Below are 72,089 nucleotides of genomic sequence, written 5' to 3'. Positions count from 1 at the left end.
TTGCCTCGAACCTCTACAAGCACTAGAAACCCCACCATTAACTGTACCAATGTCCCAAGAACCAAAGATTCTAACCCCTCAGCGCTATGGCGGGACCTGCAAGGGCTTCCTGACTCAAGTGTCACATCTTTGAACTCCAACCAGCCACCTTTGCTTCTGAGAGGGCTAAAATTGCATCCGTTATCTCCTCGTTGAGTGATCGTGCACTGGATTGGCCCCCACCATCTGGAGACAACCCTCCCCCATCTGCTTTGATCAAAGAGTATTCACAGAGACTATTCAACAAGTGTTTGACCATCCAGTCAGTGGTTGTGAGGCTTCTAGGAGACTACTAGATCTTCATCTGGGCATAAATCTGTGGCTGACTACGCCATTGAGTTCCGTAGTCTGGCCTCTGAGAGTAAGTAGGATTCAGAGGCACTCATTTCAACCTTCTATTGTGGCCTTTCTGAAGGGATTAACCCAGAATTCTCCTGGACCTCTGGAAGTCTCCCCTGTTGGGGCTCTGCGTGCAAGGATTCTTGTACCTCTTCTGCTTTCATTGTGGTCGGGAGTAAATAAATTCTGGCAGGTATTGAAGAGGTGAGTGCAAGTTCCTTAAATAAGCCACAAGATCTAAAGCTCATGCCTCCTGATTATTATGACATGAGAGAAGTCTTTAGCAAACATCGTGCTACTAAGCTACCCCCTAATAGAACATATGATTGTGCTATTGACCTTCCTCGTGCACTCCCTCCTAGAGATCACCTATATTCCCTTTCTGCCCCAGAGACTAAGGCTATGAATGAATATATCCAGGATGCTTTGAGTTCTGGTTTTATTCGTCCATCATCTTCACCAGCTAGCGCTAGATTATTTTTTGTCCCAAAGAAAGACTATCGTGGACTCAGTGACTGTTAAGAATCGTTACCCTCTCCCATTAATGTCATCGGCTTTTGAATTGCTCCAGAAAGCTAAAATATTTTTAAAGTTAGACCTGCGAAGTGCATATAACTTGGTACGCATAAAAGAGGGAGACAAATGGAAGACAGCCTTCAGTACCCCAACTGGCCACTGGGAATATCAATTCATGCCTTTTGGGTTAGCTAATGCCCCAGCGGTGTTTCACGCCTTCATCAATGACATCTTGAGGAACATGTTGAAAAGTTTCGTGTTTGTCTATATAGATCACATACTGATTTTCTCAGACTCGCTACAGGAACAAATTCACCATGTCCAACGGGTCCTGAAGAAGCTTGAGAATCACCTTTTCGTAAAGCTTGAAAAATGTGTTTTGGATGTGCCCCAAGTCTCATTCCTAGGCTATGTTGTCTCTAAATGGAACCTGATAAGGTATCTGCCATCAACTGGCCCCAGCCCAAATCACTAAAGCAGGTACAATGATTTCTTGGTTTTGCCAACTTCTAGAGAAAGTTTATTCGCAATTTCAGCGCCATTGCAGCACCAATCGCCTCACTTACTAAGGGTTCATCTGCTCGTATCCACTGGACTGCTGAGGCTCAGCAGGAATTCGACAAGTTAAAGGGACTGTTCTCTTCTGCCCCAATCCTGGTACACCCAGACCCTGAATTACTGTTTATCGTGGAGGTAGATGCACCAGCAGAGGGAGTTGGAGCACTGCTCTCCCAAAGGTCTATCACAGATAACAAAGTCCATCTGTGTTCTTTCTTTTCCAGACGCCTGTCGCCAGCTGAGAGAAACTGCGATGTGGTAACCGAGAGCTCATTGCTGTGAAACTTGCACTGGAAGAGTGGCGCCACTGGCTGGAAGGGGCCAAACATCCTTTTATTTTATGGACAGACCACAAAAACCTGTCCTACCTACAGCAGGCAAAGCGCCTTAACCCCCGGCAGGCCAGGTGGTCTCTTTTTTTTACCCGTTTGAATTTTGTGATCTCTTACAGACCTGAATCCAAGAATGTTAAGGTGATGCCTTGTCACGCCAGTATGATTTTTCCCAGAGGCACCATTCCCCAGAGTTCATCATCCCCAGAGACTGCATTCTTGCACCGGTTCGTAATACCATTGAGGATACGGTGATTGTGGCTCTATGGGTTGTAAACCTTCCTGATAAAGTCCCAGCAGGATGCTTGTTTGTGCCCAAAGAAGCAAGATCCGAGGTCCTCCAGCGGGGTCATACTTCTGCCATTGCTGGACATTCAGGAACAGAGAGGACATTGGCCACCAGACGTGTCTCTGAATAAAATCCAGAGATGGCAAAAGAAGTCCTATCTTTTGTACAAGCCTGCCCAGTTTGTGCTCAACAGAAATCCTCTAATCAGCGCCCTGCCGGCTTTATACATAGCTTTCCTGTCCCACAATGTCCCTGGTCTCATATCTCCATGGCTTACCGACATCTGAAGGTAACACTGTTGTACTAGTGGTGGTGGACCGCTTTAAGTCCGCACACTTCATTATGTTACATAAACTCCCTTCAGCCAAAGAGACTGCTGAACTTATTCTTCAAAATGTGGTAAGAATCCATGGAATTCCAGTGGATATTGTTTCAGATCGAGGTCCCCAGTTTGTCTCGTTACTGGAAAGAATTCTGGTCTCTGTTTGGCTTTTCTGTCAGTCTCTCCTCAGGTGAGTTGGAGAAATACCTTCGCTGCTTCACGCTGCAGCCGTCCTCCTGGAGTTGTTTCTTGCTATGGGCAGAGCTGGCACACAACACCTTACGCAGTTCCTCCACTGGTCTATCTCCATTTAAGTGTCAATTTGGATTTGAGCCACCATTGTTCTTCAGCCAAGAGATAGAGGTTGGAGTCCTTAATGCTGAGAGATTTGTCGAGCGTTGTAGAAGGACATGGAAAAGAGGTATGCGGACAAGAGATTACTAAATTGGTGTGAGAAATAAAACGTATTGGGTGTTTAACTTTTAGTATCAGTATTAATAGGCGTTTTTTTTTTCGTTAAGAGGGGAGAAAGTGAATCATACGTTTGTGTGCGCCAGGAACGGCGAGACGCCTTGAGAGTGAGTCTTTTCAATGTTTATTTCTCTAAGAAAAAACTGTTGGCGTGCTTGTATGTTCTTTGGAAATGTGTACAAAGTGGTGTAATCTGAATGTTATCGGGTTCTAAATGTTCATACAGTTTTTACTTTGTTTGCTATGCTATATACAGGAAAGACGCGAGTCTGTCACATGCTGTGCTAGTGTGTCTGTGCACCAGTGTGAAGAAACAACAGTGAGTTGAGTTATTGGTATGGTTGTGTAATATGCTTGTGTACAGTGTCACTGAGACAATTATTAGTTTAATGGGTAAATTATGTTCAACATGTACGTAATATATCGACCATTCAGAAAAGTTTAAAATGTTATGGAGATTTTACTTTCATTTATTTCTTATAGAATTATAGCAGCTTAATTTGCTTTGTTTTGACACTCTTGTATTTGTTTATTTTCCAGCTGCTACCGTTGTCTATGTTAGCCATAAACATTTCCATTGTTGTGTATAGCACCCCTCGCTAAATCCCAAATTGTACACTAATTAATGCTGCACTGATTAAAGTGTAGTCTGGAATAAAAGACCCCTTTTTGACTTTCATCCTCTGTCTGGTGCCATTGCTTTTGCACGGTCCCGGCCACACAATGTATTTTTGTTTTTGACAAATGTCCCAGTGCTACTTAAGATTTCGCAAGAATTACAAGTTTCCCCACAAGTTACCCCATAATTATGAACCTCATGCAATTCCATGTTTGACTTCCTTCAGTCAAACCAGTCTGAAATAATGTCTATCATAAAAGTAATCAATGGAGCCCCAGTGTGTTATTAGGGCTGCATTGCAGGTGTTGATGCCCAGATAAGATTTTTCTATGACGACCAGCCTACATAATTTTCTACAAGTGACCAGTTTTATCACTTTACAAAATAATTCAAGGTCAATGTACCTACCCGGAAAAGCTTAAGCCACCAAGGAAGCAAAAAGTGCACAATATGCAAGAAACTCAGACACAAAATTAATATATTGTTTTCCACACTATCTTTGAATGGTCAGTAACACATGGCCCCCAGAAATAAGACAAGAAATTAAAATAGTCATGAAAAAGGTCATGTGATCGTGGTTATCCCGTGACTTGCATTGACAGGGGACTTTCCAATCTTTCCCGTTACAAGGGAGACACAAATGCATGTTTGTGATTCAAATCTGATTTATTTCCACATATGAATGAGGCTTAAACCAACTTCTTTGCTTTTTCCTTTGTCTTATCCGATCTGCGCTACATGATAAAACGGATTTGGGCCACTTGAAGAATGCGGTGTAAATTTGGCCTAAATGTATTAAGTCTGTGAGAGGAAACTTTTAATATTTTAATAGCAGATTTGTCACTTTTTTGTCACATCTAGCACATAAATTTAAACATTTACACTGTCTGTAAAAAGGTAAAAAAGGGGTGATTTAACGATATCGATACATATATAGTTAAGGTTTGAAAATAAATTATCCTTAAACTCAATAATTCAATTTTTCATGTTTAATGTGTAGGTACAGAGCCGACTCTGTCAAAAGCACCAAGTAAGGACAGAATACACAAGAAGCAATCAACCACGCCACTGGATTCCCGTCATAGGGCCAATGAGTGGCTCTTACACAACACATTTTTTCTGCAAATAATAGTGTTTATTTGATGCCACATGTAATGCAATGCCAGATTTTTTATAATTCATTTTAATTTAAGCATCATGTCACTGCTTAAAATAAATGAGCAATGTCAAATAAACTTGTAGTTTTCATGTACATTAAACAAAATTATGCCTTTGCATTAATAAGCTGTAGAAATCTACAAATAAACTGTAGAAACAATAAAAGATTTCAGTTACATGCTTATGAATTAATCATAGTAATTATGGATCTCACCGGATGCCACGACTGCCTGAGCGTGCATTCTTCTTCTTCGTCTTCTTCTTCTTCTTCTTCTTCTTCTGTATGGCTTTCATCTGTTCTCTATGTTTCTGCATCATCATAGCAACAGACTTCTCATGTCTCCTGTTGGAGTTCTCTATCATCGCTGCAAACTCTTTAGCTCTGTTACTCTCAGCTTCAGCGCTCTGTCTCTTGAACTCTTCCATCTCTTGTGTCATCATGTTTGCCTTCTCCTTAAAGCCCTTTTCCAGCAGAGAAGCTTGCTCCTTCAGTTTACAGTCCATGGCACGCTCAGCCTCCTCTTTTTGAAGCCTAATCTCTTCATCCATCTTCTCCTTCATCTGTTTCATCCTCTCTTCATTACTTTGTCTCTCTGCTTCCATCTTCTCCTCTAGTTGCCGCTGCTCCTCCTCTTTAGCTTTGATTTCCTGGTTCAAGAGGGCTGCTTCCTTTTCTTGCTCTGGTCATTTATTAACGAAACAGATAGAAAACATGGTTTACAAATACACAAATAGTTACATATTAAACAAATTTTTTATCAATAAGAATATAGCAGTACTGATCTTGACCACATTGACACTGTTCTAATAATGACATAAATAGCCACCCTTAACTAACGGGTGCAAATCTTTGACCCTTGAAACAATCTTTACCATTTCGTCATCTTGGAATTATATAGTTCTATCAGAGTTTTTGTCAAAATTAAAAAACATCACATAGTCATCGAGTTGTCGCAAATTAAGAATGTTAAAGTTGTGAACATTTTGTTACTTTTTTAAGAAAAAACTCAAGTCAACTGGAATGCAGAAACTTTGAAGCACAATATCTGAAAACTGCTCAGATAGAACCAAATAATTTAAGGTGTTGATTTGGTCTTACTTTTAGTTGTATTTTTAACCGTATCAACTGTTACATCATCTTGTCAATGTCTACATGTCCTTCTTTCTTCCAACAGCACAAGGAACCTTATACAAATTTACAAAACTGGGATATTAGGATTTGAAAGCTTGAGACTCACCCTTAATCATTTTTTCCTTCTCAGTCAGTTTTTTGTCAGCCTGCAGAATGGCTTTAGAATCCACAGACTTCTGTATCATAAACTTCTTTAGGACCTCTTCAGCCTGTTGATGTACACACAGAAACAATTGATAATTATGACAACATTGATGAAAGTCTTCATATTTCCGTCATGTATATAGATATTGAATTTAGAACCTTGACGTCCTTATTGGTCTGTCTATTGTATTTCTCCACAATCTCCTCCAGATCCTTGCAGAAGATATCATAGCCACCAGGTTTGGCAAAGAACCCTTGCATGAGTTTTTCCGTCATTGTTTCAGAAAGGGATGACAGAAGATTCTCACATCTTCTCTTTGAAGCTTGCTCATTGTGGCTAAGGTATTCATCAAAGAGATTTTTGATGGTTTCCTACAATCATAACATTTACAGAGGACATTTAATAAAACCAAACTCTGACATCTCTTCATGCCATTGTACTGTGATGAGATCTGGCCTACCTCAAGAGATTTTAGGAACTTTCCCTCAGTGTCTCTGAAAGAGCGTTTCATGAAGGTTTGTGTTGCCATTCTGCTGAGATTTTGGTGTTCAGTGGACACATCCTTCAGTTCTAGGGGGAAGGACGTCTTCAGTTTTTCCATTCCACTCTTGTAGACCTCAAGCCCCTCCTTTACTGCAGCTTCATTCTCAATCATTGCCATAGCAATCACAGCGTTCTCCAGACATGGAACGGCCCCACTAGAGATTGTGTCCACATACATTTTTGCCAGATTACCCAAAACTTAAGAGAAGAAAAGAAGACCAGAAACACATTGATAAAGAAAAGAGAATCTCCACTGAACAATGAACAGTTGATAGTAGATATTTTCTCTCTTTACTTACCCCTGCCAGTGACAGTGTATCCATCTTTCAGCGTCTTCACTTGGCTGTCCTTAAATACAAACTTGCAGAAACAATCTGTGACCTCCAAGAATTTCGTATCAAGGTCAGAAGGATTCAAACTCTCCAGACGAGACACTTTCTCCGGAGCAGTTGGAAACGGGAAAGTGAAGCATGTCCTGGAATGGAAGAATTTTTGGATGCACTCCCTCGGCAGATTGTGCTCCATTACTTTTTTCGAAGTGCCTAGAAAACATGAACACATACTGTAGTTTCAATTTTTCTGCCATTCCCCACTTTGCGTGTAGGGAAGGGTTCGGAGCCCAAGCTGTCCCCAATCGCCCCAACAAAATGGTAAAAACTTAAGGTCAACTGTCTGTCTTGGGTTTTGTCTGCTGGTGCCAAATTTCCAGTGTTATTTTCATTCCATGTCACAAACTAATCCATTGATAACCTTTATACCCGATACCGCCTCTCCACATTCAAGATTTTGTTCTGCTTCAAACATTTATTGATGGATACCTTATCCTTAGCCACACGCCTGTCAAAAGATAACATTCTGACGTGAAATCATTCTTGTAGGCTACTATGGTTCCATGTGGCATTTTCTTCGCAGTCTGGTGTTGTTCTAGGTAAGGCTTACATTTAAATGTGTCATTGTTTAGTTTTGAGTTTATGGTCAGAAATAAAGGAATTAAAAGAAATTGGCACAAAAATGACCAAATTTCCTCTAGTTTGTTTCGCCCCACTTGTCATGTCTCTATTCCCCACCCGCCCCACACTTTGAGAAACGCTGCTATAGACCTTTACAATTCATATATTATGAGTCTTAAAGTACCACCTCCATAAATGATGACTTTGAGTAATGCAACAAATCTTTTGGGAAATACATTGAACAAATCTACTCTCACAAAGTCACTGCGCAAATAGTCCCGCATAGCCAGACCTTCATACTGAAGGTCTAGAACTTATCGTCGCTTTCCTTGGCCAAGGCCCGCCAAATAGGCCATATGACTGACAGGTAAAGCAACCAATCACGTTTCGTCTAGAGCCGCGTTATTGTTTAGAGGCGTGGAAATGTCCCCGCAGTAACAGACCGGTGTAAATTCATGAACGTGTCAAAAGTTATAAAGAGTTTATGCCGTGAACCTCGCATACATTACTTATAGCAACTGCTGTAAACACGACAGCTTATTTCTTAGATCAGACGGCTTGGAGTTGTTTCCAGGCAGTCCGTAAAGAATGTGACACGCACGTCTACAGTAAATCCTGTTAAATGTAACCAATCAGATGACAACTCCGAACGTACTGAAGTGTTTTAAAAAAGTGTGGCATAGGCATCAGACATTAAGCCAACGGATCGTGGGCGTGAGGTCTGAGGCTGAGACTACTGCGCAAATAATTTGAGGGATATTTTTAATTACCAGGTTTTAGCTTTAGTGCAAACTCTAGGTACTCATTCTCTGTTGCATCTTTGCCATCGATCTTAAGCTCAAGGGTAAAGTCTCTCACAGCCCAGATGAATCTAGGGAAGAACTTCACAAACTTGCTTGAATCATCGGCATCCTCTCCTGATGATTTGACCTTAATGCACTCTGTTAGTTCAGTAACATATCTGAGAGTTTGTTCAGGCATGAAAACAAAACAACTGTCAAACAACAACTCAAGATGCATAGAAGAAAAAAAATTACTCCTTAAGGTAAATCCATTTTTAACAGTTACTAAAACGTACAGAGCCTAGCTATGTAGGAAACCATGACATTAGAAAAAGTATTTGGCATGCTGTCCGGGGAGCGGGCTCTTAGCGCACCCCCGTGTTCCTGTGGGAGAAGTTGGCTCGAGGAGAGAAGATGGAGCAGGTGGAGGGATGCTGTGATATCTGATAGCGAATCAGCCAAGCTGATTATCTGCTCCTGCTCCTCCCAAACTTTGTTAATTTAACATCATTAAAACATAAACAGCACTAAAGTTACAAAAAGGGACTTCTCTTGCTGTGACTACAAACTGATGTTGTATTTGCACAAATTTGTAAAATATATACAAATGATTTGACCGGAATGTGGATTGTCAGAAGGATACTGCAGATCCTCAATAGCCTTGTTGTCAATCGTCCCTCGACTGTTGTAAACAAGAGTGCTGCTCAGTAACACAGCCAGACAGAAGATATTGGTGTCATGCTTTGAGTCCCCCTGTCAAAGAGACAATCATTGGGTTGGATACTAAATTAAAGATCAAAGGTTGTTTATGGACTACAAGATGTTTAATAGAAGTAATAGGTTTTGTTAATAGAGTAATTGTCTAATGCAACTGATGACAGTGTATGGTCCTTCTTGTTATTGCAAATAAGTATTTGGTGAGGTCAGTTCCACATTTTTATCATCTCTTGTTAGTCATTTGGATGCATGGTCAACCCTTCAAACTTTGACGCTTCTAGTGTTTTGGTAGTGTGGGTGCTCTTTCACCTTGTCCACGTCTCCAAGTCCCTCAGTGTCCAGCAGGACCAGAGTGGTCTCTTTTTTAGTGGGGTGGGGCACACACCACATCCAGATTCCCTTCGTCTTGGACTCAATTGTGCTGCCCAGTGCAAACCCTGATAATAGCACACCATCAATAAATAATAAATGTTGTTTCTCTTGTGTAAGATGCTATCGGTGCTGCATGTGAGGGTCCAACCTGTTTGTTTCCCAGCAAGACGGTTCATCAGGTAGGACTTCCCCGTGCGGTAGAGACCCACCACAGCGACCACCACCACCGGCTGCTCAATCTTCTGCAGGATCTGCAGTGCCGACTGCTGCACACACAGCTTCCCATCTGACGTCGTGTCAATGAGGCAAACCGGTTTGTCCATGTTCACTGGAGGCAAATGAGAAGATTATTAAATTTGGATTTCTGTTGAGCTTAGATTACATGAGAAATATTCCAGTAATTCAATAGTGCAGCTGTGCAACTTTGTCTTTTTCAGTTTTGGGAAAATACACTTTTTAACACACTGAAATAAAATATTCTTGAGGGTAGTAAACACTACACATGCAAATCAGTTAAAATTAACTTAAATATATATTATGCCATAGGCCTCTCCCATGAATACAGGTAGTAGTCCTTCTGACTGCCCTCCTTAGAGACTTGATTTACACACTCCGGTACAGTAGGTGGCGGTATGCACCTGAATAAGTTGGTTGCGATCCGCCATAAAACTTACAGAAGAAGAAGATGACTGCCCGCTTGCTCGCTGGTGACGGAAGTGTGTCATACTTCCGGGTCACACAGGTTTTGAACATTGAGACATGGAATGCTACTGACCGCTGTCTGCCCGTTCTGCCTTCACGGCCACTGGGCAATCACGGTCGAATGTGTGAGCCTCCAGTTTTATGTGGGCCAGTATTTTAAACTGTTTGAATGCAGCTGAAGGGGTTTGTGTTTGTGTCCGTTTCACTCTTTTAAGCATTGCTGCTGCTGGGTAATATCCATTAAAAATTTTGAATTGCATTTCTTTGACTTTAGGAGGTATAGGCCATTTCATGAATTTGATGTACTTTTTTGTTATTTTTGTCGTCATAATGCCTTATTTTTAAATTTAGGTCAAAATCATGAAATAGTTTACCTTTAAATATTTTGCTAATACAATTATTATTAAAATTTTTGCTATTTAGGGGAACTTGGTTTAATTGCAGTTTAGGCAAGTTTATTTGACTTTTGGAAAAATGTAAATAGTTTTGTAACAAATTTAATAAGTCTATTGGTATTGCTTTACATACCTTATTGAACTTTGTATATTAATATTGTTATCACTCTGTTGTTCCACAAGGTGGAGCCATGTGGTGTAGAATTATGAGTAAATACCATCTTCCAGTAATGAAGAACTTGTTGATGATATTCAGACAGTTTAACGGGCAGTTTGGATACCTCGAAACCACACTTTAAAAGAAATTCTAAGCCTCCCACTTTATCAAACATATTTTTGGGAATATGATACCATATAGAAACAGGTTTATCTAAAAAAGCTTTTAACCAGTTAACTCTAAAAACTCCAACCATAGATTCAAATTCAATTGTTTTTAATCCCATTTTATTACAATCCTTTACAAGTTGTGATTTTTTGAACCTAGACCATAACCTCCTCTGTATTGTCTGCTTTCTGCTTTGCCACACAAAGTAAACTATGTGTCTCGGTTCAAATCTGAATTTATACACGTCAACAAACCATCATTAAGTGTTTACTACAGTGTTTCAATAAGAACACTTGTGCATAAATAAGACAAGAGGAGATCATACAAACCTCAACAATGGTGACAAACATCAAACTAATTCAGATAAACAGATCAACTGCAATGCAGATTTATTTTGTTGGTTGTCACAGTTCTTGATGTTTAATTAACAGTTTTAAAAAAATAGTTTTTGTACCATTGTCTAAATCTAACACATTAATAACACATCCATGTGCAATATTTCAATAACCACACAATGATTACAGTCACCAATCACATGATCCCAATGGATCTTATTTTGCATTGCCTCAACAAATGTATTATCACACACTGTCACAAAATTATTATTCAAAGTACAAACTTTCAATTTTTCATAGAACATACCTACTGTAAAGTATTATCTTCGTCCATGCCCACTGTATAGTATTTTTCTATTATTGTATTCTGTATTTATGCACACTGTATATCCTGCACTTGCTAATTGCACTTCTGGTTAGACCTAAACTACATTTTGTTACACTGTACTTGTATATGTGTAATGACAATAAAGTTGAATCTTGTCTAAAAAATACAATAAAAACCTATTATTAAAATGTAAGCGTTAAAAGCCCAACTAAAGCAAAAATTGATCGCAATAATGGTGGTGTGTTGAAACGTTTACATTTAGATTTGAACCTAGCCAAAAATAGAATTTGAGATAAAATTATAAAATTACTTGTAACAAGTTGACATATTTTAAGTTGGTCCAAAGTTTAACTTTCTTCACTGCACAACTACGAGAGCGATGTTGCATGTGTCTATTTTTTTTAATAGACTTTGAGTTTGATCTAAATTGTATTTAATAAAATGACGACTTAATAAAATTAATAAAATTCAACTTAATAAAATTAATTGAATGAGCCTGTTTTTATGAGTAGAAGCGACACATATTTATTGGATGAAAAATTTTCACTGAAATATATCGAGTTCATCCAGTGAGCTATTTTTTGGAGAGTATAGTTTACTTTGCTACCTAATATATTTAAGTACATTTTAACTGATTTGCATGGGTAGTATTTACAAGCTTCAAGAAAAACAAATGTCGGTGCATATTCGTCAGAACTTGTAAAATGGACACATAAACATATTCACTACAAATGATTAAAGCGCACTAATGGCTTTCACATTGAGCTCATAATATTATCTAGAACCACCAATCAATATAAATCTCATAGAAAACTATTGTCATTTTTATAATAATCATAACAGTTATAATAAAAAAACAATAACAATAGTAATAATTAGTTGACTGTAAACTGCTAGAAAATCATCCTTCTGACCCAGAACTGTATAAATAGACAGAATAAAGAAATGCAACTTACCTTTATTTTACTTCAGGAGCTCCGAGTTGTACAAGTGGTGGACTGAACTGTATTATTACCTGTATATCTTAAACAGTCTTTAAGATCCAGCCCACCTTATTCTAGGGAATCTCTGTGGTCTCTCAGTTTCTCTTTAATTGTTCTGTATGACTGAGCAAACAGGTTTGTGCTGTTTAACGCTTGGTTTTACTTTTAAATCAGCATCTGCAACATGTTTTCTATGTCTTTATATACTTCTCATTTATATTCAAAATTATTTACTTGTTTATTTTTACTCTCTCATCTACAAACAAAGCACTTGTTAAGTTTGTTAAACTTTCTTTTAGTGTTGTTTGGGGTTATTGTAGGAGGGTGAATATATTTAACCTGTGTTGCAAAAGTCAAATGGGGACAAGGGCTGAACCGTAACATTCCAGAAGAAAAGAAGTAAACAGCTTTTCACCGTTTGTTTCTCTCTCTCTCTTTATCTCTCGTCCCCCTCCCCTCTTTCTCTATTTTACTGGAAATTGCAAAGCTCGCTTTTACTCAAACCTAAGTTTATTACTAAAAATGCATTAAATGTGTCAAATACGTTACGTTGGATAAAAGCATTTAAAAACATAAATAACTATTGTGTCTTGTGATACACATAACCTTGTGTCTTCAACATGGGAAAAGAGTAGATCCTGGATTTTGTGAATTACCAAACTGGTGCCTTGGTCTGACATGCTAAGGTTGTTCGAGACATTAACTTCGTACACGCAGCTGATGTCAAATAGGTTAAAGGTCTATTAAGGGGACATTTTTAGGCTTTCACGGTGTCAATAAAAAGCTGTTATATGTTGTGTAGACAACACCCAGAGGCAGGCGGCTCTTACAGGAATCAAAAACTTTATTGAAAAGAGGAAACTGGTCGGGGCACATATTCTCAACCACACGAGGAAAACCAACACGAAACAACAGGTGCTTTAACATTATAAATAGAAACATTAAACCAGATCATTCTTGGCGTGATTCAAACTGATACAATCAAGAAAACATTGCAACAATGTAACTGAAGCTTCTGAGATGACTTCATTCACTATCAGCATTGATACCGGCTCTTACAGCAAACCCGCTGAGGGGTGTTCATACACACACACAGCTTTTCAAATAACTCACTTACAGACTCCAAAATAATCACAGAACTGAAATAGCTTTAGTTTCATATTTATGTATACTTTCATGTAATGATATAACTTTACCCCAGTATTATTTGAGGGAATATATCCATACAGAAACATATACAAATGTCTTGTAACATATTATACCCCTTTTATATGATATCTTATTATTGTCCCTCTTAATTTGTGCCAATTTTACAGAACATGTAGATGTAGACAATGTGGAATCATACTGAAATAAACTACAGAAACCATCGCAGATTTTTTTCATTTAACGGTTGCAATAAGAATCATATTGTTTTTAATGGAAACTATATTGGTATTGTGTTAGATTTTGTTGGAGAGATGTTATCTGGAGGATGAGGCCCAATAGAACACACTAAATCAGTGTATCAATGTAAGCCCCCCCAACCCCAACCCCCACAAATACACACAAACACTCTTTCAGGAGGATTTATTTGAAACATTGTAATTCATTATAGGTAATTAACACAAATTCAGTGTGTGACAACTTACTGGGAAAAAAGGAACAATCATCATATACTTTACGTTTTCCTGGCACTTGTTGTCTTTTCAAAAACATGTCCATTGTTAGAGTGGAATATTCAGCGGAGCGTCACGACAGCAGTGAGTAAGCGAGAGTGCACTGAATACTGCCACCGGCCGGCACAGCAGATATTTTCGGCTCATTGGACAATTTTTCTCTTTTGAAATTCCGGTTAGGGCTGCACGATTTGAGCAAAATGTCACATTGCGATTATTGAGGTAAAAATTGCGATGTGCGATTCGATAAACTGGGTATAATGAGTCAACTTGGTTGCTATCAAGGAAAATGCACACACAGATAACTGAAAATGCTGAAAATTTTATTTCTCAACTGAGATATACAGTTCAAACTAGCAACAAGAACTAGAATTGCACAAAGTTTTCAAATTAAAATAAAATGTTATAAAATTAAATAGCAGTAACCAGGGGCGTTTCTAGGTCTTCAATGTTAGGAGGGCTCAGTCTCCAATGAAGATATATAATAAATAATACTGTACATAGCCACTCTTTTAGCACCACATACTGTTTACATTACTAAAATAAATTATTTAGAAAGAATATGCAGATTAAAGACAAGTTATTTAAATTAATATCACATTAATCGATCGATTTGCAACATTTATAATTCAAAGTGACAACAACAGTCACAAATCCACATAATAAATGTCACAATCAACTGCTGAAAGAAATAACTTGATATGATATTGATATGTTTCCCTGCCATTCATTCTGATTTCATAATAAGAGTTTTAAAGGGGACTACTTGTACAGACTTGTACTTACAATATTTTGGGGGGGCTTTAGCTCCCCTAAAAAGGGCCTAGCAACGCCACTGGCAGTAACATCTTTGCATTTCTGAATTAAATTAACTTAATATATATTCTCAACAGTACAGGTAAATAAAACAAATAGAACATAAATACGGATGTACACATTTTTAGGAAAATAATCCTAACAAACAGACATTTAAGCAGATTGTAACATATACTTGTATGAACTGGATATAAATATGTGGTTCACTCTGTAAAACTTAAAATTTACAACTTTAGTTGAGCTAATTCTGCGCATTACCTCTCTGCTCAGTGTCTGATATCCTGAAACAAAAATATCGCCAAATAACAGAGGAAGCATTTTTTCAGGGCACTGGTTCAGTTTCGGTCTGTGCAAGCCCCGCAAGTCATGTGACCAAGCACACACGCCACCGCCAGAGAAGACGACTCGTTTTTTTCCTCACATAGCATATATGGGCTTATATCTCTAATGGATGTCTTTTCACGTCCACGAATGCACTTATTTCTTTAATATCATTTTGCCGTCATGTAATCGCAAAGCCTGATATCGCGATTGCGATATGATTAATCGTGCAGCACTAATTTCGGTGCATCCCTATAAATATCGGCTGATTGTATGTACACAGCCTTGCCGCGCCCCCTTATCATAACTCCATGCCCCCCCATAGGGGTCGCGCCCCCCAGTTTGGGAACCACTGCACTAAATTGTTATGCCCTTAACACACGCGTTTTGTAATGGTTAAAATGCTAAACTGGAAACTGTTGGTTCATAATGTTGTTTGTAATGAAACCATTAGAATTTCTTTTTTATTGTGATTCACATTGTAGTAAGGATACTTTCAGCCCATTAAAGCCCAACAAACAGGTGACGTCTGCCAGACGTGCAGATCATGTCTATATTAAGGTGGTCGGTCCAGGACCATATCTGCACGTCTACACGACGTGCAAATCTGGTCAGTATCTGGACGTCGGACAACGACCCCTCTTGGACGTAGATATTAAGTTCAATATTTACGTATAGCTGAGGGTCTGTGGACGTGCAAAACTAGTACAGAAAATTATGCGACAGAACAGACATCCAATGGCAAATATAACATAAAAAAACACTATTTTTAAATAATAATTGAGTATGTGTTAGATTAATGCTTAGGTTGAAAGAAAGTGTATATAAGTGTACTTTTTAAAATATACAAATGTACTTTGACAAATGCCCGCGAAACCTTGCAGATCGTGCACGGACTGACTGAGTGGACATCCCCAGTACTGCAAGTGTTGTTGAGGTAAGTTCTTTTAAACTTAACGTTTACAGTTTTACTTAGATTTTTTTTAAACTCAAGTCCACTAAAATGACATCTAAAGATACCAAGACTGTAAATGATGAAGTGATTTAATTTCAGGACAGAGGGTAATTGTTCATTTTTCTCTCTTAGCCTGAGGGGAACTGTTTGATCGTCACCGATGACAGGCAGCGAAACTTAACTAGTAAACGGCTATACAATCGATAAACTCTTTTTTCCGGTAAATGCCACGTTTAGTTAGTTTTCGAACAAATTGATAGTCCGTCTAACGTCACAAAAATAAGTGAAGTTTATTATCAGATGTAAAAAGTTTCACAGCGCTGGGTTGCCTCTCTACAACGAGCCAACAACCCAGGAAGTTTTACACACACACATTATATACAGAATGTGACGTCGTTCATGTCTTGTGCTCCCCCCTCCGTCTCCAGGTAGCCTCTCTTAGCAATCAATCAGGTCCTGTTGAACTCTCGCTGACCACATTCCATTCTCTGCAAAACAACATCTGGCAACTGGGGAACTCTCAGAAACTAACCTATGTTTGCAAGTTTCCTTGCCTTCTATATCAATGTAATTAAACAAAACATCATTTGGTTATATAGCACACAAATGGTTATATGATTAAAACATATCTATTAAACTTGAATCATGTCACGTAGGAAAATACATTTGATTAAAACAAAATTAATCATCCATTTTTATATCGATCTATATTGATCTTAATTCCCACAACAGTGTGTTACACCATTTGCGCTAATGGAGCAGCCATACATATCTGAGTAAGCTCTTCTGTTTCAAAGCATATGTGACTGGCCATACAATCAAGTTTGAGCTAATTCACAGTTAACTTAATCCAGTGGTTCTCAAACTTTTTTGGTCATTCCCCACTTTAGACAAGGGGGAATTTTCAAGCCCCACCTGCCCCCATAGCCCCAACACAATGCTAATGAAATGCGCAACAAGCTTAACATGTTCCAATTTATTGAACTAAAAAGTAGTATCAGAGTAACAAGTTTTATCTAAAATACAAACTAGGTTATATACATCAAATAACAGAAAGTTCTAAAATAAAGAAAAAAAAGTGCAGCTGTGTCATAATAACTTTCATGAAATAAAATAAATAGAGAAAATAAAAGTGCAGCTGTGCACTACTAATTTCAAAAATAGAAAAGATATAAAAGTGCCATTTTGAAATCTGTAAAAAAACATTTACATATGGCCGCGATAGTTTGTTCCGTTACAATTAATATGCCGATGTCATGTTATTTTGGCACTTCAGTTACAGGTTATATTTTTCTCGGGGTCTCATATCTAATGTTCTTTTAATATAGACTCCATGTAGACTAGTAATGATTACCCCTTTAATGTTTCCATGGCGACGCGTCATATTTGTCACGTGACACACCGCAGCCACACCTTATGACAGATCGCCTTAATTTCCTTTTTTATTTCAAAATATTCACAAACTTGCTTACCACGTCATCAACTATCTGATATTCCGATTCTCAAAAATGTGTAAGTGAGTGTGTTTGGTCATTTATAAATAATCTTGATCTATAAGTGAGACGGGTGCCACCATGTTTCTTTACGACGCAGTTCAGAGAGTTTTGTCTGTCATCGGTTTCTCCCGAAATACATGCAAGAAAGTGGCCGGTGAACTCCGAGAACTTTAACTCTTGTAAACTTTATAGTTACTTCCACTATGTTTGTCTGATGTGAACAACACACGTTGTCAAATTATATTTGAATAGATTGTTATTGCTGCTTCCACAGACACGAGTGTGTATCTTACAAACTCCAAATGTATTGTTCTACTAGCGCGTATGTGTATTTAAATGGCTGAAACCTAAAATAAACATTATTAGGTTGAAAACACTGCATAGTTGTGGTATATGACAGCGCTGAGCTCGTCCGTCTCTGGCTCAGCGCAAACCAACGCGCGAAAGCACAATTTGAATCTGGCAGTCACTGAACATTCTAAATCTCATATCTGGGTCCGTATTCTCAGGGGCACGGAAATAATATCCCATATATGGGACCAAACCGGATACCGCTCAAAAGGTTAAAAATTTCTGTAGCGAGGTAGGCGAGGCGAGAGCCGGGATTCGAGGCCGGTGCGTGAATGATAACGAGCGTCAGCTGTACGCGCACCGTACTATTGGGTTTCGGCACCAGTGTAACAAAGTTCCATGAAGGGACGAAAGAACCGGCGAACATTTAACATCTTTAATCAAATCAAATAAACAAGGACGTAAAATACCACAACACAAACACAATTTCCGGGCCCGGTCCTCTCTCACTGACGCGGTCTGGTTGCTCGTCCAGTTTTGCTTCACAATCTCCTCCGCGATACCAGGCCGGTGCGCGTACAGCTGACGCTCGTTATCATTCACGCACCAGCCTCGAATCCCAGCTCTCGCCTCGCCTACCTCACTACAATTTCATTTGTAACCATGAATACAAAATTCCGGAAGATTTGATCTCACATTTCCATATAAGGCATAAAAAGGAACATTTCCTTCCGTTTGGCGCGCCCCACCTGTCACGTCTCTATTCCCCACCAGTGGGGCGCGCCCCACAGTTTGAGAAACGCTGACTTAATCTGAGCAAATTGTTGTGTTGATAAAATTGTGAGGATTAATCGTGCGATTCTTCAGTTTTTCAATGATTTACGGTGTAATGGCGGCGCATTCGAAAGCCAGAGGGCGCTGTCGCGCAAACACTCCAAATAAGCGCTACGGGTACACAGAAGAAGTATGATTTACACACGTGTCTGAAACCGCTGACTCCTTCACTATTCCCTATACAGCGATTGAGTCCACTATATGGGAAAGAAGTGAATGAAATTGAGTGAACGATTTCGGACACTGACGTAATATTACCTGCGTCTGAGAGTCTTGACATTCGACATAACGGTAAACACTGTGGCTTCATGTTGCTTAATAAAATGGTAAAGTTCATTGTCACCTTATTTCTCATGTTTTAGTATTAGTTTTTGATAAATGTTAAAGTTCCCATTCTGTCGGTCTCTCGACGTTGTGTCGAAGCCGACAGATGGGGTTCGCCCTTGAGAACCAATCATCTCTGACTATTTTGAAAAGGCCAATGAAATTGGCGAATGAAATTTGCATGCCGGGCTCCGCCCCCGGATATCCGGGTATAAAAGGGGAGCCGGCGTGCTCATTCATTCACCTTTTGTTCTTCGGAGCCTTCGCATATGATGACATTCTTCGAATTGCCGTTCTACGACGCGGTGCAGCGGAGATTCCCCGGGGCGTCCTGGCAGTTCCTGAGGTATTTTTCTAAAAGAGCAATTTCCTCAGCGTGGCATTGCCCGCTGATCTCTTGGGTGCAGTACACTCATCGAGGACGGGGACGGACACGGTGGTTGCAGCAAGTGTTCGGGGGTCCCCCCGGGGGAACCAGCACTGCTAGTCATTGAACCAACCCCCGCGGGTTGATGAAGCAGATCGCAGCCCCCCCCTGTGAGGTCCCTGGGTGCTTGGTTAGCATTTCAAACCATCACGGTGGCTGGGAGTGTGGACCGTCTCGGCATTCGATCCAGTTCGCCAGACCTCCGCCGGACTTCAGGCATCCTCTTACCTCAGCAGAGGCAGGGATGTTCCCGTGCTCCAGGCCAGGGCAGCCACCCCTCTGGCGAAGGCGATCGAACCGTCCCCTCGGCCGAGATGTCCAGTGGCTTCTACGGCTGCACTTCATCATCCCCAAAACCAGGGGTCGTTGCATACCTTGAGCAGCACCTTGCAAGGGTGCCGTTCAGGAGGCGCAGAAGCGCGTCCTGGTGTCTGTCAGACGCCAGGAGTGGTTCATGACAACTGACCGCATACTCTCATGTACAGTTTCCCTCGGCACTGTCGAGGGGCTGGCATGTCAGTAACGGGTCAGCCGGGAAAAAGAGAGCAGCTCTCCCTGGTGCGGAGCTCCCCTTTTTCCTGGTAGAGGACTCAACACTGTCTCCATGACGGCGTGCTCGCCCACGAGCACGCAGAGTCAGTGCTGAGCTGCTTGAACTTTCAGGCAGCAGCCAGCGGTCCCCTGAAATCAGTTTCAGAGGCTCCTGGGCATGGTGTCCTCGGGGATGGCCTGTCCCCCTCGGGTTGACGCACATGGGACCGCGACAGCACTGACTACAGAGATGAGTTCCCTGGAGAGCGTGGCGCACTGGCAGTAGGCGTATCGTCATTACGCCTGCTGCCGTCGCATCCTAACCCCAAGCAGGTCTTGAGGCCGGTCGTGGTAACGACAGATGCCTCCCTACGGGGTGCGGGTGCGGTGTGCAACGGTCGCGCAGTGTCGTGTCGCTGGACGGGCCCCCGCCTGCGTTGGCAGATCACTGCCTTCAAGTTGCTATCTGTCCTGCTTGCACTGATGAGGCTCCGGCCTCTCGTGCAGAGCCAGCATACTGGCCCGGACAGCACGACCGGCGTAGCGTACTAAACCTCAGGGTGGCATTCGCTCGCTGAAGTCATCGCAACTCGCCCAAACGCCTCCTCCCGTGGAGACAGCAGGTGGCAAAGCCCCTGCAGGTCACATGACCACCGGGTGTCCTGAACCAGACAGCCAAGCGCTCTCTCGTCAGTTGACGCCTCGTGGGAAGTGACGACTCCACCCCTGGTGGAGACAGCAGGTGGCAAGGCCCCTGCAGGTCACACGCCCACCGGGTGTCCTGAACCAGACAGCCAAGCGCTCTCTCGTCAGTTGACACCTCGTGGGAAGTGAGGACTCCACCACTGCGGCCGGCTTGGGTGTGGTTTGGGCGGGCACAGGTGGACCTGTTGCCTCCCTGACCACCACCCAGTGCCGCTGGGCACTCCCTGGTCGAGGCCCCCCCTCGACACGGAGGCCCTAGCCCGCAGCTGGCCGCGGGACAAGCGGAACTACGCTTCCCCCCAGTGAGCTTCATTGCGCAGGTCCTGTGCAAGGTCTGGGAAGGGAGTATCAAGTGCTGCAAGTTGCGCCTTACGGGCCCAACTACACTTGGTCCTCGGAGCTAATACTCCTGATGACAACTCCCCCTGGCAAAATCCCCTGGCGAAGGGCCTACTCGCAGGGGATGGACACGTTGTGGCATTCGAGCCGGACCTTTGGGTCTGGCTCCTGGATGGGACGAGGAGTTCCTGGATGATCTACCCCCCACAGTGGTGGAGACTATCACTCAGGCAAGGGCCATGCCCACAAGGCTGGATGCCTTTAAGTGGCGCCCCTTCTCGTCCTGGTGCTCTTCTCGAGGAGAAGAACCGCGGAATTGCTCGCTCAGGAACGTGCTGTCCTATTGCAGGAGAGGCTGGGGAGTAGTCTCCCCTTCCACATTGGAGCGTGGGTACCCGCTGTCGCGGTTATCACGTACTAGTTGCTGGTGAGCCTCTGGGGCGGCATGACCTGATTATTAGGTTCCTCTAGGGCGCGAGGGGCGAAGGCCTGGTCCGCGCCCCGTACCCTCTGGGGACCTTAAGGTGGACCTTTGGGTCCCCTTTTTTTTCGGGCCCTGCGGAGAGCCCCCTTCCTCGTTCTGCGAGGGGGTTGGCTCTCCTGCTGGGGCTCGAGTCCATCCAGAGGGTGAGACACCTGCAAGCATTCCGTGTCCACCGATTGCCAAAATTCAGGCCCGGTGACTCTCACGTGATCCTGAGACCCCGGCCGACTTACGTGCCCAAAGTTCCGCCGCCCCCCTTTGAGAACTAAGTGGTGAACTTGCAGGCGCTCCCACACTGGGAGAAAGACCCAACCTGTACGTGGGGTGTCCAGTAAGCGCATTGCGCCTCTACTCGAACCACACGGAGGGCTTCAAGGCCCTGAGCAGCTCTTGTCTGTTATGGAGGTCAGCAACGGGAGTGCTGTCTCCGAGGAGAGTTGTCGCGCTGGATCGCACACGCCGTCACTACGGCATGCCGATCCTAGCCCGTGCCCATTTGAGTGACTGTACACTCCGCTCGGGGTGTGGCCTCCTCGTGGGCGTCGGCTCAGTGCGCCTCTCTGGCAGACATCTGTAGAGTTGCGGGTTGGGCTACGCTATACCTCGCAGAGGCTTGCAACCTCCGTGGAGAGTCGGCAGCTCGAGTCTTGCCAACAGGTGAGACCAGCAGTCGTAGGGCGTACGCCTGCGCATAGCGCCATTCCCCTTCTTAGGTGGATCAGTGCGCTATGGGCTGCCTCCCTTCTTTCCCCAAGGGTGAAGAATAGGCAGTCCGTCCATCCATCAATAAGCACTCAGGGCGGCGGGCTCGGCGGAGCAGCCCTGCCGCCTATGGCCGGGTATCAAGCTGAGTTATTACATATAGCTCTAACCGGACCTAGTGCACCACACGTAGTAACCCCCCACTAGGGTGGTTCCGTCTGAGATGTCGTCATGAGATGGTTCCCCGCGTGGCAACCCGTGACCTCCCCAGGTGGACATCCACCTTGCGGCATTCCGCACATACCTCCCATGAGTTCTCCCCTATTTGGTGAGACCATGTTGGTGTCTCCACTGTATTCCCCCCTATGGTGGGAAGTGGTCTCCGTAGCGCACGTCCACATTGAGGGAACAGCGCTTACCCAGTAGCCCTACGGTACCGGACGGCTTCTCGTTTAGAGAACAAGACCTCCGTCTGGGGTGGCCGAGGGCAGGGGCTACTCATCTTTGCCAAAAGCTCTGGGAGCCCCTGCCTGCCCACTGGAAGGTTACAAATTTTGCGATAGCGCTCACGTGTGGCTCGCCCAGGCCGGTCAACGTCGCTTCGCTGGAGATTGTGACGCGGCTAGTGCCGTGGCGTTTTCAATAGGAACCCCATCTGTCGGCTTCGACACAACGTCAAGAGACCGACAGAAAGGGAACGTCTCGGTTACGTATGTAACCTCTGTTCCCTGATGGAGGGAACAAGACGTTGTGTCCTTCATGCCACGACAATAGCCGTCCGCTGCAGCAGTCACGAGATGCTCTCAGGCTCCTCACAAAAAGGTGAATGAATGAGCACGCCGGCTCCCCTTTTATACCCGGATATCCGGGGGCGGAGCCCGGCATGCAAATTTCATTCGCCAATTTCATTGGCCTTTTCAAAATAGTCAGAGATGATTGGTTCTCAAGGGCGAACCCCATCTGTCGGCTTCGACACAACGTCTTGTTCCCTCCATCAGGGAACAGAGGTTACATACGTAACCGAGACGTTAATAAACATAGCAAACTGCTGTTTTGTTCTCTTTATTAAGTTTAATACAATTATTTCATATATTTAAAATTAAGCACCACTGTCTATGGCATTTATTTAATATGTCTGTCCTCAAAAACATATCCTGTTGTGTTGAGTTTGGGCTCGACTGAATTGAGACAATTTGCTCTAAATAAAGATATGCAATGGTTTATAAACCAAAACACGCCACAAAACCCTCAAGTTTATATTATTTACATAGAGTTTTAGAGCAATGTTTCAGTTCTTCAGCAAATTTAAAAGCACTTATTAAGAGTTGGCCATAGTCCTTTTATTCACTTTACCCTGTAAAATTAATTGTCTTCTCTGTTTTTTTTTCAGTGTCAGTTGCCCTCTGATTTTTTGTAAGTGATCAATCTAACAGTCATTCTGTAATTCTGATTTGCCTTGTTCTTAACATGCAGTCAATAAAGATCAATAAAACTTAATGCATATTAATTCCCAAAGACATTAAAAATGTTTCACTCCTACTCATGTTTCTTTTTTTTCTCCCTTTTGCTTGTGTCAACAGCAGCTACATTCACCCAAAAAGCTCTTTTAAGAGCCCAACGTCTTTGGCTTTGTAAGTACATGTTTGGATTAACCTCAAAGACAACTGAATACATTTTTTAATTCATATCGACGTTTGTGATATCTCACTTTTATACCATGATCCGTTTGAATTGTTGATTCTGATCAGCTAGAAGGCATAAATTTTTAAAGAAATATTGCTTGTGTAGGAGTTTATATAGTCATGCCTTTCTTCTTTCAGATGTGCGTTCTCCTCAATCTCCTGGAGTTACTGGTTGATGTACTCCGGTTCAAACTAATTGGGCTAAAATAAAAAAAATATTAAGATCCTCTTTTCTTACGACATTTGTTTTTTAAAATATTTTTTAATGACTTCTAATTTGGGAATGCCATTTTGTTTAGCTCAATCTTCTGCACTTCCACTTTCAAAAACATTAGGCCAGCTGCTTTTGCATATGTATAATTTTTGTCTTTCTACTTTTACAGCTGCAGTTATGAAGTGGAGCAAGGATGCGACGGAGGAGATTATAAAAAAACATACTTTGGAGCATCTGAAGCATCTGGAGCATGCACCATCAAGAAAGGGAGAGGGGGACACACAATGAGAATGAAAATAAAGAGTTGTAAAACATGTATAGTATATAATATAGTAAAAATGTAAATATAGTTTAGTATTTGTGGTTTTTAAATTCTATAGGTTTTACACAAACACACACAACCAAATAGAGACTTCTAAAGAGTTCCAAAGCATATGAATGACTGTTTGTTATTTTTAAAGGTACCCAACCAAATAGAAATGATGTTTAATTAACAAAGTTCGGGAGGAGCCGTAGCATATAATCAGCCGGCTGGTCTACAATCAGCAATCACTGCACATACACAATCAGCCATAGCGAGCTCGCTCATAAATAGGGAAACCATCTTACCTGCTCGATCTCCTAAGATTAAGCATCGACGCTATGTCTGAGACCCCTGTCATCGACGGCAATCTTTCAGCGCCGCCGAGCGCTCATCAGTCCAGCTCAGGATCTGATTCATCAAGTGATTCCCCAGCTTCATCACGGGGCCGCAAGCTCCGCCGTTCTACACCTCGGAAGGCTAAATCCAGAGGTGTCACATCATCACCTGGCCCAAAGAGACGTTCACCTCCTTCCCCGGCTTCTTCCTACACCTCCGCTCACAACACGATCCCTGCCATCCAGAAATGGACCGTCCAGGGCCTACGGCTAGCTCTGTCAAACGCGGACGTCCAGTTCCACAGGCGGATGACCAAGGCGGAGCTTTGCGGCCTCTACGCCTCTTCCCTGCCGGATACCGCCTCACCGAAGTGCGCTATGGAGGGGTCCGCCGCCAAGCCGGACACAGCTCGCGGTTCTCCGTATTCCCAGCCCGGGCAACCTAGTCGTGGCCGCCCGCAGGAAAGCCGGAACAGCAGGGCTTCGGCGAGCGCCGGTATCGCCACGGACCCACCGGTCCCTCTCGCCGTAGGCCAGCTTCGGCCTCCTGCCAACACCCCGCCAGCAGTAGCGGGCCGCCCTCGAATCATTAGCTCACCAGCACCTGGAACTCCAGTGCTTTACCACCCATTCCCTGCCCCTGGCTCTTGGCCCACGGTGCCTCCATCGACCACCACGCGAGGCTGCGGGAGACTAGCTCGCTCTCTCCTACGGGGGCGCGCATTTCTACCATAAACCTTTCTCCGCCAAATGTGCCATTCGGGTGGCTCAGTGGAACCCCTACTGGGGCGCACTGGACACTGAGCTGCATAACAGGGTTTTCCTAGGCGTTCGTAATATTTCCTGCGCGGTATGCCGCTCAGTAGCGCATTCCACAATCGAATGCCCACTAGTCACTCCCTCTCTTCCCCCATGCCCAGCTTCGCCTCCCAAATCCACTTCCTCTGTTCCGCGCCTGCCAAACCGCCCAGCCAACCAAACTCACGGGCAACCCAGCAATTTGGAGGCATGCAGAAACTTCAATACAGGAAGATGTACCAGGCAGCGTAGTCGCTTCCTGCACGTGTGCCTGTTCTGCAGCGGTGCACACACTCAAATGGTATGCCCGATGTCTCAAGTGAAGAATAAAAATCTTAAAAATTACCTCTCGACTCCCGTGAACGTTTCTTGTTTGTTTTTCGAGTTGTCTTCGCACACCGACATTCAGTTCACGGACTATCTTCTGACCGGTCTCTCGAACGGCTTCGACCCCGGCATTATAAGTCTTCCATCACGCAGCTTAATTTGCCCCAACCTTCAGTCTGCGCTCGCCGAACCAGAGTCAGTTGATCTCCTCATTAAAAAGGAGATTGACGCAAAATTAATTATCGGCCCCTTCGATGCTCCCCCATTTTCTGTATTTTACATCAGCCCCATCGGCTTAGCAACGCGTAAATTCTCTGGCAAAAAGCGCCTCTTTTTCGATCTCTCGTCACCACACGGCTCGGCCTTTCCAAGCATCAACAGCCTCATTCCAATTGAGGAATTTTTCCTGCACTATCATAACATCGATCAAGCCATTACTTTAATAAAATATGCAGGTCGTGGAGCTTGGCTAGCCAAAGTCGACATTACATCCGCGTTTAAAGTCATGCCCATCCACCCAGACTTCTGGCACCTTTTCGGCATTCGATGGCGCAATAAATTTTACTTTTCTGTCCGCCTTACTTTCGGCTGCAGAAGCAGCCCCAAAATTTTCGACATGTTGTCAGAGGCAATTTGCTGGATTCTCTCTAACAATTATGCAATTCCCTACCTCATCCACCTACTAGACGATTTTTTAATCATCTCGTCTCCCGACTGGTTTCGGGCTGATAACGAGGCAACCGTTCATTGCATTAACAAAGGCCGCTCTCACTCCCCCACTTTAATTCCGTTCCTCAGACGCCTCATCTGGATCTCAGCCTGTGACCAGTTCATTCTAACTGCCAAACACATTCCCGGATAAAAAAATCTGATTGCTGATGCCCTTTCTCGTTTCGCTTTCCAGAAATTCAGGCAGCTGCCGCCCGAAGCAGACCCCTTGCCAACACCGATACCTCCCTATTCGGAGCTGATATTCCGGTAAACCACCCACTAAAAACCCTCCTTGATGCATCTCGAAACTCCATCATCCAAGCCGTCTCCCTTAGGACCCTCCAATCTTATCTCACTGCATAGAAAGGCTTCAAGTCGTTTCACCACGCGTTCAACATTCCCTTTCCCACTTTTTCTGTCCTCTCCATCACCTCATACATCTCCTTCCTAAACTCGTCAAAAAACCTCCAGGCTAGCTCAATTACAGGTTACATGAGTGGAGTCCAGTTCTTCCACAAGCTCATATTCAACTCTCCATCCGCAGCCATAGCCAGCTCCCAAACATCTATGCTCATCAAGGGCATTCAAAGAACCCAGCCTGCTCGCCCAGACGCCAGGCAACCTATAACCCTGGATATACTGACCAGATGCATTTCCACCCTCCGTAAAGGATATCACTCCAAACACGTCGATCGCACACTCGACGCCATGTTTATCCTAGCCCTTTTCGGCTTTCTAAGATGTTCGGAAATTTCCACCACGTCCATCTTCAACCCCCTAATCCATCCAACGTTATCGGACCTATCAGTACTCGATTCAGAAATCTTCGTGGACGAATCTAACCGCCCAGCCAGACGCTTCTGGTTCCAAAAACACCTCAAAGCCGTATTGCTCCTGTCCGGCATTCTTTCCCAAGCATAGAAGCCAGCATTGCAACAGCCTGAGCCGGGGACAGCTCTTCCATTCAAGCATGGAAGCAAGCGGCGAGACAAGAAGCACCCAAAGAAGCCAGAGCTTCCATCGAAGGCATCGAAGCCAGCGTCGCAGCAGCGATCGCCTTCGCAGAGGCCATCGCTTCCAACTAAGGCGTCGAAGCCAGCGTCGCAGCAGCGATCGCCTCCGCAGAGGCCAGTGCTTCCATCTCGCGTTCTGCCATCTACGACTTTCTACGGATCAAGCACCACAGCAGCTTTCTCCCCAGCAGGAACGTCCATCAGGTGCTCTACTTCAGCTGGATCCCTCCTTCAGTAGCCTCTTCCCAGTATCAGTCTTGATCCTAGGGACACCCACGAAGATGTGTTCATTTTAGATAGTTTCCGAATTCCTATATTTACAACCTCTATGGGCACTAAGCCTACTTCCAGCCGCTCATGGGTTCCAACTTCTCATCACTCCAGCAGGCATCCTCACTCCATATCAGTCTCAACCATCCTTGGAGGAACCCCTGCCCCATTCTTGCCTCATCACAAACCACACCTCCTAGGGAGACATCATCCTCTTGTCCTTACCCAAACGCAGTCCACGCCTCCATACTGTTCAGCACCGCGTTTGGGGGGGGTATGCGTACTCCGGCGGCTGTCCCACTTCTTGCTTTATGGGGGTGTGCTCTGGGCTCAAACCGATTCCGAGCTCGGCGCACTCACCCTGACCAAGGTGTAGTGTTTCGGGTTCGGATAGATGTGGCGAGCTCGGTGCCCGCTTCCCGGACAGCACGCCAAATACGCATATCCTTCATATCCAAGCTCTATCTTTATTATCCGTATCAGCATCACTGTTATCTGCGCAGGTGAACTCGTGAAACTTGATAAAGCATCAAGAGAGATGGGGGGACACAATGAAAATAAAAAAAGAGTTTACTGGATTACCGTTTATTTATGTTGTTTTTAAATGTACAACCGCATAGAGACTTCTGTTTAAATAAATCGGTTTTAAATTATAGCAAAGTTAGTTTCTTATTTCTGTAAAAATGTCTAAAATGAGTCTGCAATTGACGTTATAAGACGTTGAAAATAAGTCCGCAATGACCACTTTTGAACTAAATTTGAACTTTGTATAAACGTCCTAGGGACGTCAATATTGGACGTCCAGAAGATGTCAGAAAAACTTTCATTCTGGCTCCTCAGGGGACATCTTTTCAAATTTAACACATCTGAAATGCACCAAAGCTAAACTAAATCATGTAATTATTTAGACCATGCATGCATAGTTACGGTTATCAAGTTTTTTAGATTATAAACTCCGGTGTTAAATTTTTATGAATGATCAGCTACCATACATTATCCTGTTGCATTCCCGCAATGGCAGCACCTGACACAGGTGTGAAATACATTGTTTCCATGGATTGTCGAACATATTAAACATTCATGATATGAAGTCAGACTCAACCTTTTTAACATTTTACTGTATACAACATCGAGATCTAGGTCTGCTATTAATCGATTGCATTTGCTGCTGGTGCTGCTCCCTCAGCACCTCCATGTTCTGTGCGCTTCTTCGCTCCTGATCTGCTATCGTCTGCGCATACCTTCTTGACGTTCTCTCCTCTACCTCTGCATTCTTCTTCTTCAACTCGTCTATCTCCTGAGCCATAATATTAACTTTCTCTTAAAAGCCCTTCTCCATCAGGACAGCCTGCTCCCTTAGCTACAATACAATGGTAACTTCAATGACCACCAACCGACTATGTTTGGCATTTGCATTGCGATAACAAATGTACTTTAAAAGCACACGGTTACAGCACACCAAAAAATGAAAGACACATTTCAAGGGTCAAGAGCTAAACCCAGGGAAACACTGATCACCATGATGGTGACTAGATAGATGGCAACATTCTTAAAACATAGAAAACTGACACTTTGAATACAACTGTGGTCAAATGTTTACATATATGTAGTACTCCAGAACGTTTAATATTTATTAAAAAAGAAGGATGTTAAGAAAATATGTTTTTCAGAAAAGGTGGTGTGATGGAAATTTTCATCTTTGACCCATCCTGTGTCTATGCAATGATGTGTCTATTGTTATCCAAGCTCATGATGAGCTTATCTGTGTTTCTTATAGTTTATCTGTGTTTTTCTCATTTCGTTGAGCATCACCCTGCTTTTCGACCTCGAGCGAAGGCCGAGTTGTTCTCTTTCTTCACTTACTGTGTAAGCACCTCGGGATTCCCTGGAGGGAGATGAGGGGGTGTCACTATCGAGGGCTACAAAGGATTGTGATTCTTGGAGAGAAGAGCGCCTTCTCCCCGCATGGCTCATTGCTTGTGATGCTGTGAGAACGTCAATAAAATTCTTTGCAAAGAACCTCATGCGTTGCTGTACGTTGCATTTGTCTGAGTGAACTCACCTTGTTTAAGGAATATGAAAATTCTACAACAATTTGGCGACGAGGTATGGGATCACAAGGCTGACGGAGAACGGACTGGAGTTGACTGATCATCCTGGACATAGCAAATCCAGCTCTAACCCCATATAGGGACGAGTGAACTTTACTCCGGACCCCAAGCTGACGTGATCCCAAAAGAACTCAGTGCAAGGCACAAAAGAGAACACGGTGAGTCAAGGATAGATTTCTAAAAAGTTCTGAAAAAGACACTGAAGACTACTCAGAAATTAAGATAAAATGGGGCAGGGAAGATCCCATATGGATATAGATAAACCAATGTACAGACACATAAGCAAAAGAATTTGGAACTAAAAGTTTAGGTGGGGTACCCTATTTAAAAGAAAAAGCAAACTTTCCAGAAAACGGTACTTTCAGTACCACTAAATTAGAAGGGATAAGTACTAACATTTTTAAGATGTCTAGAAAAGAAAGAGGAAAATATGATGAAGCAAATGAATGTTTAAAGTTATGGGAAAAGGAAGCGAAAAGACGGGACCATGTTTTTAAAGAAAAGGCATTGGAAGAATTGTGTCATACACCGCCAACGCAGCATACGTCGTTGAACCCTGTTCTGCCTGAATATAATGATTTAACCCCTCTGTCTTCTTTACTCCCATCTATGACGTGTTACAAACACCAACCGGAGGATAATCGTGTCCCTCCTCACCGACGTCTGAACCCGATCCTAGACCTGATTCAGGCAGCACCAGTGCCGCACATGCCACAGCCCGTGGTGCATCCAAAGCAAGAAGAGTCCCGTCCAGCACCGACAGTCACCAAAGTTCCCGTGACGAGAGGAGCGGTAAAAAGACAAACACAGCCAGATATTCCACTCACCCTCACCAGCGTCGAGTGGAACGACTGGCATCCTGATGGATTTCCCACAGGACCTTTAGATAAAAATGGACAGCAGTTCCCCATGGTCCAGGTGGCAGGTCCCGAGGGACCCGAACTGGTTTTTAGACCCTGGACCAAAGCGGAAATGAAAGAGGCAGCGGAACATCCCACGTCACCAGAGAAAGGAGGAGTTATGATGGCTGAAGAACTTTTGACATTTTGCAAAGAATTCTCCCCCTCAACAAAAGAACTAGAGAGACTACTGAAGGTCAAGTTGAAACCATCTGACCTGAGAAAGCTACAGGGTATATGGCCTGTGAAAGATCATAGAAGGGAACATGTCAACTGGTCCCATGCAGACAATGCTGGGTACAGGGAGATTCTGGAAGGATTCTTAGAAGGACTGAAACTGCGTTTCCCAAATATCTGAACCTAGACAAGATTGCAGCGTGTGTGCAAAACATGGATGAGAAAGTGGAGGATTTCTTGGCCAGGCTGGAGGAGGTGTTTAAAGAACATTCTGGACTTCAACCGAATGCAGACGGACCAGACATTGGTCTGTTTGAAGGACATCTCAGGTCCACCTTTCTACGAAACGTCCGAAAAGAGCTGGGACGAGAAGTTGAAAAATCGTGCATCGAGCCAGATCACGTGAGAATGGGTGTGATCGTCCGTCATGCTGTGCACGCCGAAAGACAAACAGGCAAGAAAGAGTTTCAGAAGAAACACACACAAGACAAATAACTCCACATGGCTCTATTAAGCATCGGAGGAGAGCACGAAGGGAAAGCAAACTGGCATGGACGCAGAGATGAATGGCAAAGGCGTGGATGTAGAAGAGGGACAGGAGGTTTTAAACCCTCTGGCACTTATGATCCAGAGAGGTGTTTCAACTGTGGAAACACGGGACACTGGCACAACGACTGTCCTGGGCCTCCAAGATCACAGAAATCAAAGGAGAAGGGAGAATGAAGTGAGGAGGTGGGGGATCATCCCGAGGGCGGTGAGTATGATCCCCGAGGGTGTTGAGAGTCATTCCTGTCTGCCAGCCACAAGGGGACTTGAAGTGTTTTCACACACAAATAGTTTAATGATGCATGTTGACATACCAGACACTCTGGGAGGTGTGCCCGTACAACTGTGGGCGACAGACAAATACGATGTTGGGTTGATTAGGAACTGTGAGCCTGTTGTAATTGCACCCAAAAGTAGTTTCCGTCCATGCAAACAGCAATATCCCTTAAAACTAGAAGCCCTCAATGGCATAAGGCCAATATTTAACGAGTTTCTCAAGAAAGGCATAGTTGTGCCATGCCCGAATTCACTGGTACGCACGCCTTTGTTTCCAGTGAAAAAGATAAAAGAAAAGGGAGCGCCCTTGAATGGCACGTACAAGATTTGCAAGAAGTTAATGCCACAGTACAGCCACGAGGACAAAATGTACCCGACCCATATACCATTCTCAGTCAAATTCCGCCTGAAACTAAATGGCATATGGTAATTGATTTGTCAAACGCGTTCTTCAGTGTGCCAGTGCACCAAGATTCACAATACTGGTTCGCGTTTTCATTTGATGGCAAGCCATATACATTCACACGTCTATGCCAAGGGTACTGCAAATCACCGACCATATACAAGGAGGGACTGCGACAATCACTGGAGCCATTCCGTCTCCCGAAGGGGGTGGCATTCCTACAGTATGTGGATGACATTCTTTTATGTGCACCCACCAAAGCGCAATGTGACGAACACACTGTACGACTGCTCACTCATTTGGCACACGAAGGACACAAAGTAAATGTTTTCATCTTTGACTCATCCTGTGTCTATGCAATGATGTGTCTATTGTTATCCAAGCTCATGATGAGTTTATCCGTGTTTTCTTATAGTTTATCTGTGTTTTTCTCATTTCGTTGAGCATCACCCTGCTTTTTGACCTCGAAGGCCGAGTTGTTCTCTGTCTTCACTTACTGTGTAAGCACCTCGGGATTCGCTGGAGGGAGATGAGGGGGTGTCGCCATCGAGGGCTACAAAGGATTGTGATTCTCGGAGAGAAGAGCGCCTTCTCCCCGCATGGCTCATTGCTTGTGATGCTGTGAGAACGTCAATAAAATTAATTGCAAAGAACCTCATGCGATGCTGTACGTTGCATTTGTCTGAGTGAACTCACCTTGTTTAAGGAATACGAAAATTCAAAAGAGCGTTCACGGCGTTCAAAGAGGCCCGCATCACACCGCTCCTAAAGAAACCCACCCTGGACCCTACACTGCTAGAAAACTACAGGCCTGTCTCCCTTCTTCCCTTCATCGCCAAAGCCCTGGAGCGAGTTGTGTTCAATCAGCTCTGCTCCTTTCTCATGCAAAACAATCTCCTGGACAGCAATCAGTCTGGGTTCAAGACCGGTCATTCCACAGAGACTGCACTGCTCTCATTCATCGAAGCCCTGAGACTGGCAAAAGCATCATCCATGTCATCTGTGCTCATCCTACTGGATCTGTCTGCTGCCTTTGACACTGTCAATCATCACATCCTCCTGGCTTCTCTCAGTGCTATGGGTGTCTCTGGCATGGCGTTGCAATGGTTTGAGTCCTACCTCTCGGGTAGGTCATTCAGAGTATCCTTGAGAGATGAGGTCTCCGCGTCCCAACAGCTCAACACGGGGGTGCCACAGGGCTCAGTGCTTGGACCGCTACTCTTCTCCATTTACATGACATCCCTTGGCTCGGTCATTCAGAAGAATGGCTTCTCCTATCACTGCTATGCCGACGACACACAACTCTACTTGTCATTTCAACCGGACGATCCGACGGTCGCTGCTCGCATCGCGGCATGCCTGAGTGACATCTCGCTTTGGATGAAGGATCATCACCTGCAGCTAAACCTTGCAAAAACTGAACTGCTTGTGATCCCGGCCAACCCAAAGATTCACCACAACCTTGCCATTCAACTAGGCTCATCAACGATTACACCGTCCAGCACAGCCAGAAACCTGGGAGTGGTAATCGATGATCGGCTTAACCTCACAAGTCATGTTGCCAGCACCACCCGGTCCTGTAGATTCATCCTCTAAAACATTAGGAAAATTAGACCTTTCCTATCGGAGCACTCTACGCAAGTCCTAGTCCAGGCTCTTGTCCTGTCCAAACTGGATTATTGCAATGCGCTTCTGGCTGGACTTCCTGCTTGCACAATCAAACCTCTCCAGATGATCCAGAATGCGGCGGCAAGAGTGGTCTTCAATGAACCGAAGAGAGCGCATGTAACTCCGCTCTTCATCAGGTTACACTGGCTCCCTGTTGCCGCCCGCATAAAGTTCAAAGCTTTGCTCCTGGCCTACAAGACCAACACCGGATCTGCACCATCGTATCTCCACTCGCTAATGCAGATCTATGTTCCTGCCAGATCACTGCGGTCTGCAAAGGAACAACGACTAGTGGTACCATCCCAAAAAGGAAAAAAGTCACTCTCCCGTACCTTCTCTGGATCTGTTCCACATTGGTGGAATGATCTACCAGCTGCTACAAGATCAGCAGACTCGGTTGCCATCTTTAAAAAACGCCTAAAAACGCATCTCTTCCGTCAACACGTCGCTGATTGAGTTTTCCTAATTCTCTTCCCTTTCCTTCTTTAAAAATAAATAAAATTAAATTAAAAAAAATTACTAACCTCACTATTCTTAGCTTTTTATACTGTGCTAGGCTTTAATGGACTAGTTTGATGCACTTATGTATTTTGTTGCCTATGTTGTTATAATTGCTTTCAATGTTTCCTCATCTGTAAGTCGCTTTGGATAAAAGCGTCTGCTAAATGACTAAATGTAAATGTAAATGTAAATATCCACCGGAATTCCATGGATTCTTACCACATTTTGAAGTATAAGGTCAGCAGTCTCTTTGGCTGAAGGGAGTTTAGGTAACGGAATGAAGTGTGCAGACTTAGAGAAGCGGTCCACCACCACTAGTACAACAGTGTTACCTTCAGATGTCGGTAAGCCAGTGATAAAATCCATGGAGATATGAGACCAGGGGCGTTGTGGGACAGGCAAGGGATGAAGGCCGGCAGGGCGCTGATTAGAGGATTTCTGTTGAGCACAGACTGGGCAGGCTTGTACAAAAGCTCTAACTTCTTTCGCCATCTCTGGCCATCAGAAGCATCTCTGAATAAAATCCAATGTCGTCTCAGTTCCTGAATGTCCAGCAATGGCAGAAGCATGACCCCACTGGAGGACCTCTGATCTTGCTTCTTTGGGCACAAACAAGCATCCTGCTGGGACTTCATCAGGAATGTGTACACCCCGTAAAGCCACAAGCACAGTATCCTCAATGGATCGATGAACCGGTGCAAGAATACAATCTCTGGAGACAATAAACTCTGGGGAACGGTCCCTCTGGGAACAATCATACTGGCGTGACAAGGCATCAGCCTTAACATTCTTAGATCCAGGTCTGTAAGATATCAAAAAATTAAAACGGGTAAAAAAGAGAGACCACCTTGCCTGCAGAGGGTTAAGACGCTTTGCCTGCTGTAGGTAGGACAGGTTTTTGTGGTCTGTCCACACAATAAAAGGATGCTTGGCCCCTTCCAGCCAGTGACGCCACTCTTCCAGTGCAAGTTTCACAGCCAGGAGCTCTCGGTTACCCACATCGTAGTTTCTCTCAGCTGGCGACAGGCGTCTGGAAAAGAAAGAACAACGGATGGACTTGGTTATCTGTGATAGACCTTTGGGAGAGCACGGCTCCAACTCCCTCTTCTGATGCATCCACCTCCACGATAAACGGAAATTCAGGGTCTGGGTGTACCAGAATTGGGGCAGAAGAGAACAGTCCCTTTAACATGTCGAATGCCTGCAGAGCCTCAGCAGTCCAATTGATCCGAGGTGGTGATCCCTTAGTAAGTGAAGAGATGGGTGCTGCAATGGCGCTGAAATTGCGAATAAAATGGCACTCACCTCTTCAATAGCTTCCGGAATTTCTTTACTCCCGACTACAGTGAAAGCAGGAGAGGTACAAGAATCCTTGCATGCAGAGCTCCAACGGAGGAGAGTTCCAGAGGTCCAGGAGAATTGTGGGTCGTGAAGCCGCAGCGAGGGGTAGCCTAGAATAAGGGGTTCTCTGGAAGACTCGATCAGATAAAAAGAGATTCTTTCATGATGGTTAGCATCAATGGTCAAGCATAAAGGAACTGTTCTGAACTTGATTATTCCAGACCCTATTGGTCTGCCATCTAAGGCTTCTATCTTCCAGAATGAAGAGCAAGTCTCATAGGGGATAAACATTTTCTTAGCCAAATTAATGTCCAAAAAATTATCCGCTGCACCTGAATCCACAAATGCTTTCGAAGTCGCTGTCTTCTCCCAGGCATTCCCCCAAGTAAGTGTAGCTGGCAGCAGTAACCCGGAGTGTCAAACTGAGCAGTTCCACTCGCTAAGGTCCCCACTACCCTTAGCGAGCTTTGGCTTTTAAAGCTAACTCTGGGCACGAAGAGCGCAAGTGATTTGAGCCACCACAATAGAAGCATAGGCCCTCTCTCGTGCGTCTCTCCCTCTCCTTAGGTGAAATACGGGTCCTGCCAAGCTGCATAGGCTCTTTCTATGTCTGTGGAGTTAAACGGGAAACTTCTGGGACACAGGGAGATGATAACATAGACATGTCTCTGGAGGTGCAGCGTTCTCTTCTTCTCTCACGAATACGGTTATCAATTCCGACAGCTAAAGTTATGAGTTCCTCTAGACTTGTACCCCAATCTCTACTGGCTAATTCATCCTTAACACCTACAGAAAGGCCACGATAGAAGGTTGAAATGAGTGCCTCTGAATCCCACCTACTCTTAGAGGCCAGTGTACGGAATTCAATGGCGTATTCAGCCACAGATTGATGCCCCTGATGAAGATCTAGTAGTCTCCTAGCCGCCTCACGGCCACTGACTGGATGGTCAAACACTTGTTGAATAGTCTCTGTGAATACCCTGAGATCAGAGCAGATGGGGGATTGTTGTCTCCAGAGGGTTGAGGCCCAATCCAGTGCACGATCACTCAACAAGGAGATAATGTATGCAATCTTAGCCCTCTCAGAAGCAAATGTAGCTGGTTGGAGTTCAAAGACGAGAGACACTTGAGTCAGGAAGCCCTTGCAAATTCTATCATTTTCTCACCCTCATGTCATTTCATATCCGTTTAAATTACTTTGTTCTGATGAACACAGAGAAATATATTTCTTTGTGTTTAACAGAACAAAGAAATCTATATAGGTTTGAAACAAACTAAGGGTGAGTAAATGATGACTGAATTAGATGCAAAGGAATCTGCCTGACATAAAATATTAAGAGACGTAGATTTACCTCTGCCGGTGACCTTGTGTCCACCTTTGAGATTTTTGACTTGGCTGTGATCAAAGATTTCACTTAAATATCTGCAACTGCAACATGTGATACAAGAACAGATATACAAGTTTGGGGAGTTTCCAAAATGTGCAACCACACACAACAAAGTTTAAATGTTTGCTTTTTCTTTGTCACACCATTCCACGGAAACATTTTACTAACATTCCAGAAAAAAAGAACACAGACTATCTTTATTTCCAATCATAGCTCACTTCTGAGGATCGCTGACCATTAAAAATGCTGAAAATAATATGTGTACCTGTGAATCAATCATGCATGACGCATGTTACTCATAAACTGTGTTAAGGTAAATAAGAAAGGCCACAGAAGGAATGGCTAACCGAAAAATACATTCATTGATATGAATCAGTTGACACATTTCTCTCTCTTTCCGTGTTCCAATCCATATACAATCCTGTGTTAGTTTTTGTTGGAGATATGTTATCTAGAGCTGTGATTCTCAACCGGTGGGCCTCGGAGCGTCATCTGGTTGGCCGTAGGCTATAGGCAGTGGTAGATTACCACCAAATTAATTTCTATTTATTTTTAAATTGACACATTTTGTTATTTTGTAATGATTTATGAAGTCTTATGAATTTACATGTTCGAGTCAACAAAGTCGAGTCAAGATGCATTATCTAAAAGTCAATTTATATTTGAATGTCGCAACACCAATCACTTCACACTGTCAGATTGAACTAACACGTTACAACCTTCAAATATAAATTAGGTTACAGTAATTGATGTTACTGTAAAATGGCTCGTTTTCTGAGAAGAGAGACAGTCCTGTGCAAGCAAAAGTGTCAAAGTATGTTGTACCGCGGTGGTAAAGTGCCATGAAGGTGGTGAGCTGCCACCGGCGATAGTGTACGTCACTGTGACAAATATAAGTGAAATAAAAATTATAGTTGCTATTTGTAGCCTTTCAGTTGTAGATTGTTTCATTTAAAATATTTTACATAAACACAGAAATGATTGGCATTAATTTCTGATGGTGCGTTTGAGCTCGGGCCTGCATGTCAAAACCCAGGTTACTCTGCGGGTTCTGCGATGGATCTTGTTGTGAAATTACAGTTACATAAAATCTAAACCGGCTATGACCTGCTGGCTTGGTGTGGGAGCGCACGCAGGTTTTGCCGCGGTTGCGGATAGACATTTGTTCGTTTGCACTCCTGTGCACATCTTCTGAAAACGCATTTATTGCAGCTGTAAACATTTTAATCTTGACTATGTCAACTTTTGTTGTCTGAATAGGAAAGCCAAGGTAGGTTTACATTTACATTTGTTCATTTGGTTTTATCCAAAGCGACTTACAAGTTTACTGTTTACATTACTGCAGAGCAATCAGGGGCAAGGTGCCTTGCTCAAGGGCCCTTCAGTAATGACCTGCTGGCACTGAGATTAGAACTGGCAACCTTCTGATCACAAGCCAAGTGTTTTCCAGTGAAAATACAACAGTTTTCTAGCAGAGTATATGTACAATTAATGTAATATTAATATTAATAGGTAATATTCTGTGTTCATACTATCAAATTTGAAAAGGTAGTCCTCTGAGTTTTCCTTGGTGGGACATGAGTTGCAAAAGATTGAGAACCTCTGCCCTAGACTAGAGGATGGGACCTAGAACACCACTAAATTGTAAGGCCCTAATCACACTGAAGGCCTATTGAACACTGTCAAAAATGAACAGTAGGATCAATTTCAATTGGTAACACCTAAATAAATGAAAAATTGAAGTAATTTTCCAATTAATCATTTTTACTGTCTTGTCAGCTGGGAAATTTCAATTGGACCAACTTTACTTGTTGTTACCATTTGGACTCATTTTGAAGCTAATCCAACTTTTTTTAACAGTGTGCAAATGCAATGATTGACATTTGCATTTATGACAACTTTTAGCATTGATCATAATCAACCGCGGAACATGTAATTAAATTTCCTGTAACATAATTTAAAAGTAAAAGCTACAGTTGGGTTTAATAGTAAATATAAGTTAGACATTAGGTTATTGCAAAATTTTAAAAAAAGTAAGAAAATGCTATTTGGTCTTGATAATAAATTATCTTTTTACCATTTTGACTTCGGTAAAATAAATATTTTGATTAATACAAAAATACATTTTAAAATTTGAACCAAAGAAATTATATTGGCTGTAACACTTCACAGTATACTGTTTTTTGTTTATCCAAAGTTGAAGTAAGTTTTTTAAGTTGGTCCAGGGTTTATATTCTTTATAAGTTTCCATTAAAAAACAATACGAATCTAATTGCAACCATTAAATAAAAAAATCTGTGACGGTTCCTTTTGTTTGTATTATCCTTTTTGTGTCAAGGTTCCTCTTGTTTCTCTTGGTTTAGTGGCAGGATCATGACATAGTCTCATATCTTGTGTGGAGAGATGCAGTTATGGCCCTTTTGGCCTTCCATACACTCTTTCCGGTCTCGTCTCTGTTCCCATCCTCTCGTTTCCTCGTTATTGATTCATGCCCTACACCTGTTCCCATCTTGATTTGGTCCCTAATATAATGCCCTTGTGTCTTCTGTCTTGTGCTGGTTCATTGTGGTTGTTTCGTGAGTTTTCGATTTGATTCAATTTATTGTCATTACACACATACAAGTACAGTGCAACGAAATGTATTTTTAGAAGAAGATAAAGCATAACATGGGGAAGGTGGGGAGAAAAACATGTACACAATACACCAAAGACAAGACTTGCAACAGGGATAGGTAATCCAGTTCCGACAAGCAGCATCTGATTCTGCTGCCATGATGGCGCCGCATGCAGACCCACTTGTCAGGCTGGCGGGTCAAAGCGACGAAGGCATTGGATCTGGGAGTGGGTTTGTCCGCCCTCGAGTGCGGCCTATGTTTGTGTGTGTGTTTGTAAGAGTCTGTGTGATAGTCTATGCAGGTGTTTCAGTAGAATGGGGGAGGTACGCAAGAGCGTCTCTCCGTATTGCTCCACTCAGGGTTGAATTCTAGCAGCAGCCTTGGCCAAGGCTGATACGGGGGAGTCGAAAGAGATAAGATTGATTGTTTGGTCTTTGGGCGAGCAACCGCATTCCATTTCCACGGCTACTCTCTTTGTCCAAAATGGTCTCCAAGAATATAAATTTTTCTTTGCAAAGTCGTGAGCTTCTCCGTGATAGAATCCATATTGCGGTTAATAGTCTCATTTCCAGAGCTGACCGCTCTTCCCACGACTTCCATCATAACGGGCAGCCTTGTGAGACTTTTGAGAGCTGTTACCGTTTTCTTAATTTCTCGATAACAAACGGCACAGCCTAATCCAATCAGCATAATACCTGTTATCATGGCTCCGAATAGGTAGACATCTTCAATGTCCTCCACGGAAAGAGGAGCCAGACACACGATCCGCCATCTCTCCCAGGCGTCCATCGTGTAGCCATCTGCGAACGTTCCGTCAGGGCAGGCAGGTTCCCCCGAACCCAAGCTTCTCGTCGAGAAGATCGTGTCAATAGCGTTGAGAGACCATTTGATCAGATCCATAATTTCAGTTGTAGAGCAGTGCAGAGAAAATCTCTCAATAGATGATACGAGACGAGACACAAGATCAGCAGGAGAAAAAGGGGAGGACGGGAGCAAGAAAAATGCGACTGCCTCCGTTGAGAGAGCGAAGAGAAGGGTGTTTGTCAGTTTAGTCTAGTCTAGTCTAGTCTAGTTTAGTCTAGTTTAGTCTGGATTAGTGTAGTTAATGTTTAAAGTTTATTTTAGTCTTGTGTAAGTGTAGTTAGTCTTAGTCCTGTCCTGTCTTGTTATTATATTCCATGTTTTGTTCTGTTACCCCCTCGTGGGTGTTTGTTTTATCATTTGTTATTAAAAATCTGTTAACCCCTTACCCGCTGTCTGCACCTGGGTCCTCTGTCTGTGTCTCACCACCCGTGATCATGACACTTGTTTATTTCTGTTTGATTTGTCTAGAACAACAGTACATGTTCTGTAAAATTAGATTAGACTGACCAAGGTATTTTTTAGAATAATAGGGTCTAGATCACTTCTATATGTTTCTGTGTGGATATTTATCCCCCAAATAATAAAGGATATATGAAATTACAACTGTTTGAAAAGTTATTTGAAAAGCTGTGTGAGTGTATGAACACCCCTCAGCGGGTTTGCTGTAAGAGCCGGTATCAATGCTGATAGTGAATGAAGTCATCTCAGAAGCTTCAGTTACATTGTTGCAATGTTTTCTTGATTGTATCAGTTTGAATCACGCCAAGAATGATCTGGTTTAATGTTTCTATTTATAATGTTAAAGCACCTGTTGTTTCGTGTTGGTTTTCCTCGTGTGGTTGAGAATATGTGCCCCGACCAGTTTCCTCTTTTCAATAAAGTTTTTGATTCCTGTAAGAGCCGCCTGCCTCTGGGTGTTGTCTACACAACATATAACAGCTTTTTATTGACACCGTGAAAGCCTAAAAATGTCCCCTTAATAGACCTTTAACCTATTTGACATCAGCTGCGTGTACGAAGTTAATGTCTCGAACAACCTTAGCATGTCAGACCAAGGCACCAGTTTGGTAATTCACAAAATCCAGGATCTACTCTTTTCCCATGTTGAAGACACAAGGTTATGTGTATCACAAGACACAATAGTTATTTATGTTTTTAAATGCTTTTATCCAACGTAACGTATTTGACACATTTAATGCATTTTTAGTAATAAACTTAGGTTTGAGTAAAAGCGAGCTTTGCAATTTCCAGTAAAATAGAGAAAGAGGGGAGGGGGACGAGAGATAAAGAGAGAGAGAGAAACAAACGGTGAAAAGCTGTTTACTTCTTTTCTTCTGGAATGTTACGGTTCAGCCCTTGTCCCCATTTGACTTTTGCAACACAGGTTAAATATATTCACCCTCCTACAATAACCCCAAACAACACTAAAAGAAAGTTTAACAAACTTAACAAGTGCTTTGTTTGTAGATGAGAGAGTAAAAATAAACAAGTAAATAATTTTGAATATAAATGAGAAGTATATAAAGACATAGAAAACATGTTGCAGATGCTGATTTAAAAGTAAAACCAAGCGTTAAACAGCACAAACCTGTTTGCTCAGTCATACAGAACAATTAAAGAGAAACTGAGAGACCACAGAGATTCCCTAGAATAAGGTGGGCTGGATCTTAAAGACTGTTTAAGATATACAGGTAATAATACAGTTCAGTCCACCACTTGTACAACTCGGAGCTCCTGAAGTAAAATAAAGGTAAGTTGCATTTCTTTATTCTGTCTATTTATACAGTTCTGGGTCAGAAGGATGATTTTCTAGCAGTTTACAGTCAACTAATTATTACTATTGTTATTGTTTTTTTATTATAACTGTTATGATTATTATAAAAATGACAATAGTTTTCTATGAGATTTATATTGATTGGTGGTTCTAGATAATATTATGAGCTCAATGTGAAAGCCATTAGTGCGCTTTAATCATTTGTAGTGAATATGTTTATGTGTCCATTGTACAAGTTCTGACGAATATGCACAGACATTTGTTTTTCTTGAAGCTTGTAAATACTACCCATGCAAATCAGTTAAAATGTACTTAAATATATTAGGTAGCAAAGTAAACTATACTCTCCAAAAAATAGCTCACTGGATGAACTCGATATATTTCAGTGAAAATTTTTCATCCAATAAATATGTGTCGCTTCTACTCATAAAAACAGGCTCATTCAATTAATTTTATTAAGTTGAATTTTATTAATTTTATTAAGTCGTCATTTTATTAAATACAATTTAGATCAAACTCAAAGTCTATTAAAAAAAATAGACACATGCAACATCGCTCTCGTAGTTGTGCAGTGAAGAAAGTTAAACTTTGGACCAACTTAAAATATGTCAACTTGTTACAAGTAATTTTATAATTTTATCTCAAATTCTATTTTTGGCTAGGTTCAAATCTAAATGTAAACGTTTCAACACACCACCATTATTGCGATCAATTTTTGCTTTAGTTGGGCTTTTAACGCTTACATTTTAATAATAGGTTTTTATTGTATTTTTTAGACAAGATTCAACTTTATTGTCATTACACATATACAAGTACAGTGTAACAAAATGTAGTTTAGGTCTAACCAGAAGTGCAATTAGCAAGTGCAGGATATACAGTGTGCATAAATACAGAATACAATAATAGAAAAATACTATACAGTGGGCATGGACGAAGATAATACTTTACAGTAGGTATGTTCTATGAAAAATTGAAAGTTTGTACTTTGAATAATAATTTTGTGACAGTGTGTGATAATACATTTGTTGAGGCAATGCAAAATAAGATCCATTGGGATCATGTGATTGGTGACTGTAATCATTGTGTGGTTATTGAAATATTGCACATGGATGTGTTATTAATGTGTTAGATTTAGACAATGGTACAAAAACTATTTTTTTAAAACTGTTAATTAAACATCAAGAACTGTGACAACCAACAAAATAAATCTGCATTGCAGTTGATCTGTTTATCTGAATTAGTTTGATGTTTGTCACCATTGTTGAGGTTTGTATGATCTCCTCTTGTCTTATTTATGCACAAGTGTTCTTATTGAAACACTGTAGTAAACACTTAATGATGGTTTGTTGAAGTGTATAAATTCAGATTTGAACCGAGACACATAGTTTACTTTGTGTGGCAAAGCAGAAAGCAGACAATACAGAGGAGGTTATGGTCTAGGTTCAAAAAATCACAACTTGTAAAGGATTGTAATAAAATGGGATTAAAAACAATTGAATTTGAATCTATGGTTGGAGTTTTTAGAGTTAACTGGTTAAAAGCTTTTTTAGATAAACCTGTTTCTATATGGTATCATATTCCCAAAAATATGTTTGATAAAGTGGGAGGCTTAGAATTTCTTTTAAAGTGTGGTTTCGAGGTATCCAAACTGCCCGTTAAACTGTCTGAATATCATCAACAAGTTCTTCATTACTGGAAGATGGTATTTACTCATAATTCTACACCACATGGCTCCACCTTGTGGAACAACAGAGTGATAACAATATTAATATACAAAGTTCAATAAGGTATGTAAAGCAATACCAATAGACTTATTAAATTTGTTACAAAACTATTTACATTTTTCCAAAAGTCAAATAAACTTGCCTAAACTGCAATTAAACCAAGTTCCCCTAAATAGCAAAAATTTAAATAATAATTGTATTAGCAAAATATTTAAAGGTAAACTATTTCATGATTTTGACCTAAATTTAAAAATAAGGCATTATGACGACAAAAATAACAAAAAAGTACATCAAATTCATGAAATGGCCTATACCTCCTAAAGTCAAAGAAATGCAATTCAAAATTTTTAATGGATATTACCCAGCAGCAGCAATGCTTAAAAGAGTGAAACGGACACAAACACAAACCCCTTCAGCTGCATTCAAACAGTTTAAAATACTGGCCCACATAAAACTGGAGGCTCACACATTCGACCGTGATTGCCCAGTGGCCGTGAAGGCAGAACGGGCAGACAGCGGTCAGTAGCATTCCATGTCTCAATGTTCAAAACCTGTGTGACCCGGAAGTATGACACACTTCCGTCACCAGCGAGCAAGCGGGCAGTCATCTTCTTCTTCTGTAAGTTTTATGGCGGATCGCAACCAACTTATTCAGGTGCATACCGCCACCTACTGTACCGGAGTGTGTAAATCAAGTCTCTAAGGAGGGCAGTCAGAAGGACTACTACCTGTATTCATGGGAGAGGCCTATGGCATAATATATATTTAAGTTAATTTTAACTGATTTGCATGTGTAGTGTTTACTACCCTCAAGAATATTTTATTTCAGTGTGTTAAAAAGTGTATTTTCCCAAAACTGAAAAAGACAAAGTTGCACAGCTGCACTATTGAATTACTGGAATATTTCTCATGTAATCTAAGCTCAACAGAAATCCAAATTTAATAATCTTCTCATTTGCCTCCAGTGAACATGGACAAACCGGTTTGCCTCATTGACACGACGTCAGATGGGAAGCTGTGTGTGCAGCAGTCGGCACTGCAGATCCTGCAGAAGATTGAGCAGCCGGTGGTGGTGGTCGCTGTGGTGGGTCTCTACCGCACGGGGAAGTCCTACCTGATGAACCGTCTTGCTGGGAAACAAACAGGTTGGACCCTCACATGCAGCACCGATAGCATCTTACACAAGAGAAACAACATTTATTATTTATTGATGGTGTGCTATTATCAGGGTTTGCACTGGGCAGCACAATTGAGTCCAAGACGAAGGGAATCTGGATGTGGTGTGTGCCCCACCCCACTAAAAAAGAGACCACTCTGGTCCTGCTGGACACTGAGGGACTTGGAGACGTGGACAAGGTGAAAGAGCACCCACACTACCAAAACACTAGAAGCGTCAAAGTTTGAAGGGTTGACCATGCATCCAAATGACTAACAAGAGATGATAAAAATGTGGAACTGACCTCACCAAATACTTATTTGCAATAACAAGAAGGACCATACACTGTCATCAGTTGCATTAGACAATTACTCTATTAACAAAACCTATTACTTCTATTAAACATCTTGTAGTCCATAAACAACCTTTGATCTTTAATTTAGTATCCAACCCAATGATTGTCTCTTTGACAGGGGGACTCAAAGCATGACACCAATATCTTCTGTCTGGCTGTGTTACTGAGCAGCACTCTTGTTTACAACAGTCGAGGGACGATTGACAACAAGGCTATTGAGGATCTGCAGTATCCTTCTGACAATCCACATTCCGGTCAAATCATTTGTATATATTTTACAAATTTGTGCAAATACAACATCAGTTTGTAGTCACAGCAAGAGAAGTCCCTTTTTGTAACTTTAGTGCTGTTTATGTTTTAATGATGTTAAATTAACAAAGTTTGGGAGGAGCAGGAGCAGATAATCAGCTTGGCTGATTCGCTATCAGATATCACAGCATCCCTCCACCTGCTCCATCTTCTCTCCTCGAGCCAACTTCTCCCACAGGAACACGGGGGTGCGCTAAGAGCCCGCTCCCCGGACAGCATGCCAAATACTTTTTCTAATGTCATGGTTTCCTACATAGCTAGGCTCTGTACGTTTTAGTAACTGTTAAAAATGGATTTACCTTAAGGAGTAATTTTTTTTCTTCTATGCATCTTGAGTTGTTGTTTGACAGTTGTTTTGTTTTCATGCCTGAACAAACTCTCAGATATGTTACTGAACTAACAGAGTGCATTAAGGTCAAATCATCAGGAGAGGATGCCGATGATTCAAGCAAGTTTGTGAAGTTCTTCCCTAGATTCATCTGGGCTGTGAGAGACTTTACCCTTGAGCTTAAGATCGATGGCAAAGATGCAACAGAGAATGAGTACCTAGAGTTTGCACTAAAGCTAAAACCTGGTAATTAAAAATATCCCTCAAATTATTTGCGCAGTAGTCTCAGCCTCAGACCTCACGCCCACGATCCGTTGGCTTAATGTCTGATGCCTATGCCACACTTTTTTAAAACACTTCAGTACGTTCGGAGTTGTCATCTGATTGGTTACATTTAACAGGATTTACTGTAGACGTGCGTGTCACATTCTTTACGGACTGCCTGGAAACAACTCCAAGCCGTCTGATCTAAGAAATAAGCTGTCGTGTTTACAGCAGTTGCTATAAGTAATGTATGCGAGGTTCACGGCATAAACTCTTTATAACTTTTGACACGTTCATGAATTTACACCGGTCTGTTACTGCGGGGACATTTCCACGCCTCTAAACAATAACGCGGCTCTAGACGAAACGTGATTGGTTGCTTTACCTGTCAGTCATATGGCCTATTTGGCGGGCCTTGGCCAAGGAAAGCGACGATAAGTTCTAGACCTTCAGTATGAAGGTCTGGCTATGCGGGACTATTTGCGCAGTGACTTTGTGAGAGTAGATTTGTTCAATGTATTTCCCAAAAGATTTGTTGCATTACTCAAAGTCATCATTTATGGAGGTGGTACTTTAAGACTCATAATATATGAATTGTAAAGGTCTATAGCAGCGTTTCTCAAAGTGTGGGGCGGGTGGGGAATAGAGACATGACAAGTGGGGCGAAACAAACTAGAGGAAATTTGGTCATTTTTGTGCCAATTTCTTTTAATTCCTTTATTTCTGACCATAAACTCAAAACTAAACAATGACACATTTAAATGTAAGCCTTACCTAGAACAACACCAGACTGCGAAGAAAATGCCACATGGAACCATAGTAGCCTACAAGAATGATTTCACGTCAGAATGTTATCTTTTGACAGGCGTGTGGCTAAGGATAAGGTATCCATCAATAAATGTTTGAAGCAGAACAAAATCTTGAATGTGGAGAGGCGGTATCGGGTATAAAGGTTATCAATGGATTAGTTTGTGACATGGAATGAAAATAACACTGGAAATTTGGCACCAGCAGACAAAACCCAAGACAGACAGTTGACCTTAAGTTTTTACCATTTTGTTGGGGCGATTGGGGACAGCTTGGGCTCCGAACCCTTCCCTACACGCAAAGTGGGGAATGGCAGAAAAATTGAAACTACAGTATGTGTTCATGTTTTCTAGGCACTTCGAAAAAAGTAATGGAGCACAATCTGCCGAGGGAGTGCATCCAAAAATTCTTCCATTCCAGGACATGCTTCACTTTCCCGTTTCCAACTGCTCCGGAGAAAGTGTCTCGTCTGGAGAGTTTGAATCCTTCTGACCTTGATACGAAATTCTTGGAGGTCACAGATTGTTTCTGCAAGTTTGTATTTAAGGACAGCCAAGTGAAGACGCTGAAAGATGGATACACTGTCACTGGCAGGGGTAAGTAAAGAGAGAAAATATCTACTATCAACTGTTCATTGTTCAGTGGAGATTCTCTTTTCTTTATCAATGTGTTTCTGGTCTTCTTTTCTTCTCTTAAGTTTTGGGTAATCTGGCAAAAATGTATGTGGACACAATCTCTAGTGGGGCCGTTCCATGTCTGGAGAACGCTGTGATTGCTATGGCAATGATTGAGAATGAAGCTGCAGTAAAGGAGGGGCTTGAGGTCTACAAGAGTGGAATGGAAAAACTGAAGACGTCCTTCCCCCTAGAACTGAAGGATGTGTCCACTGAACACCAAAATCTCAGCAGAATGGCAACACAAACCTTCATGAAACGCTCTTTCAGAGACACTGAGGGAAAGTTCCTAAAATCTCTTGAGGTAGGCCAGATCTCATCACAGTACAATGGCATGAAGAGATGTCAGAGTTTGGTTTTATTAAATGTCCTCTGTAAATGTTATGATTGTAGGAAACCATCAAAAATCTCTTTGATGAATACCTTAGCCACAATGAGCAAGCTTCAAAGAGAAGATGTGAGAATCTTCTGTCATCCCTTTCTGAAACAATGACGGAAAAACTCATGCAAGGGTTCTTTGCCAAACCTGGTGGCTATGATATCTTCTGCAAGGATCTGGAGGAGATTGTGGAGAAATACAATAGACAGACCAATAAGGACGTCAAGGTTCTAAATTCAATATCTATATACATGACGGAAATATGAAGACTTTCATCAATGTTGTCATAATTATCAATTGTTTCTGTGTGTACATCAACAGGCTGAAGAGGTCCTAAAGAAGTTTATGATACAGAAGTCTGTGGATTCTAAAGCCATTCTGCAGGCTGACAAAAAACTGACTGAGAAGGAAAAAATGATTAAGGGTGAGTCTCAAGCTTTCAAATCCTAATATCCCAGTTTTGTAAATTTGTATAAGGTTCCTTGTGCTGTTGGAAGAAAGAAGGACATGTAGACATTGACAAGATGATGTAACAGTTGATACGGTTAAAAATACAACTAAAAGTAAGACCAAATCAACACCTTAAATTATTTGGTTCTATCTGAGCAGTTTTCAGATATTGTGCTTCAAAGTTTCTGCATTCCAGTTGACTTGAGTTTTTTCTTAAAAAAGTAACAAAATGTTCACAACTTTAACATTCTTAATTTGCGACAACTCGATGACTATGTGATGTTTTTTAATTTTGACAAAAACTCTGATAGAACTATATAATTCCAAGATGACGAAATGGTAAAGATTGTTTCAAGGGTCAAAGATTTGCACCCGTTAGTTAAGGGTGGCTATTTATGTCATTATTAGAACAGTGTCAATGTGGTCAAGATCAGTACTGCTATATTCTTATTGATAAAAAATTTGTTTAATATGTAACTATTTGTGTATTTGTAAACCATGTTTTCTATCTGTTTCGTTAATAAATGACCAGAGCAAGAAAAGGAAGCAGCCCTCTTGAACCAGGAAATCAAAGCTAAAGAGGAGGAGCAGCGGCAACTAGAGGAGAAGATGGAAGCAGAGAGACAAAGTAATGAAGAGAGGATGAAACAGATGAAGGAGAAGATGGATGAAGAGATTAGGCTTCAAAAAGAGGAGGCTGAGCGTGCCATGGACTGTAAACTGAAGGAGCAAGCTTCTCTGCTGGAAAAGGGCTTTAAGGAGAAGGCAAACATGATGACACAAGAGATGGAAGAGTTCAAGAGACAGAGCGCTGAAGCTGAGAGTAACAGAGCTAAAGAGTTTGCAGCGATGATAGAGAACTCCAACAGGAGACATGAGAAGTCTGTTGCTATGATGATGCAGAAACATAGAGAACAGATGAAAGCCATACAGAAGAAGAAGAAGAAGAAGAAGACGAAGAAGAAGAATGCACGCTCAGGCAGTCGTGGCATCCGGTGAGATCCATAATTACTATGATTAATTCATAAGCATGTAACTGAAATCTTTTATTGTTTCTACAGTTTATTTGTAGATTTCTACAGCTTATTAATGCAAAGGCATAATTTTGTTTAATGTACATGAAAACTACAAGTTTATTTGACATTGCTCATTTATTTTAAGCAGTGACATGATGCTTAAATTAAAATGAATTATAAAAAATCTGGCATTGCATTACATGTGGCATCAAATAAACACTATTATTTGCAGAAAAAATGTGTTGTGTAAGAGCCACTCATTGGCCCTATGACGGGAATCCAGTGGCGTGGTTGATTGCTTCTTGTGTATTCTGTCCTTACTTGGTGCTTTTGACAGAGTCGGCTCTGTACCTACACATTAAACATGAAAAATTGAATTATTGAGTTTAAGGATAATTTATTTTCAAACCTTAACTATATATGTATCGATATCGTTAAATCACCCCTTTTTTACCTTTTTACAGACAGTGTAAATGTTTAAATTTATGTGCTAGATGTGACAAAAAAGTGACAAATCAGCTATTAAAATATTAAAAGTTTCCTCTCACAGACTTAATACATTTAGGCCAAATTTACACCGCATTCTTCAAGTGGCCCAAATCCGTTTTATCATGTAGCGCAGATCGGATAAGACAAAGGAAAAAGCAAAGAAGTTGGTTTAAGCCTCATTCATATGTGGAAATAAATCAGATTTGAATCACAAACATGCATTTGTGTCTCCCTTGTAACGGGAAAGATTGGAAAGTCCCCTGTCAATGCAAGTCACGGGATAACCACGATCACATGACCTTTTTCATGACTATTTTAATTTCTTGTCTTATTTCTGGGGGCCATGTGTTACTGACCATTCAAAGATAGTGTGGAAAACAATATATTAATTTTGTGTCTGAGTTTCTTGCATATTGTGCACTTTTTGCTTCCTTGGTGGCTTAAGCTTTTCCGGGTAGGTACATTGACCTTGAATTATTTTGTAAAGTGATAAAACTGGTCACTTGTAGAAAATTATGTAGGCTGGTCGTCATAGAAAAATCTTATCTGGGCATCAACACCTGCAATGCAGCCCTAATAACACACTGGGGCTCCATTGATTACTTTTATGATAGACATTATTTCAGACTGGTTTGACTGAAGGAAGTCAAACATGGAATTGCATGAGGTTCATAATTATGGGGTAACTTGTGGGGAAACTTGTAATTCTTGCGAAATCTTAAGTAGCACTGGGACATTTGTCAAAAACAAAAATACATTGTGTGGCCGGGACCGTGCAAAAGCAATGGCACCAGACAGAGGATGAAAGTCAAAAAGGGGTCTTTTATTCCAGACTACACTTTAATCAGTGCAGCATTAATTAGTGTACAATTTGGGATTTAGCGAGGGGTGCTATACACAACAATGGAAATGTTTATGGCTAACATAGACAACGGTAGCAGCTGGAAAATAAACAAATACAAGAGTGTCAAAACAAAGCAAATTAAGCTGCTATAATTCTATAAGAAATAAATGAAAGTAAAATCTCCATAACATTTTAAACTTTTCTGAATGGTCGATATATTACGTACATGTTGAACATAATTTACCCATTAAACTAATAATTGTCTCAGTGACACTGTACACAAGCATATTACACAACCATACCAATAACTCAACTCACTGTTGTTTCTTCACACTGGTGCACAGACACACTAGCACAGCATGTGACAGACTCGCGTCTTTCCTGTATATAGCATAGCAAACAAAGTAAAAACTGTATGAACATTTAGAACCCGATAACATTCAGATTACACCACTTTGTACACATTTCCAAAGAACATACAAGCACGCCAACAGTTTTTTCTTAGAGAAATAAACATTGAAAAGACTCACTCTCAAGGCGTCTCGCCGTTCCTGGCGCACACAAACGTATGATTCACTTTCTCCCCTCTTAACGAAAAAAAAAACGCCTATTAATACTGATACTAAAAGTTAAACACCCAATATGTTTTATTTCTCACACCAATTTAGTAATCTCTTGTCCGCATACCTCTTTTCCATGTCCTTCTACAACGCTCGACAAATCTCTCAGCATTAAGGACTCCAACCTCTATCTCTTGGCTGAAGAACAATGGTGGCTCAAATCCAAATTGACACTTAAATGGAGATAGACCAGTGGAGGAACTGCGTAAGGTGTTGTGTGCCAGCTCTGCCCATAGCAAGAAACAACTCCAGGAGGACGGCTGCAGCGTGAAGCAGCGAAGGTATTTCTCCAACTCACCTGAGGAGAGACTGACAGAAAAGCCAAACAGAGACCAGAATTCTTTCCAGTAACGAGACAAACTGGGGACCTCGATCTGAAACAATATCCACTGGAATTCCATGGATTCTTACCACATTTTGAAGAATAAGTTCAGCAGTCTCTTTGGCTGAAGGGAGTTTATGTAACATAATGAAGTGTGCGGACTTAAAGCGGTCCACCACCACTAGTACAACAGTGTTACCTTCAGATGTCGGTAAGCCATGGAGATATGAGACCAGGGACATTGTGGGACAGGAAAGCTATGTATAAAGCCGGCAGGGCGCTGATTAGAGGATTTCTGTTGAGCACAAACTGGGCAGGCTTGTACAAAAGATAGGACTTCTTTTGCCATCTCTGGATTTTATTCAGAGACACGTCTGGTGGCCAATGTCCTCTCTGTTCCTGAATGTCCAGCAATGGCAGAAGTATGACCCCGCTGGAGGACCTCGGATCTTGCTTCTTTGGGCACAAACAAGCATCCTGCTGGGACTTTATCAGGAAGGTTTACAACCCATAGAGCCACAATCACCGTATCCTCAATGGTATTACGAACCGGTGCAAGAATGCAGTCTCTGGGGATGATGAACTCTGGGGAATGGTGCCTCTGGGAAAAATCATACTGGCGTGACAAGGTATCACCTTAACATTCTTGGATTCAGGTCTGTAAGAGATCACAAAATTCAAACGGGTAAAAAAAAGAGACCACCTGGCCTGCCGGGGGTTAAGGCGCTTTGCCTGCTGTAGGTAGGACAGGTTTTTGTGGTCTGTCCATAAAATAAAAGGATGTTTGGCCCCTTCCAGCCAGTGGCGCCACTCTTCCAGTGCAAGTTTCACAGCAATGAGCTCTCGGTTACCACATCGCAGTTTCTCTCAGCTGGCGACAGGCGTCTGGAAAAGAAAGAACACAGATGGACTTTGTTATCTGTGATAGACCTTTGGGAGAGCAGTGCTCCAACTCCCTCTGCTGGTGCATCTACCTCCACGATAAACAGTAATTCAGGGTCTGGGTGTACCAGGATTGGGGCAGAAGAGAACAGTCCCTTTAACTTGTCGAATTCCTGCTGAGCCTCAGCAGTCCAGTGGATACGAGCAGATGAACCCTTAGTAAGTGAGGCGATTGGTGCTGCAATGGCGCTGAAATTGCGAATAAACTTTCTCTAGAAGTTGGCAAAACCAAGAAATCATTGTACCTGCTTTAGTGATTTGGGCTGGGGCCAGTTGATGGCAGATACCTTATCAGGTTCCATTTAGAGACAACATAGCCTAGGAATGAGACTTGGGGCACATCCAAAACACATTTTTCAAGCTTTACGAAAAGGTGATTCTCAAGCTTCTTCAGGACCCGTTGGACATGGTGAATTTGTTCCTGTAGCGAGTCTGAGAAAATCAGTATGTGATCTATATAGACAAACACGAAACTTTTCAACATGTTCCTCAAGATGTCATTGATGAAGGCGTGAAACACCGCTGGGGCATTAGCTAACCCAAAAGGCATGAATTGATATTCCCAGTGGCCAGTTGGGGTACTGAAGGCTGTCTTCCATTTGTCTCCCTCTTTTATGCGTACCAAGTTATATGCACTTCGCAGGTCTAACTTTAAAAATATTTTAGCTTTCTGGAGCAATTCAAAAGCCGATGACATTAATGGGAGAGGGTAACGATTCTTAACAGTCACTGAGTCCACGATAGTCTTTCTTTGGGACAAAAAATAATCTAGCGCTAGCTGGTGAAGATGATGGACGAATAAAACCAGAACTCAAAGCATCCTGGATATATTCATTCATAGCCTTAGTCTCTGGGGCAGAAAGGGAATATAGGTGATCTCTAGGAGGGAGTGCACGAGGAAGGTCAATAGCACAATCATATGTTCTATTAGGGGGTAGCTTAGTAGCACGATGTTTGCTAAAGACTTCTCTCATGTCATAATAATCAGGAGGCATGAGCTTTAGATCTTGTGGCTTATTTAAGGAACTTGCACTCACCTCTTCAATACCTGCCAGAATTTATTTACTCCCGACCACAATGAAAGCAGAAGAGGTACAAGAATCCTTGCACGCAGAGCCCCAACAGGGGAGACTTCCAGAGGTCCAGGAGAATTCTGGGTTAATCCCTTCAGAAAGGCCACAATAGAAGGTTGAAATGAGTGCCTCTGAATCCTACTTACTCTCAGAGGCCAGACTACGGAACTCAATGGCGTAGTCAGCCACAGATTTATGCCCAGATGAAGATCTAGTAGTCTCCTAGAAGCCTCACAACCACTGACTGGATGGTCAAACACTTGTTGAATAGTCTCTGTGAATACTCTTTGATCAAAGCAGATGGGGGAGGGTTGTCTCCAGATGGTGGGGGCCAATCCAGTGCACGATCACTCAACGAGGAGATAACGGATGCAATTTTAGCCCTCTCAGAAGCAAAGGTGGCTGGTTGGAGTTCAAAGATGTGACACTTGAGTCAGGAAGCCCTTGCAGGTCCCGCCATAGCGCTGAGGGGTTAGAATCTTTGGTTCTTGGGACATTGGTACAGTTAATGGTGGGGTTTCTAGTGCTTGTAGAGGTTCGAGGCAAGGATGTTTCTAGTTGTTGCAGCGATTCCCCAATCTGGTTTACAACACCGGTCAGTCTCTGGAGCTGGGTCTCATGTGTTCCAAGCAATACTCCCTGTTTGCTTATAGCTCCACGAATCTGTTCAGTATCTGCCAGATCCATATCTTGTATTGGCTCAGTCTTGCTGTCAGACCGGGATACGAACCCAGAGTGTGTTGCTGGAAAACCCAAGGTTCTAACCACTGTTCTATGGATTAGAAGGAAAACAGATGATCTTTGCTTAGAGCTTTTGATCGGCCTCTCTGTATATTAAGTAAAGATCTTTCCAGCTACATCAAACAGGAAAACACAAAAAATGGCCAACAAATACAGTAAAAGTGTTATATTAGACAGCAACCTGTCATTTCGAAATCACATCTCAAATGTCACAAAAACAGCCTTTTTCCACCTAAGAAATGTTGCCAAATTACGAAATATTCTATGTGTTGCTGACGCGGAGACTCTTATTCATGCACTTATGAACTCAAGACTCGACTACTGTAATGCGCTACTTAGTGTTTGTCCTGCATCATCAATAAACAAACTACAGTTAATTCAGAATGCAGCTGCCAGATTTCTAACCAGGGGCCCGTTCTTCGTACGTCGCTAACTCGGTTAGCTGGATTTGATTGTTGACGATTTGGCATGATCTTGGATTGTTCGGTTCTTGGACGCTCATCCTGGACTTGCTGTCATAGCAACAGGTCCGTAAGCTTGAACCTGCTCGGGAGCAGGCTTACTTCATGTAAACAGGATTAGATTGCGGCTTTATAAGCGGAGGAGATAGGTAAGTCTGTCGCAGCCATGTCTTGTCCATTTTTACGACAGCAACCTGTTGCGGAAGGTGCAAGAATAATTCGCAGAGCTTTTCGAATGAATAGAAAGGATCATTTAGCGCAGCGCGATAGCGTCATTGTTGAGAGATACAGTTTCGTAAGGGTGTTATTTACATCATTCATTTGGAACCACACATTACGTGTTTAACACGGAGGAGTCGGGCTTTAACAACAGCACAGACTGTGTGCATTCGCAAACTTTACCTGGCGCTCAAGCAGTTTTTAGGGGTTTTTGTGTTATTTCTAAGCCACTTAAAACCGCAGGATTTTTTAGCTATTGCAAGAACATTTATAATTGTTAATGACATGCAATCATGACCATACCAATAAGTATGAATAACAGTTTGTGTCCTTCAGGCTTCCCTAACGTGATTGGTGCCATAGACTGCACACATGTCCCCATCAAGGCCCCCCCAGGCAAAATATAATTTTATAATTATAAAATATCAATATAATGAGGGGGATTTTGTAAAGCGAAAGGGCGTTCATAGTGTAAATGTGCAGGTAAATTACTATTACAATTTATAATACTCCAGATTATTTCATGGAAAAAAAGTAATGAAATCAAAAAGTATGCAGTTGACTGACTAAAATCTCTTCGATGGTGTGTATGCTCCACGTCACCAATGTGGAAGAAAAATGGCCAGGATCAGTGCATGACTCAAGAATTTTCAGAGAGTCACATTTATGCACATTATTTGAACGTGGTAAGGGAACATACATTTCAAGCTCACAGTATTATACACAGTATTATGCTGAGCCTAACAGAACTGCATTTTTCCATTATACAGGGGATTGTGACGGGATCCTGCTTGGAGACAGGGGCTATGCCTGCAGGCAGTATTTTATGACGTCCTTGCCTGAGCCAAACCCTGGACCACAAACCCGTTACAATGCAGCTCTAGCCAGGACAAGCATTGAAATGACCTTTGGGCAACTAAAGGGAAGATTTCAGTGTCTGAAAAGTCTGAGTGTTGCACCTGACAGGGCCTGTGACATAATTGTTCCATATGCCATATTGCATAACATTGCCACCATCAGAAAGAAGAGGACCCCTGTGGTGGGGGTGCAGCCTGATGATGACCTCCAGCCACTGCACTTGAACCAACCTAGTGGCAGAGCAGCACGGGACAGAATTGTGGAACACCATTTTTTTACTGAATAAAAGACAAGACAAATATGCTTAGTTCCTTGAGTTTTATTTAAAAGATTATTTATAAAGAAAACGGATGTCACCCTGTGTAATTTTGTGAAAAAAGGGTCAAAACATGCCTCATGCAACAAAAGACAAAAGTAAAACACTGCCCACCTCTGTATCAGTTCTTTGTGCAGACTGTTCTGTGAGCTTTTCTGTAGACCTTTCTCTAGGTGTGGACTCCTGCAATTCATGTTGCAGACAGAAAGAATAGGTACACAAGTATATACAAATTAGAGTTAAGTTATTTATGCACTTACAGGTTCTTCCTAATAAATGGGTATTACAAAGTGTTGCACTCTTGGGGGGGGGGGGATAATGTCATTACAATTAACTACACTGTAAAAAAAAATTATGTGATCAATAACTAATGGCAACATATTTTATAGGAACTAAAAGTTTATTAGTTTTCACTTTCACAAACATTTGAAATGACTGTACCAAATTCATTTAATGCAGCAACAAACCATTTTACAGTATACTAAGAGAAATAAAAGCTCATTTAGCCTAACAGTAATGTAGGTGTTGCTGCTACTGGTCCCTGGCTTTGGGTATAAGGAAGAGCTGCCTCCAGGGATGCCCTCCAGGGATGCCCTCGGTTTGAATTCAACCCAAGGGCCAGCTCTTCTGCTGGGGTATATTGTGGGGGTGCAGGACCACCACCTGTAATCTTTCAGCCTTTTTCTTGGTGGCGGTCATAAATAGACACGTCATTTAACAGTGGCTTTTAAAATAAAGACTGTATAAGAAGTGAAGGCAACCATTTTGTAGAATATTCTTGTACTTCACTTTTACTTGTTCCCATGTTCTACTGGGTCCATGGTGGCTCTGACATATGTAAATAAATATGTAAAATATGAAATAAATAAAAAATGCTCAAATAAATACTGTAGAAAGTGATGGAAACATCTGACATGGACACCACTTATGCATTTAATTATTTTGAATTAAACGTTCAAATTGGGCATAACCTTCCATTAAAAGCTCTTGTTCTGCTTGAGAGGAAAACTGAGCGCGTTCTTTAGCCATGCTGAACAGGCAATCACAGCGTTGCTGATCATTATTTCTACTATCGATACATATCCCGATTTAAACCAACGCAAGAACGCGCAATGCTCTCAGATAACTCAATCCAGCGATACTAATCATAAACAACAGCTGTGTTCGAAGAACCCAATTAGCCGGATCATGATTAGCACGATGATATCATCTTGGATGTGTCTTTTGATCTCGGATGTAATAAGCGACGTACGAAGAACGGGCCCCTGATCAACAGTGTTTGTGTTATCTGTGTATGGTGGACGTGCACAAAAAACACGATATTGTTTCATCTTCAGCAGATAGAAATCATCGCCCCTCCCCGAACCCAAGACCAGGGAGCAGTTCCTCTTATGTAAATTACTATAGACCCCTTTTACACAAGGAGTTTAAAATATCATCTTGTTGTGTTGCTTAGTGCCACAATCTTATATTTTAACACATACCTGCTGGCATTGCCAAACAAAAACACTGAAGACAGTTTAAGATTGAGATTAAAAACGACTTCCTTTGTGACTTCCGATGTGTCTAAAAATACTACTTCATTTGTAACGAAAACATCTAGATGCACATTTGTGTTCATGTTCCCCAGATTCTCACGAGCTGACACTGGATCCAAACACACTGAATAACCGCCTCCGTCTATCTGAGGAAAACAGAACGATCACCATGACTGAAACAGAACAGCCGTATCCCGATCATCCAGACAGATTTGATGCTTTGCCCCAAGGGTTGTGTAGAGAGAGTGTGTGTGGAGGCTCTTAAGGCGGGTGTACACGGTGCGAATTCTGATGGTCGGAAGATCATATGTCCACGCATATGGCGGGAACTCCGTGCCAAAACCTAACGTCCGATCGACCGACCGACCGTTCGTCTGTCTAACCGAACGTCTGACCGGACCTCTTGAACGTTTGTGCGCGTGACCCACGTGACGACCTGACGTGACGTCAACGTCTCAAAATAAGCGCTTTTTAATCGATAACACATCGACATTACAAGCATTAAGTTAATCTTTACTTAAAAACTATCTGAACTGCTTGTGCTGTACTGTTTTTATTAACACTGGGTTGTTTGAAATGTATTTCAGTGTTTATAGAATAAGCGTTTACCATTATGTTTTACTCTATAATACAGGTTTACTGTTTGATTTCACTGTTTTGTGTGTGCGTGTGCGTGTGTGTTCTGGATGGTTTAAATGCAGAGGTCACACTTCGGGTATGGTAACTATAAACGTCTTTAAAAAGTATTGTAGTATACTAGAATATGGTTACTTGTTAATGGTAAATACAGTATTTTAATATTTACTTTAGTAAAGATCTAACACTTAGTATGAAGGCATATCACTACAGTTTACTATATTAAAAGTGTACTGGAGTATTTCTCATGTGGGAACAATTGTATTAGTCTACTACTGTAACACCTACAAAGCTCAAAACATGGACATTTAAAGCTTTCACCTGAAGCTGCAAACTATTAAATAAATAAATATTTCAAACGTAAGTAACGCAGTTATGGAATCAAGGGTCTATGGGACTTTACACTCCGTCACTAGATGGCGGTAAGCGCCACTAATATCGGTCCGCAACCAAAATAAACCCCGAAGAAGGATTACACTTTATTTTACTTTAAAAACATTCTACATCATATAACCGTCTAAACCAGACATTAAATCAATGAAAAGCGGATTAGCTGGAGGATACTGAATCATACGATGTTAAATAAAGGCAAAGCAAACACAAACGTGTTTAAACGTGTTCTTACAGGTGGAAAACACGTTATTAAGACGATAGAATACCGGCTCTGTCGACCGGGCGCTATTGGTACGTGTTAACAACATGTAAACACACGTAGGAACGTGTTATAGGGTTTTAATGAAAGAAATATAGCAAGATTGTTTGGCCAGTTGTTTGTTTGTGGCTGATATGAAAACAAACAAGTCTTGGTGACGGTAAATTCATAACACAGCATATTTATCTGTTTACAAGTTTAACTTAAAAACCGCGCTTCATAAAATAACACTTTTGTTCCTGACTTTTATTTGTGAGTCACTGTGTAATTAAACAATTTGATTAATCTTTATTCTATGTTTCTATAGCTCTTCTTAATAAAGTTAAAATTGTATCTTGTTTAAACCGTATTTTATTATAGTAAAATTGTGGTAATATTTTCATTTTAGTGGATTGATTACATTTAGTAAAATACAAATGACCATGGTTAAACTATAGTTAAAGTAGTTAAGCAATTTGGACTGAGAAAAACTGTAATGTACTGTTTCTTTTTTTACACTGATAAGAATATATTTTTTTAAACTATACATTTTTTGTAAAGGAATAAATTCTGATGAATCCTCACATGAAAACTGCAGTTGAAGTTCAATGCATTTATTGTTATATGTGTAATTGCCTGTACAGTTAAATTCTGGAGGCACTATTGCTTATCTTTAAAACTTAAAGCAAATTGACGTATTTCTAAACATTGAAATCCATCTGAAACCCCCTGTTTTTATAAAACAATCAAATAGTAAACCTGTATTACAGAGTAAAACATAATGGTAAACACTGTAGCGGCTATCCTACGTTGTTAAAAGGCCGCTGAGAGGCTGAAGTAGGAACTCCATGCATTTGCGACGCATATAATAAAGTATCCGTGAGGCAAACAGCTGTTAATAGTCCCATTTATTGCACAGACAGATATTTCTTCGAGTTTGACAGTTGTAAATAGGTGAATATGGTCAACAAAGAATACATCGTCCTGACTCACCCCCTCTCGCTACCAAACTAGGTGAACAGGTGACTAATATTCCTATTCCCAGGTGATCCCGTGACCCTCCACCATGATCACGTGACATTTAACTCTTTCATGTCCCTTTCATTCCAGCCCCTAATTATTATCAAGTAATAATTACAACTCCATAATTTAGACATGAAAACAATCAATAATGCATTTACATCTTATAATGTCCATTTCTTTTTCAAAAGAGAAAAAATCCTGCAAAAAAGTCAGGCAGAAAAATTGTTCATGTTTTGAAGTGTTGTCAAAAGTCCAAAAAATGTCAAGCAACAAAATTATCAATCTTCTGCTTCTTGTAAAAGACAGACCTTAGTTATTGGCCTTTCCAGACAGCTGGTTTTAGTTTTAACTTGCACATGACGCACAAATCCTCTTCTATCTGGAAATGTTTGCATTATGCGTCCAATAAGCCATGAGTTTCGAGGTGCTGTAGTGTCCACTATAAGCACTATGTCTCCTGGTTTAAAGTTGCGTTTGACTCTTGACCATTTCTGACGTTCTTGAAGTTGTGGCAAGTACTCCAGAACCCATCTCTTCCAGAACAAGTCTGACATGTACTGGACCTGTCTCCAACGTTTACGAGCATAAACATCTTCCTTTTTGAATTCGCCCGGTGGTAGCGATGGTAATGTTCTCAAAATCAACAGGTGATTTGGTGTTAATGCTTTCAGATCATTTGGATCAGTGGATGCTTTGGTGATTGGACGACCATTGATAATAGATTCAACTTCGCAAAAAAACGTTTGCAAACTCTCTTCGTCCAAATTTTGCACCTTTAAAATGGAATTCAAAACTTTCCGTACAGATCGAATTAACCTTTCCCAGGTCCCTCCATAATGTGATGCAGTCGGGGGATTAAATGACCATTTAATACCTTTCTGAAGGAGGACATCATTAATTTGACCCTGATTCCATTCCTGTATAGCAACTCTTAGTTCCCGCTCTGCTCCAACAAAGTTCCTTCCATTATCCGATCTGAGTTCTTTGACTTGACCACGTCTTGCAATGAAACGTCGAAGTGCGTTTATGAATGAATCTGTGTCCAAGGATGGTGCCACTTCAATATGTATTGCCCTTATGGCTAAACAGGTAAAAATTACTCCATATCTTTTCACCAAAGTTCTTCTGCTTTTTACCTCGAAAGGTCCAAAATAATCCACCCCAACACGGGCATATGGTGGCTCATTCGGAGTGACTCTGTCGGATGGTAAATCAGCCATCTGTTGGCATCCTGGAAGTGAATTCAGTCTTCGACATATAACACATTTGGATAGTCGACTTCTTATTGCTGTACTTGCACCTGTAATCCAATATTTTTGTCGTAATTTAGACAACATATGATTACGACCACAATGTCCTACTTCTTCATGTATGTGTCTCAGGAGAATATCAGAGATGTGAGAATTCTTTGCTAGAATGACTGGATGCTTGGATTCTTCAGGCATTGATGCCCTACTTAATCTGCCACCAACCCTCAAAACATCATTAAACGTAGGACAAAGTCCATAAATGTGACTACCCTTCTTGACACTTTCCCCTCTTTTTAGACAAGCAAGTTCATCAGGAAACATCTTTTCTTGTGAAAGTCTAATAATTTCCAACTCAGCCGTCTCTAGTTCTTCTGGTGAGAGATGAAATTTTTCGAGTTGACCTTTGAAAATCTCCATTTCCTTTTCCAAATTTCCCTGTTGTCCAGCAGAATGAGCTGAAGCAAGTCTCAATTGTTTCCTCTTCTGACTAAGAGATAAGAGCAGTTTCTTAAATCTCAAAATCCAAGCCATTGCCCTTTTCAAACGAAACCAAGAAGAGAAGTGATTAAAGAAACGTGCAAGCTTATCATCCTCTTCATGAAGCTGCACAGAGTTAATCTCAATACTTTTCTTGACCTTAAGGTCATCCACTTCAAGTTTTTCCTTCAGGTTGGCAGGCCATTCACTTTCAGGATGAAGAAGAAAGGCAGGACCTGATGTCCATGTCCTGTTTTTGAGAAAGACTTTGGCAGTCGATCCTCTAGAAGCAACATCAGCTGGATTGCTTGCTGTATCTACGTATCTCCACTGTGAAACTTGTGAAGCCTTGAGAATTTCTGTCACCCGATTGGCTACAAAGATTTTGAAACGTGAAGTCTCGTTTTTGATGTATTTGAGGACAGAAGCACTGTCTGTCCAAAAAACAGAATCCTGAAGCTGCAGATGTAATTCCTTCTTCCATATAACATCCATACGACTTGCCATTGTAGCAGCAATGAGCTCCATACGTGGGATGGTAACACACTTCATTGGGGCTACTCTTGACTTTCCCATGATAAAAGCACAATGTACTAGAGAATGCATATTGCGTGTTAGCAAGTATGTCACAGTTCCATAGCCATCCTTACTCGCATCTGAAAAATGATGCAACTGTGCAGAGGTGATGTCACCAAAATTTGGAGGTTTTAAACCTCTTATAAGCTCAAAGCTTTCCAGAAGATGAAGTTCTTGAAGCCAGTCTTTCCATTTTTTAACAACTATTTCTGGCAAAACATCATCCCATCCTAAGTTTGCTTTGCAGAGGTCCTGCAATATTTTCTTAGCAGACAATAGTACAGGGCTCACAATTCCCAAAGGATCATACACAGAGCTAATCATGGACAGTATTCCTCTTCGAGTCATAGGTCTATCTTTGATTACAATCTTGAACTTGAATGTGTCAGACTGAACGCACCACTGCATCCCCAACACTCTCTCGACTAATGGAGATTCCCGATCAATATTCAAGTCTTTTGCTGTCTTTGCTCTTTGATCCTCAGGTATTACTGCCATGACTTCACATCTGTTCCTCATCCATTTTGTTAGCCTGAATCCACCTTTGGCACATATGGATACAAGTTCCTGGCACAATGTCTTTGCTTGTTCAACAGTAGCAACTGAAACAAGGCAATCATCAACATAAAAAGAATGTAGAATTGTATCCACTGTTTCCTTGTTAAACTCTTCCTTATGATCTTCTGCACATTTCCTTAGAGCGAAATTAGCACAGCTAGGAGATTATGTTGCTCCAAATAGATGCACTAACATCCTAAAATCAGTAGGGTCTTGACTTAAATCCCCATCAGGCCACCAAAGAAACCTTAATAGGTCAGCATCCTCAGGTGGTATCCTTACTTGATGGAACATTGACTCAATATCTGCCATAATCACCACAGGTTCTTTTCTAAATCTCGTCACCACTCCAATGAGTGAGCTGGTGAGATCTGGTCCTTGCAAGAGTTGAGCATTAAGTGATGTTCCCTGAAAACTCGCTCCACAATCAAACACCACACGGATTTTCTTCTTTGTGGGATGGTAGACACCATGATGCGGGATATACCAAATTTGTTCATCACTACGCATCAAATCCTTTGCAGGTACTTGCTCTGCATAACCTTTGGAAACCATATCCTTCAAAAAATCTTTATAGTCTGTAAGAAAGACTGAATCCTTTTGAAGTCTCTTCTTTAGATGTAAAGCACGTTGTTCCACAATTCTCCGATTATTTGGCATATGAATTCTCTTCCTCAAAGGTAAGCCGATCTCATAATGCCCATCAACCAGCTTAACAGAGTTTGTCACCATTTCCATAAATTTCTGATCTTCTCTTGAATAGCTAGTTTGTTCATCTTGGCTACATTCAGGGAAGTCCATTTCAAACTGCTGTTGCCACATGTCTTCTAGATTCAGAACTGAAATTCTATTGACCATGACCTCTGTTTCAGCACAATCCTTTACATTATTAGTATATCCAGATAGTGGTCCATTAACAGTCCATCCTAACATTGTTTTGATTGCATAGGGTCCATCATTCACACTGCGGATGACTTCCAATGGTTCCAAAGCTTTAGGAACATTGGTTCCAATCAGCAGCTCAATCCCTGCCTCAATCTCAGGTAAATGAACACGGTTTAAATGTGGCCATCTTTGCAGGTCACTTTCTTTAGGTATATTCCTCTTGTGAACAGGCATACTTTCTTGGGTGAAAACTCGAGGCAATTCACAAAAGTCATTCTCCTCCAATCCTGCTACCTCCATTTCAGACAGAGCATAGCTACTAGTCACTTTTTCTTGTCCCATAGTTCTTAAAAGTATCCGCACTTTGGTTCCTGTGAGGTTAAGTTTTCTCATTAAACTCTCAGTACAAAACACAGCTGTGCTCCCTTGATCTAAGAAGGCGTAAGTAGTAACAATTGTACTGCCTTTCTTGGCTTTGATCTGTACAGGCACAATTGGGAGTTTACAATCATAGTCACCAGCCCCAGTAAGACCACTGGAAATCAAAACATCATTCACTACCATCTTCGGTTTCTTCTCAGTTGTATCAAGAGTCTTTTCCTTTGGAAAGATATGTAGCAAAGTGGGATGTTTAAGACCACAAACATCACAACAAAAACGTTTTCTGCATTCTTTGCTTATGTGCCCAATGCTCAAACAGCCAAAACAAACTCTATTTGACTTTAAGAAGCTAAACTTCTCATTGTGGGATCTTTTTTTCAACTGAGGACACATACCCAATGTGTGTGCACCTTCACAGAAGAGACATTCTTTCTTATCAGGACCAACCTCTACCTTTCCCGTCTTTTCAAATTCATTTCCTTTGCTTGCAGCAATCACAGTGGTAGCAAAGCTGGTTCGTTTTATTCCAGGACGAGAAAGAAATTTACTTCTCTTCACATCTTTATTCACCCATACAGGATCATCCTGTATATTTCCAAACACTGGGTCCATTACCACTTTGACTTGATGCTCTATAAAGTTAACAATATCAATGAAGGAAACTCGTCGGTTGCGTCTTTCTTGTATTTCACAAGCCATTGTTCTCATTTTATCCCGAAGTCTGTAAGGGAGTTTCTTTATAATACTCATCATATTGGCTGGCATATCCAACTCACGCATATATTGTACCTCCTCCATGACATTACCACAGCCTCTAAGGAAAAGACTGTATTCCTGTAAAGCATTAACATCTTCAGCTTTAATCTGAGGCCATGACAGAGCTTTATTCATATAAGCAGATGCAATTTTCTGAAAAGGGTCACCATCAAACACTTTCAGATCTCTTTTGGGCAAGGATGACAAACATTGCTGTTTTAACAAAAGCGTTGTTATTTCGTTTTGCTTTCTCATTACACCACAAATGTTGCTCTGCACTTCGTCTTCAACATGCGGATGCAATGCATTTCCTTGTGTCCCTGGCCCCACTGTTTGGTGTCCAGAAGGATGATGCATCCTTATTGGAGGCTGTAAGGGTACTCTGGGTTGTACAACTCCTCCATTAGACCTTACTCCGGATCCTACTTGGTCATGCACTAATCCATTCACATTTACTGACATTGGAGGAACAAATGATTTAGCACTGGCATTAAGACTCTGTGTTTTCCTTCGATCTGACTCCAAATTGGAACGTTTTCCTCCCGAATGTCCAGATTTATCGCTTGACACACTCTGAGATTTTAAAACATTCAGTTTGGCCATTTGAACTTCAATTTCTTCTTGCAGATTAAGTTGTTCCTTTCTTTTTCTTAGCTGGTCCTCTTGATCTTCCAGTTCATGTTTATCCTTCAACAATTTTTGTCGTGCCTTTAATGCAGCCAACTCCGCTTCTGCTTTGAGACGTACAGAAGAAGTAGATGATACACCAGTTCTTCTTCCACTAATTGAGCTCTGATTTTTAGATGATCTGCTCCCCACATTCGAGACACTGTCATTAGGTATAATGTCATCTTGTAATTTATCTGATGTAACAATAGATGAAGCTTGGACTGTAGCTTGAGGAATAGTAAACTCTTCCTGTGTTGCACCAGTTTCAGACTGAACAGGAATAACATTCTCCTCAGGCATCTTCAACCACTTTTGAACTGCATCTTTAAATGTATCAGTATATTTCATAATGCTCAAAAAAACATTCATTTTGCTTTCCCTGCTCATCTTCAGGAAGTAAGGGAATCACCATATCATGCAGCTTATTGACATTTTCACACAATTCAACAAGAGTTTCAAACAGCATTTGCACCTGAGAGGCATTTTCCTTTCTTGTCATCAAATTCTTTATTTTTGGAATCAACCCTTTAATTTTGTTCACCTTTGTTTTTCGTTGCTTTTGCAAACTTTCAATGTGGTTTGCCAAGACTTTTACAGTGGGTTTGGGTACTCTTTTTTCACCCTCCATGACGTCATCAGCACTCGCTTCACTCATGTTTATGTGCTTTCCAACGCATCAACAACAATCACGATTTACTTCAAACTTCTCAAAACATCACAACGAAACGTAGACAAACACCATCAACTTCCAAAAACATTGCGACGTTATTTTCCACAACAAACGAATTGAAAACAACCTATTTCAAACACCAGGGACCCGTTTCAGAAAGCAGGGTAAGTGCAAACTCAGTGTTAGTTAACCCCAGAAAACGGGATACTCTGGGTTTTCAGTTTCAGAACGCGAGGTATATCAAACCCGTGACCGCGGGGTAAGTCAAGCCCGTTTCAGAAATCGAGGTATATTATACTTAGAGTGAGTAACCATAGTAACCTACTCTGTGAACCTAACCTGGTCGGGAGCAGGTTTTATTCCACTAACCCGAGGTTTGTTTCAATCTCCGCCCCTTTTAGAAGCGCGAGCGGTGTTGAACTTGCCTACGCCGTTTGTTTTTTCAATCGCTTTCCTTAATCGCGCACAAGTTTATAACACAGACATTAAATGTCCGTTTATTCAGTACCCGTAGATGAGGAAGCTGCATTCATGTGGAGAGAGTTAAATTTACGTCGGTAGAGAATATATGGTGAAGCCCCGTTTGGATGTTTTATCATATCCGGAGGATTCTTTATTTGAGCGATACAGTTTTTCTTTACAGTCCATTAAATATATTCACAATCTGCTTCATCCTTACATCACAAACCTCTCTCGTGAATGCGCTCTTACATCTGAGCAGATTATTTTTATGGTCACGTTTCTTTGCTAACGGAAGCTTTCTTTATAACACCGATGCAGAACACGTTAGCAAGGCAACTGTATGCAGAGCAGTAAGAAAAGTGTGAATCGCTCTCAAGCACTTTTTATACATTTGTGTTAAGCTTCCTGTGAGAGCCATCAAAGAGGAGGTTCATAGGATTGCAGGTGAATGGTGAACGCCTTTCTGAATAAGCTGATCAAATAAATGTGGTCTTGCTGCCACCTCTGGAAGTAGCTAATAATTCAAATACCCTTAAGGATTTCCCAATGTGATTGGGTGCACATGTAGCCGGTCCCACTCGCGCGGTCTTCGAACCGACATTGGCCCGAATGGGAGACGGGCGCTCTAACGATGAGCCGTAGAGCGTCTCTGTCTGTTGGTCAGGGAGTGAGGCTTACACACTGCACAGCTCTTCACTCCGTTACACATAGCTGGAGCAGGGGCAAGCATGGCCAGTTTTCTGTCTTCTATAGCCACAGTGCTCGGTTCTCATATCCTCATAACTTTCAAAGCCAGTTTATTAAATATATCAAGCATTTCCCAGTCAGGTATCCTACAAGCAAGAGCATTTAAACTCACCGGACTGAATGATGTTTTTATATTTTATTTTCAGCTGCTGCCATGTTCTTTTTATTGCAGAAGGATTGCACCTACATGACAAAAATCGAAGGTATATATGTGTTTATATATATATATATATATATGTATATCTTACATGTAGGCCTAAATGTGTATATATACACATATATATAGTGCCTCCAATTCGACTGCGAGAAATAAACGGAACGCTTTTTGTCACGTGGCGTTGCCATGGTGAATCATGTTATCTTCGCTCAATTGATGATGGCTTTTTAAAGCCGCGATGAACACGCGTAACCTTGAGTGAACTTACTCAGAGTGGATTGAACTCATTGAAACCAGCTGTTCTGAAACAGAAAACTCAGAGTAGCGATTATCTGAGTAAATCAACTCAGAGTTCATATTTTAACTCAGTGTTGCTTGAACCTCCTTATTGAAACGGGTCCCAGAGCTCTGGACAATAACCAACTAAAGCCGAACAACAAACAAAACAACCGCGCGATCATCCCCAATGGATAAACAACGTACCGAACACTAACAGCTCGCTCTCCAATACAGCACAGCCCGTTAATACATTAGTAAAAGCCCAACAGGCTTACCTATGCGGTAATTGTTTGCGTTCTTCTCTTCGGAGCTTTGTTGGACGTTTCTCTTTGGCGTTTTAGCTTCGCTTTCATCTCAGTTGAGCAGAATCCTGTAATCCGTGACGCGATGTTCAATCTTTGCGATGTGTCCGCCAAGAAGTGAAGTTCTTTGTTGACAAAATGTAGCGGCTATCCTACGTTGTTAAAAGGCCGCTGAGAGGCTGAAGCAGGAACTCCATGCATTTGCGACGCATATAATAAAGTATCCGTGAGGCAAACAGCTGTTAATAGTCCCATTTATTGCACAGACAGATATTTCTTCGAGTTTGACAGTTGTAAATAGGTGAATATGGTCAACAAAGAATACATCGTCCTGACTCACCCCCTCTCGCTACCAAACTAGGTGAACAGGTGACTAATATTACTATTCCCAGGTGATCCCGTGACCCTCCACCATGATCACGTGACATTTAACTCTTTCATGTCCCTTTCAAACACTTTAAACACTGAAATACATTTCAAACACACCCAGTGTTAATAAAAACAGTACAGCACAAGCAGTTCAGATCGTTTTTAAGTGAAAATTAACTTAATGCTTGTAATGTCGATGTGTTATCGATTAAAAAGCGCTTATGTGTTATCGATTAAAAAGCGCTTATTTTGAGACGTTGACGTCACGTCAGGTCGTCACGTGGGTCACCCGCACAAACGTTGAAGACGTCCGGTCAGACGTTCGGTTAGACGGACGGTCGGTCGGTCGGTCGATCGGACGTTATAGGTTTTGGCACGGAGTTCCCGCCATATGCCAAAACCTAACGTCCGATCGACCGACCGACCGTTCGTCTGCCTAACGGAAACGTCCGACCGGACGTCTTCAACGTTTGTGCGGGTGACCCACGTGACGACGTGACGTCAACGTCTCAAAATAAGCGCTTTTTAATCGACATTACAAGCATTAAGTTAATTTTCACTTAAAAACTATCTGAACTGCTTGTGCTGTACTATAAAAACAGGGGGTTTCAGATGGATTTCAATGTTTAGAAATACGTCAATTTGCTCTGTGTGTTTTATTGGTTACACTCTGTTTTAAGTTTTGTCTTTACCTTGATGAAAAATGAAAAAAATGTATATATATTTCAGCTCCTTTGCTTAACAATAACAATATGGTGAAACTTTAAAAAAGCTTGTGAAGATAAGCAATTTTAGTGCCTCCTAGTAACTGTTTCCAAATGTGTGTGTGTGTGTGTGTCCAGCAGTCATAATAGTCATTTCAATTATTAAATATGGTATAGATCAATATATGTATATAATATGTACAATATCCCATAATACTACACAATGTCTATTTGTGAATAGTAATTCTGGTGTAAATGCCGTCAATTTATCAAACTTCTTGCAACATTCCCTACTAGCTTCGTGTTTCTTAACAAGGGATGTGTCTTGTCGTTATTGCAAGGTGCCTGAAGAATAAAATAAAATGTTTTATTATAACCTTAAAAATCATATATTGGTTAATTAAAAATAATATTAAATGACTGTGCAGTGCAATATATATCACTTTGTGTCGGAATTTAACCCTTTAATTTCAGGAGCATTTACAATGAATGAATTGTCTTTGATACAAATGAACAAAATAAACAGTCCTATTAATTTGAACATCAAGCTGAAAATCTGTATGGGGATTAGTGGGCAGTCGTGCCCCAGCGGTCCGAGATCGTACTCGTGATCAGAAGGTTGCCCCTGCTTATTCCCAGCACCGACGGGTAATGGCTGAGGTGCCCTTAAGCAAGGCACATTACCCCCACTTGCTCACCGGGCCCTGCAGTGATATCTGCCCACTCCCGTGTGTGTGTGTGTGTGTGCGTGTGTGTGTGTGCGTGTGTTCACTATCACTGGATGGTTTAAATGCAGAGGTCACATTTCGGGTATGGTCACCATATACGTCTTTAAAAAGTATTGTAGTATACTAGAATACAGTTACTTGTTAATGGTAAATACTATATTTTAATATTTACTTTAGTAAAGATCTAACACTTAGTATGAAGGAATATCACTACAGTTTACTATATTAAAAGTGTACTGGAGTATTTCTCATGTGGGAACAATTGTATTAGTCTACTACTGTAACACCTACAAAACTAAAAACATGGACATTTAAAGCTTTCACCTGAAGCTGCAAACTATTAAATAAATAAATATTTCAAACGTAAGTAACGCAGTTATGGAATCAAGGGTCTATGGGACTTTACACTCCGTCACTAGATGGCGGTAAGCGCCACTAATATCGGTCCGCAACCAAAATAAACCCCGAAGAAGGATTACACTTTATTTTACTTTAAAAACATTCTACATCATATAACCGTCTAAACCAGACATTAAATCAATGAAAAGCGGATTAGCTGGAGGATACTGAATCATACGATGTTAAATAAAGGTAAAGCAAACACAAACGTGTTTAAACGTGTTCTTACAGGTGGAAAACACGTTATTAAGACGATAGAATACCGGCTCTGTCGACCGGGCGCTATTGGTACGTGTTAACAACATGTAAACACACGTAGGAACGTGTTATAGGGTTTTAATGAATGAAATATAGCAAGATTGTTTGGCCAGTTGTTTGTTTGTGGCTGATATGAAAACAAACAAGTCTTGGTGACGGTAAATTCATAACACAGCATATTTATCTGTTTACAGGTTTAAATTAAAATCAACGCTTCATAAAATAACACTTTTGTTCCTGACTTTTATTTGTGAGTCACTGTGTAATTAAACAATTTGATTAATCTTTATTCTATGTTTCTATAGCTCTTCTTAATAAAGTTCAAATTGTATCTTGTTTAAACCATATTTTATTATAGTAAAAGTGTGGTAATATTTTCATTTTAGTGGATTGATTACATTTAGTAAAATACAAATGACCATGGTTAAACTATAGTTAAAGTAGTTAAGCAATTTGGACTGAGAAAAACTGTAATGTACTGTTTCTTTTTTTACACTGATAAGAATATATATTTTTAAACTATAAATTTTTTGTAAAGGAATAAATTCTGATGAATCCTCACATGAAAACTGCAGTTGAAGTTCAATTAATTTATTGTTATATGTGTAATTGCCTGTACAGTTAAATTCTGGAGGCACTATTGCTTATCTTTAAAACTTAAAGCAAATTGACGTATTTCTAAACATTGAAATCCATCTGAAACCCCCTGTTTTTATAAAACAATCAAATAGTAAACCTGTATTACAGAGTAAAACATAATGGTAAACACTTTTAACACTGAAATACATTTCAAACAACCCAGTGTTAATAAAAACAGTACAGCACAAGCAGTTCA

At 41.5% G+C, this 72,089-nt stretch overlaps 2 protein-coding genes across 2 annotated transcripts in view; one reads left to right on the top strand and one right to left on the bottom strand.

Moving 5' to 3' along the window:
• LOC306893010 (guanylate-binding protein 4-like) overlaps positions 1-12,700 on the bottom strand; it is a 14,744-nt gene extending 2,044 nt beyond the window's left edge. Inside the window, exons 1-10 of the mRNA XM_079454453.1 lie at positions 12,326-12,700; positions 9,433-9,612; positions 9,222-9,349; positions 8,839-8,948; positions 8,184-8,374; positions 6,763-7,005; positions 6,381-6,661; positions 6,079-6,291; positions 5,882-5,984; positions 4,858-5,323 (exon numbers count right to left, since the gene is read on the bottom strand). Of these exons, the coding sequence (XP_079310579.1) occupies positions 4,858-5,323; positions 5,882-5,984; positions 6,079-6,291; positions 6,381-6,661; positions 6,763-7,005; positions 8,184-8,374; positions 8,839-8,948; positions 9,222-9,349; positions 9,433-9,607 (1,910 nt within the window). The 5' untranslated portion in view covers positions 9,608-9,612; positions 12,326-12,700. The remainder of the gene's footprint in view (positions 1-4,857; positions 5,324-5,881; positions 5,985-6,078; positions 6,292-6,380; positions 6,662-6,762; positions 7,006-8,183; positions 8,375-8,838; positions 8,949-9,221; positions 9,350-9,432; positions 9,613-12,325) is intronic.
• Positions 12,701-42,053: 29,353 nt separating this feature from the next.
• LOC306893011 (guanylate-binding protein 4-like) lies at positions 42,054-57,677 on the top strand. The gene is made up of 11 exons (XM_079454454.1): positions 42,054-42,428; positions 45,142-45,321; positions 45,405-45,532; positions 45,806-45,915; positions 46,380-46,570; positions 47,749-47,991; positions 48,093-48,373; positions 48,463-48,675; positions 48,770-48,872; positions 49,431-49,893; positions 56,396-57,677. The coding sequence occupies exons 2-11, from the start codon at positions 45,147-45,149 to the stop codon at positions 56,403-56,405; spliced, it is 1,917 nt and encodes a 638-aa protein (XP_079310580.1). The 5' UTR covers positions 42,054-42,428; positions 45,142-45,146; the 3' UTR covers positions 56,406-57,677.
• The last annotated feature ends 14,412 nt before the right edge of the window (positions 57,678-72,089 follow it).

The sequence above is a fragment of the Barbatula barbatula genome (genome assembly GCF_947034865.1).
Source record: "Barbatula barbatula genome assembly, chromosome: 4".
NCBI classification, from domain to species: Eukaryota; Metazoa; Chordata; class Actinopteri; order Cypriniformes; family Nemacheilidae; genus Barbatula; species Barbatula barbatula.
This window is presented reverse-complemented; position numbering and strand designations above follow the sequence as displayed.

Coding starts and splice junctions, on each gene's coding strand:
- LOC306893011 (XM_079454454.1), top strand. CDS start 45,147: ATGGACAAACCGGTTTGCCTCATTGACACGACGTCAGATGGGAAGCTG. Junction 46,571..47,748: donor TGCACTAAAGCTAAAACCTG/GTAATTAAAAAT, acceptor CATGTTTTCTAG/GCACTTCGAAAAAAGTAATG. Junction 47,992..48,092: donor ATACACTGTCACTGGCAGGG/GTAAGTAAAGAG, acceptor TCTTCTCTTAAG/TTTTGGGTAATCTGGCAAAA.